The 72,089-nt window shown below is 33.7% G+C and overlaps 2 protein-coding genes across 2 annotated transcripts; one reads left to right on the top strand and one right to left on the bottom strand.

Annotated features, from left to right (window-relative positions):
* The first annotated feature begins 5,306 nt into the window (after positions 1 to 5,306).
* LOC115880759 lies at positions 5,307 to 12,994 on the top strand. The gene is made up of 2 exons (XM_030898040.1): positions 5,307 to 5,349; positions 10,203 to 12,994. Exons 1-2 carry the CDS (start codon positions 5,307 to 5,309, stop codon positions 12,992 to 12,994), a joined length of 2,835 nt encoding a protein of 944 aa, XP_030753900.1.
* A 22,432-nt stretch (positions 12,995 to 35,426) lies between these two features.
* Positions 35,427 to 62,833, bottom strand: LOC115880758. Its single transcript, XM_030898039.1, has 2 exons — positions 62,303 to 62,833; positions 35,427 to 37,448 (listed from the first exon to the last, which is right to left on the bottom strand). The coding sequence occupies exons 1-2, from the start codon at positions 62,831 to 62,833 to the stop codon at positions 35,427 to 35,429; spliced, it is 2,553 nt and encodes an 850-aa protein (XP_030753899.1).
* Between the last annotated feature and the right edge of the window lie 9,256 nt (positions 62,834 to 72,089).

The following is a 72,089-nucleotide window of genomic DNA, read 5'->3' as shown; positions in this document are numbered from 1 at the left end:
CCCCTTATTGATGATAATGCCCCTAATAGAACTCGAAAACATATTTTTCCAGCAAAACAAGGCACCGCGTCAGATTGCTAAAGTTATCAGAAAATTTTTGCGACAAATTTAGAGGCCCGCCGGACTTAGTGCCTATGGATTTTTATCTTTGCGGAAGAATAATGGTTCTTATTTTTAAATTGCCTGTATAATCTAGACACGAATTAACACTCCCAATGAGTTAGTGAATTCCGCGAGAAATGTCCAAAAAACGGTCCCGTCTGTCCATAACAGAGAAGACTGTCGATATGTCAAACATCTGTAGTAAAATCTCATGTCTTGGTTTGTTATTAATTTTTATTTTTATTGATACACTTTAAATGTGTTGATGTTGTTAAATATAGTTTAAATTGTTCTAAAATTCTGCATCTCTCATTGCAAATAATATTTTCGTTCTAATTGCTGTCCACAGCTAGAATTTTTTTGCATTACAGCCGGTTCCGTTCAAAGCCTACTTATTCAAAGTGGGCGAATTTTACAAAATCTATATCTCGAAGAGCGATCAAGCAAAATATCAAGTATGCAATATTTTTGGAAATGTAATTTTAAATTCTTTTCAATGAATTAAAAATATACAGGGTGTCCCATATAAAAAATCAAAATTTCTGTTGATAATTCTTAAATTATTAGTTTTAAAAAAATTATACTTAAAGCATTAAATCTACGTAAAAAGGTGCTTTAGAAATGATTTCATAAAAATACAAAATTTTCCATAGAAAAAAAGTTATAGCGATTTGTTAAAAATGCAAATTTTTTAAAAACACCCCGTAACTCCCAAACGGTAACAGATATCGGTGTGCGGGTTTCACCATCATGTTTTTAATAAAAATTGAGCTCCAGACACTGATATTAGTTTTCATCTATCTTCTATAGAAAAGGATATTTCCCTTTAAAACCGTCCAATTTGACCCACCTTGTACCTATTTTCATAAATATGGCAAAAAATGCATTATTTAACTTTACAATATAAATCAACCTAGTTTAAAAGAGTACCTATTATTGTACCTATGTTATTTAATTTAATTTAAAAAGATAATTTTGTTTTTGGAATCGTGTTATCTTAACGGACTGAAATTTAATGAGATGTTTTTTTTCTTCATTAAGCCCATTAAAACAAAACGTGAAAAAATAAAATCTACTTGGCTAAACAAGAATGTATCGAACAATTCAATTAGTTCAATAAGCAGAAGTCGACCGGCTTGCCGAATTTACTTTTTTTGCTTTCCTTACCGAAAGGAAATTCAATTATAATTTTTAACAAGCGGCTGCTTGCGGTATAGAAAAAAAGTAAGCGATCTTTGGTGAAAAAAAAATCAAGAGAATTATTTTTCCATCATTATAATATTGGTTACAATTCATTTGTTCTATTCTTGGGCTCGTCGTAATTGGTAGTTAATCTTTTTTTATACTCTATGTCGGATCTTTGAAAAAAATATTCGTCCGGTTTGACGAATATTTTTTATAAAGTTTGTTCGTTCTCACAAAGTGGTGGCCCATGGTAAAAAACTTAACGTTAAAATGGAAAACAAAGTCCAAACCACTATCAAAAAATTCTTTATTCGTGACCGGTTTCGGTAATTCCAGCCATTATCAGACCTTAAAATTAGATATAAATAATAAAAAAGTCATATAAATGTATAAAAGCAAAAAAAAGATATACAATAAAACATAGATACAAAATTAATTAACACATTAACAAGTTAAAAATTACCTTTGTCAAACCAGCTGTTCGTTTGACTTATATATCAAATAAATTGCATACGACAAAACAACAGAAATTCTCACGGTACCATAAACATACAAAGAGATAAGATTAACTAGTAGAAAAAAAGGAAAATGAAAAAAGGGCAGGCGATGCACAGTACGACCTATATACACTCCTGGTCAAAATACAATATTTATTAATATTTAAAAACATTTTTGCTTTGGAAAACAATAAAATTAATTGTTTATAAAGTGAATGTTCCGGCTTTGAGGTGATAGTAGCCTGTTAAATTCAACAACACGGTTTGATTATACAGACATGTCAAGACATGACTCTTGACCGCCCTAAAAATTTCCATAGTCTCCAACAGGTCCAATCTGACCCCCTTATCACAGATATGCAATGTATCATATTTCCATTCCAAATACCTTAAAGTCGGTTGCTCGTAGCGATTTTCCCCAAGAGATATTTTTTACGGAAAAAATTGCGAAAATGCACATTTTTTACTCAGTAGTTTTATATAGATACGGACGAAACGTAATTGCTCTTCAAATCAGCAAAATAAAACGCTATATCACCACAATACATCAAAACACTTTTACTTTTGCAATGGACGCGCGTTTCTCTAACCAGTTAGCATCATCTGCAGATGATTAAGACTCTTTCTCATAATCTGCCGATAATGCTAACATGGTTAGCGAAAGGCGCGTCCAGTGCAAAAGTAAAAGCGTTTTGGTGTATTGTGGTGATTTAGTGTTTTATTTTGCTGTTGTAACACCAAAGGTTCCAACACCCAACTGTAACTCTTCAAATCAGTTAAAAAACATGTAGATGGCACCCCCTACAAGTAAGAGTCATATTGACGTCGAAATCAAATTTCTCATCTCAAAAAACACAAAAGCACCCATTTTCACCCAAATATCGATGTTATTTCCGAAATTATTTGGAAAACCCCGAAATAAAAACGAAACTTCTACACCCCGTATCCCCGAAACAAAGCATTTTAGGACATAAATTTATACGAACTCTTTTACTTATTTTTATCTGCAGAATATGCTGCCTAAGTTTCCCGAATACAATTCGGACCACTCTGGTTACTCTATTAATCTATGGCAACAGTGGCAGTTGTTGTCTGTCATTTTTATTCATAAGTAAATTGTATTTTCTGGATGTCGTCTGTCGAAACCATCCCTCATTCCTTGAACAAACTTTACCAGACTATCGATTCTGAAAAATCAAATAGTCTTGTACATCCCTAATTAAAAGGTCTACTTATGTTGCCCTGGGGGAACAAAATGCATTTAAAGAAATCTGCAATCCGCTTATTTGAATCAGAATATTTATCTGGAGAACGATTTCCAGAAAAATGCAAGAAATAAAGATGATTTGATCTTTAGGGGAGGATAATAATAAGCTCGAAAAGTCTTTTATACTCTATTTTTGTTATACAGGGTGGTCCGAGTTGTAATCGGGAAACTTCGGTAAGATATTCTACATCAGAAAAAAACAGGCAAAAAAAACATATAAAAGTGTATCCTAAAATGCTTTGTTTTATACTACTGGTTTGCAAATTGAGACTCGGTGTTGGTAATATCTGAATCTTCATATTTTCCGATGAGTCTCATGTGATCTTTGACTCTTATTTCAAACGTCCTTCCTGTCTGTCCAATATAGACAGCATTACAATCATTACATGAAAGACGGTAAACACCTGAATATTTTTTATTAAAACTAAAAGAATTTCGGACTTCCATTGTCTATATTTATTTTGTTTACACAACGATTCGGTCAGAAATATCACTGACCGTTATCAAGTGTGCACTAAACTAAATGCTAAAACTACTGAGTTCATATACTAGAGCCGAGCACTCACCCGTAAATTAGTTGGCTAGTCAAGCATGAGGTTCTCCACTAAGAATACCTGCATAGGAGAGTTTTATGAGTGGTTGACATCTTGTTGAAATTTCCGTACTTGAATTGCTAAAGATTTTATTATTGTTAGAAATGAATACGGCCTCTTGAAATTTGCGTTTTTCCAATGCGGTTCTTTGTGGACAACCCAGGCTTCCGACCATTTTATGTTGTGATGCTTGGACCACACATGATCTACAATGCCCGACTTCAGTGTTTCATCCCTTTGCGTTTTTTTCTGTTCGTCAAGTCGTACACGTAGAGGACGTTTTGTCTCCTCCACATACAACTCACTTCACTCGCAAGGTACTTGGTAGATGCACTCTCTTTGTTGGTTTGTTGATTCCGGTTTTGTTTTTGTTAGGATATTTCTTAGAGTAGACGTAAAAGTCCGAGACTTAAAAACAGTTTTAATTTTATTCTGCTTAGCTATTCGCCTGATCCTCTCCGATGCTCCTTTCACATATGAAATCATTCTCCTCAGGCTGGCGTACCAATGAGCCAGACTTGCAATTGGATATAATATTGTCTAGGGATTTTGCAGAGTAACCATTCTGAAGCAAATCAGTTTTAATATTACTTAGTTCAGAATTCGGAGATTCTTGGTCACTGCATAGAAGAACTGAATAGGAAAACATCATGCTTGACTGCACCCAACCAATTCACGGGCGAATGCTCGGCTCTAGTATATAAGCTCAGTAATTTTATGATTTAGTTTAGTTTATAATGATAATATATATTACAGTTGACGGTTGGAACCATTGGTAGGTATTATAACAGCAAAATAAAACACTAATTAATGATGATACATTTGACCGTTCATAACTTCCCGTAACATGAGACACACTTTCTTATTTATTTTTCAATTGGAAATCAATTCTGCAAGGTTCCGTCATTTTAATATACAGGGTCAAAAATGAAAAAAAGTGACTCTACAGCCATATTTATATTTGCTTTAACAAAGAGCCTAAAAATTTCCTGGGTCATATTTCGACCGCCCGGCGCCCATCCGATTGCTGACAACAAGGAGAGTCATCAACATTTTATTCACCTTTGTGTGTCAAAAGTGTTGCAAAGAAATTTAATTATAGAACAGAGATGGCTAGAGCAGTACCATTTTTAATCGAAGAGTGTTAAAGGAACAGTATTTCTTTCAAATATTTATTTTATTGCTTAAAAAAGATATTAGTCTGAAAATAACCGATTTCAGACTTATAAGTTCAAAAATGAAAAAGTGTGTAAAATTAAAAAGGTAAATACTTCTAAGATATACGACTTACTTAATACCAGTAGTAGCCATATTAATTTTTAAGATGATTGTTTTCTATTTTAATAGTGTACTGTTTTAAAAAGTAAGCGATCTTTGATAAAAAAATTGAAGAGAATTATTTTTCCATCATTATAATATTGGTTACAATTAATTTTTCCTAATCCCGGACTTGTGATAATTTGCAGCTAATCTTTTCTTGTACTTTATGCCAGATTTTTGAAAAGATATTCGTCCAGTCTGACGAACATTTTTCTTTCGTCTACAATGAAACTGCATCATCAATAAAAAAGTTGTATATTTGCTATGAAATGATTGATTATAGATTACAGTTGAGGGCTGAAACATTTTGTGTTACAACGCAAAATAAAACACTAATTAATAATGATAGGTTTAGCCGTTCATAACTTACCCGATACACCGAGGGGTAAACCGCAGAGGGAAAAGTGTACACCGTAATTCCTTTTACTCAAATAATTCCTCAGAATTCCTCGTAATTCCTTCGGAATTCCTTGGAATTCCTGGTCTTCAAGGTCAAGGTCAATCATTCAAGGTCTTCCTTGGAATTCCTTGGTACGAACTCGGTAACTCTTTCAGTCTGAACCAGCGTTGCCACCTCGGTTTCGCAGTTCCGCTATGAATTTTCTGGTGATTTTTATAAATGTCTAATGTCTCTATAAGTACTAGATCTAGCAATAAAAAGTACTCTTACGAGATTTACGTTTTTTTAGTTAAATTTTAGGATTAATAGGGGATCATGAGGTGAAAATACTGGAAATATGTCGGAACTTACTTATTAAAATTATTTTTTCTCGAGATTTTTTGAAAATGATAGGTACCTAGTATACTCGTATCTATAGGAAAGGAAATTAATAAAACTTCAGTTGCACGTCATAATACGATCACCAGCAAATTCCATAAGATTATGCATGGTATCATTGATGAAGTGCACCCAAAGTTGTATTAATTTTCCTATAGTATATACCTATTATTCCGAGGAAATGAAAAAATCAACTTTACACTTTCTGAGTACTAAATAAAAAAATCTTATGAGGGTTTCTTTAAAATGGCGAAATCAGGGAACGTTATAAGTAGATCTCTCGGGGGTGGTTCGGCCGTACTATTGGAATATATTTTAGATATATAATCGAGGGTACAATATTAAATTAAAAGAATATCTAACCTGTAGATATTTGATATTGGGAAATTTTGGAAGCGATTCGAAAACGAAAAACGGATAGTAATAAATCGCCTGCAAACGTTTTTCTTTAAATTTAGTACTACCTATTATAGTATTCATGGTTTACTAATGTTCGTTAATTTTTTATAAAGTTGCTTGTAATTCCTCTTTATTCCTTTGGAATTCCTCTAAATTTCTAAGAAATTCCTTGGAATTCATTGGAATTCTTACGGAAATAATTGGAATTCCTAGTAATTCCTATGGAATTCCTTGGAATTCCTCGTGATTCCTTGGAATTCCTGTAGAATTCCTTCATAGTGTACACCATAATTCCTCTGCGGTTTACCCCTCGCGATACACACTTTTGTAGTTATTGTCCATTTGGAACCCAATTCGGTTTTTTTAATTTTAATAGAAAGTTTCATAATTTTAATAGAAATGGTTAAAAACTAAAAAAAAAATAACTCTACCGCCATATTTGTATTTGGTTTAAGAAATTAAAATTTCGACATAAAAACTTCACGCTTTCAAAGCGGTAAGCGAAATTATTCGATTAGCGGAACGCGAAGCAGTCGATTTTGGGTATTCTCGGTGCCGTGCGAATCGTTTCATGTATTCTATTAGTTTACATGATGATACTATTAGTTAATATGAATTTTTCATGTATCTAGTAGTTTACTAATCTAACTGTGTGGATAAATGAATTATGTCAATGTTCAAGAAGTCATGTTTCTAACTATGAATTATGTCAATGTTCAAGAAGAAAAGTTGAGAAAAAGAGAGAAATGTTGAAGACCCTTCTCAGCATTTGCGATGTTTTGAACAATATCTACAGCTGCCAAGTCGTAAATTATCGATTACTTATTGAAGAATTTATAGATCATAAGGAAGTTATAGATCAGTAAAGATTATATGCGCGTCAGATCGCGCTTAGCGCCTTTATCCATTGCGCTGATCATATACTAGCATCATCAACAGATGATTAAAACTCAACAGTAGGTTATTAAATTCACATAACATTAATATTTTTAATTTTTTATCCATATTTGACTATAAGATTCCTGAGAAATTGTATAAATTGTATACCTGTACGATTCGCACGGCAACGAAAATACCAGAATCGACTGCTTGGCCTCCCGCTAATCAAATACTTTCGCTTACCGCTTTGAAAGCTTAACGTTTTTATATCGAAGTTCCAGAATTCGGGCCCAGTTCCATTTTTAACCGGAGTATTAAAAGAACAGTATTTTCTTTGAAACATTTGTTTTATTACTTATAAGTCTGAAAATGTACTGATTTTAGACCTATAAGATCAAAAATGAAAAAGTATATAAAATTAAAATGGTAAGTATTTCTAAGATAGACAACCTATAGGAGCCATATTAATTTCTAAGTTGATTGTTTTCTATCTTAATAGAGTACTAGAGCACACTAAAGCAAATTTAATGAGATGTATTTTTTTCCATTAAGCACTTTAAAATAAAATTTGACAACATGAACTCTACTCGGCGAAACAAGAATGTATCGAAAAAATTCAGTTAGTTCAATAAGCAGAAGTCGACCGACTTGCCGAATCTACTTTTTTGCTTTTCCTTGCCCAAAGGAAATTCAATTAATTTTTAACAAGCGGCTGCTTGCGGTAAAGGAAAAAAGTAAGCGATCTCTGGTAAGCAAAAAATTCTGAGAGAGTCATTTTTCCATTATTATAATATTAGCTATAATTAATTTTTCCTTAATCTCGGGCTCGCGGTAATTTGTAGCTAATCTTGCTTTATACTTTATAGATTTTTTTAAAACAGGGTGGTCCGAACCGACAAACCGTTTTGTTAGGCAACAAACCGTATAAGTTCTGTATTATGCAATTTAAGTTTCAACACAGAAATAATACTTGGATTATATACCGGGTGCGTCTCAAAAGTGGCTCACCCCCTATAACTTTTTTATATTTTCAGATAAAAAAAACGAGATTTGGTATGTTAGTATATGACATAAATTAGGATTGATTGACGTATTCGATTGTTTTCAGTCACTTCCTGTTTCATAGGAAATGACTACAATTTTAATTTTTAAATGGCACCTCCGGTAAATTTTTACTTTATTCAATATAAAATGACATTCTGAATAGAATGACATATCATATATCAACTTTTGACACTCTCGCTTAAAAACTGTATTTTAAATTGCAATCTAGACTGTGTTAAAAACACTAATTTTTAATCAAGAAACCTTGGAAAAATAGATTTGAGTAGGTTAGATTGTTTTATCTGAAAGAATAAAAAAGTTATAGGGGGTGAGCCATTTTTGAGACGCACCCGGTATATCTCATATATGCCAACTTTAAACTTAACATAATTTGCTTCTAGGGTGCAGATATAAAATATAACCGATCATTTCCAAGTCGCCTTTGGCAGACTTTTTTGTTCAAACAGCATTTAAATGATTTTCATTAGTTATTCCTATTTTTTTTTTCAAGAATTTTTAGAAGAAGTTAAACTAACTAACTAAAATTTGTCACTACTTATTGATTATTTTTAGAAGAAGTTAAACTAACTAACTTAAATTTGTCACTACTTATTGATTATATTTAGTACTGTATAATCTTTGTGGGAAATTTAATTATGTCGTTATATTTGAGGTACAGAGTTACAAATAAAAAATCGAACAAAATATATTTTTTATAGCTGGTAGCTTTGATTATGTATAAAACATAACGTGAAGTTCTTATAATAAAAAACTTTTTATTTAATTTATTTATATAATTTGGAAAATTAGGCCACTAAGGAAGTGGCCTCCTATTAAGGGAGTTTTATATTAATAGTTTATTCTGACAAGAATACTAAAATTTTACTTAGTTTATTAACACTTTGCTGAGATACACACATTTTGTCAAGAATAAATTTAAGCTATCTTTTTGCTCTAAGTGAATATCTTGTATACATAATTAATTTTCAATTAAATGGCATATATATGTATATATTTATGTAACGGAGTAAATATAAAAAAAATTGGGTATATTAAATCAAAATATAATATATTATGTATATTAGATATTATATTTGAAATAGAAAAGCAAACGTTTTAAGTAAATAAAGTTTTATTTTTTGTTAGGTAAAGTTATTACAAATAAAGAATTTCTAAGAAGTTTGCTGCCGCCGGATACTAACCAAAAGCACAGTAGAACTTTATAGCAAATAACAGTTTTTATTTTTGTATCTTCCTAGCGAAATAATTTGGTAGATAAATAATTAGACAGACATAATATAGTTTCTATAATATGTCTTTAAATTCTTTCGTATCTTTGTGTGTGTGTGATTTGCGTTGATGTCATTATAATAGAAATGCAACCACCAATATAAATATACTTTTCAGTAATGAAATTCTTTACCTTTTGCGGTTGCCTGCGGAATGTTGTCGTTTGTCTCCATAAAAACCCACACGTAAGAATTAGAATAAAATAAAATTTGAAAAACAAACACAAACTTACTTAATCAAAATTTAGTGCCCTTTAAATTCAGTTAATTAATGGTTTGTAATTTATACATATATTATATTCAATAATATATTTTTCATATTCAATAACATATTTCACTCTCGGGAGAACCTGAAACTCCTAGAGAGCGCGTCCCCAGGTGGCGGATCGGGGAAAGCCTCCCAGATATGGGTGGTAGGAGGAAAATGAAATACCTCCTGCGGACCAACAGGTATGCAGCGTCTGATTCAGAGTGAACGGCCGCAAACAGCGTCTGTCTCAGAGTGAGCGGCTGATTACTAGGTCCTCCAAAAGGGGGTTGTGGCGGCAGGCGTAAGCACCCTACCACACTTAAAATCTTAAGTGCTTGGGAAAAATAGATGCAGAATGAAAAATTATAAGAAAAATCCCCGGGTGGCAATCCACACCTCATTTAGAGGAGCCCCAACGGATACGGGGGGGCAGTTCTGCTGAAGATTTTCAAGTACAAGCTGTAAACAGCAACCGGGACAGAAAGAGGAAAGGGAGGAAGATCAAGGAAAGGAAATTAAGACTCGCCACATGGAATATCCAAGGATGGAGAACCAAGCGAAGTGTTGTTGAACCACAAGAAGTGTTGGAGGAATTCAAGAACATGAACGTGGATATATTGGTTGTAACCGAGACAAAGAAAAGGGAAAGGGTACAGAAGAGATCGGAGGCGCACTGCATATATGGAGCGGAGTGAAAAAAGAACAAAGAGCTAAAGCGGGAGTCGGAATATTAGTGAAGAAAAAATTTAGAAAGAACATCAAGACGTGGGAACCAGTAAACGAAAGGGTGATAAGAGTGGAGATAGCGATATACGGTAGGGACGTAATTATAATAGGCGCATACGGACCAAACGATGACAGCCCCGTTACAGAGAAAGAAAAGTTTTTGGACACGATACAGAACGAAATTGCTAACATACGGAAAAAAGAACTCATTATAGCAGGCGACTTGAATGGGAGAGTAGGCAGAAAAGAAAATGATAGCGTAATAGGAAGATTTGGAGAAGAAATAACCAACGATAACGGTGAAAGAGTCATAGAAATATGCGAACTAAACGACCTCAAAGTAACAAATGGGTTCTTCAGACATAAGGATATCCACAGATACACCTGGACACAAGAAACGAGAGAACTCAAATCTATAATAGATTACATTATCATACGAAGAAGATCTACAATTAAAATAAGGGACGTCCGAGTACAGCGAGGGGCAGAATGCGGAAGCGACCACAGATTATTACTAGCTAAAATGGAATTCCCTTGGATGAATAGAAAAACGAACAACATTGAAGGAACACCGATAGAAATACAAAAAAGAAAACCACTAAAAATACAATTATTACAGGATGAATCCACACGACATCTATACCAAACAAGACTTGACCAGAAACTCATAGAATTTAGATACGATGATAACATGGAAGACACATACCAGCACATCAAAGAAAGTATGCTACAGGCAGGGATGGAAGCCCTCGGAGAAGTAGAAGGAAAACAACGACCTTTCGAATACAATCTTAGTGAAACGACGATTAACGAAATTAAATGTAAAAAACAACTGTACAATAAATGGCTGAGTACCAGGAATGAAGATGACTACAAAAAATATAGAGAAAAAAACAGAGACGTTAAAGGGATGGTAAACAGAGAGAAAAACGAAAATTGGGAAAAAACCTGCCAGAACTTGGACCAATATATCGGTGGAGCTAGAAGATCAGAAGCATGGAGAGTGATTAAGGAATTGAGATCCGATAGGAAAGAAAGATCATACATATCATACATTGAACCTGAGAAGTGGAAAGATCACTACAAAGATTTACTCACGGAAACAAGACAAAAGTTTATAGAGGAAAGACAAGAAGAAGAGGGACAACCTAGAGCACAACATATACCTATAACAATAGAAGATATACGAAAGGCAATTAAAACAATAAAAAACAAAAAAGCAGGAGGACCAGGGGACATCGCACCAGAGCTCATAAAATGCGGCACAGAAAAATTATTCAGAATCATACATGGAATGTTTGGGAAAGCAATAAATGGACATAACATACCAGACGAATGGAAGGAAGCACAGCTAACATCGATTTTCAAAAAAGGAGATAGAAGACAGTGCGATAACTATCGAGGGATCAGTGTCATAGCAACCATGGGGAGGCTATATGGTAGAGTACTGAGAGACAAATTAGAACAGAACATACAAGGAAAAATCGGAGAAGAACAAGCAGGTTTTACAGCAGGGAGATCATGCATAGATCATATTTACACGATCCAACAATTATTGGAGAAAAAAAAAGCAAAGAACAAACCAGTACACTTAGCATTCATCGATTTAAAGAAGGCCTATGACACTGTACCCAGGAAAGAACTATGGAAAGCGATGGAAAGACTGGACATACCGATAACACTCACAAATGCAATGAAGACTTTATATAGGAACAACAAAATACACATAAAAGTAGGGAACAAGATAGTAAACAGCTTAACAACATCGAAGGGGCTGCTCCAGGGATGTCCAACATCGCCAACATTATTTAAAATATTTCTGGAACATGCACTGACAACCTGGAAACGCAAATGTGAAGGTATGGGAATCCCTCTAAGAAATGAACATCTTTACACGCTCTGCTTTGCAGATGACCAGGTGGTGATGGCCCAGGATGAGGAAGATCTAAGTTATATGCTCAGGAAGCTAAATGAAGAGTATGAAAAAGTAGGACTAGAAATAAACCTGAAGAAAACCATGTACATGACAACAGAGGAAGATACAGCTGATTTACAAATAGAAGACCACCTGGAAATAAAGGGAACCAATAACTTTAAATACCTGGGATTTACACTATCGAAAAACGCAACTACGGAAGAAGATATAAATGTCAGACTTGGACAGACAAGATCCTGTATACAACAACTGCACTCCGTTATCTGGGATAGAAATATCAGGAAAAAGACTAAAACATTGATATATGAAACAATTATTCAGAGTATCATGACATATGCAGCAGAAGTATGGGTCATAAACAAAAACAACCAAAGAAAAATTCTGGCCACCGAAATGATGTATTGGAGAAGATGCTGTGGACTAACCAGAAGAGACCGAGTCACGAATGAGGAAATAAGAAGAAGAATGGGGAGAAAGACCGACGTCTTAAAGTACATAGAAACGAAAAGATTGGTATGGTACGGTCATGTTAGAAGGGCGGAAAATAGATGGATTAACAGAGTGACAGAGTGGAGCCCGATTGGAAGAAGAAAGCGAGGGCGGCCAAGAAGATCATGGCGAGATGAAGTGGACGAGTCTATGCATCGGAGAGGACTACGAGAGGGAACATGGGATGATCGAGACGAATGGAGGACCCGGTTGATGGAAGGAAGGCAGCCAGAGCTGTAGAATCCTTTATATATATATATATATATATATATATATATATATATATATATATATATATATATATATATATATATATATTTCAGACAACAAACCAAATCTAGCTTAAAATTCAAGATATATTCGAATAATAAATTATAAAAATCATAAAAGATATCTCTTTAGTGGGTGTTTGGCAGGGTTCGGAAGTAGTTAATTAAGACGTAATTTACCTGATTAACTACGTGTAGTTTTTCTTCAAAAACTACGTCTTTTCCCGTTCGTTAACTACATGAAAACTACGTTAATAAACTACCTATTGATATTATGAATAATTTTGCTTTGTATGGGGTGTCTAAATAATATGATGTGAATGGTTATATTTAAAGCCATATTTCTTCTATTTTCTTAAATACAGTACGTCTGCTGGATCTCTGTCTATGAAAGGAATGCGGACAAAAAACATTTAAATAAACAGCAATATACTTTATACGTCGACTTGACGAGTACGTCACCGCAAATAGCTCCGCCCACTCATTTTATTGGCTACTTGTAAATTTGTCGAATTTTTATTGATGGGACGCGTCGTTTAATTTTTTACGAAAAACATCGAGAGAATATCGTTTCCCCACTCACGGATACCCCGTAGCTACAGAATGGACAGACGTACTGTACATTATGTGTTTTCTAAAGCTTTAACTTATTATAACCTCACCTCAAACCTTTGATATTTGAAAGTTACATACATATGTTACATAAACTACACCCTCTACATAAACTACATTAACTACATGTAATGTAGTTTATGTAGTTTTTAAAAGTAACACGTAGTTTTCCGAACCCTGGTGTTTGGGCTCTATTAAATTTCCTAACTTGATTATAATAAGATATCCATATCATGGTTACATATAGTGACCGAAGCTGATTTTTATCGGTACTAATAGCTTTCACTAAACCAAAATGAAATGAGATATATTTTCCCCTCATGCCCATTAAAATAATAATAGAAGAAAAAGAGGTCTACCTAGCATACAAAACCAAAATATATTGAAAAAATACGTTTAGTTCAATAAGCAGTAGACGCAGACGAACGACTGCTCTACTCAATTTATTATTTTCTCTCTTCCATAGCGGGCAGAATATCAATTAATTTTTAACAAGCGGCTGTTGGTGAAATAGAACAAAATTGAGCGTTAACTGTACCAAAATAATATCCACCGAATATTTTTTATATTGGCATAATTTACGTAATGTAATTAATTATGTATTAATCTCTCACTCTAAAACATTTTTTGGCTGTGATAATTATTTTTAAAAACTGGCTAAATTACCTCCGCCGATATAGAAAACTGACGACCGGTCTTTCTTTAAAATTTAACGTGTTATATATATTTTTTTTATTTTTAGTCCTATTTTTATAAACTTTTTTGCAAATTGTATATAAATACAACTTTAACTGGTAAACTCAGTCTTTTGTAAACTTTTGTATTTGGCTTATTGTACAGTATGTCCCCGGATTGTGTTTACAAGAGGAATCACTTTTTTATTATTGATATTTTGAGAAAAATGCATTCTTGGTAAATATTTTTGCTTGTTCTAAAATGGTTCCCTTTTATACTTTTCCAAATTTCCATGCTGTTTTAGAGAAAATTAAAAAAAAAACATGAAAATATGGTTTAATTTTTTCAAGTTCTAAAAATTAAAACGTGTTTCTATAGTAATATAATTTCATTCTTTGATATAGATGAGTATTATTAAAATCATATTTATTGTTATTGTTAAAGTTGTTAATGTAGGATATTTTCCAGTACCTATTATCACCCTTTAGTACGTTACTTTTGCTACGTATAAGCATTGAACTAAACAAATAAAATTTTGTGCTTCTTTAACTTTTTAAAAACTTTTTAAAACAGCAAAAAATATGACATTAATTAAAATCCTACCAATAACTAATGAAAATGAAATTATCTTACCATAGAAAGGCGTTTTAATTTTTATGATTTAGAAAAAATTCAACTATATAATCATATTTTTTTTTAAATTTTCTCTAAAAGGGTATGGAAATTTGGAAAAGTATAAACAGGAATCATGTTTCTGACTGAAAATTATTGTTTTAGAAAACTTTACTGACGAAATTGTTACACAGGGTGTTTTAAAGTTATTGTAAAAAACAACCCTTTGATTAACCCTGTATAAAAAGCCAAATACAAAAGTTTCAAAAAAACTGAGTTTACCAATTAAAGTAGATAGATTTATATACAGTTTGCTAAAAAAAATATGAAAATAAGGCTAAAAATAAAAAGTGATAATGACAATAAAACATCTCACACCACATGGTAAGCTAAACGATATAATAAATAGCTATTATTAGTAGTGAGAACTATCTAATGAATACTATCGAAACATATATAGATAGTATTCATTATATAGTTGCAATTCGTTCGAATAATTCGATAGGAAGAAAACATTCGTCGAAAACTATTCGATTAAAAATATCGAATAGGTGCTTCATCTGCCTTGAAATATTGTATTCTAGTAATTCGGCAGCAAAAACCATTCATTTATAAAATTCATTCATTTGTAAAATTCATTTATTCGTCAGGATCGATTATAATATAGTTATTAACGTAATAAGGCCGATAAACAACAAATAACGGCCGGGCTGAAGTTTGTGGTTTGGTAATCATAAGCAGCCAAGGCCGTTATTTGTTATCGGCCGTGTTGCGTTCTAGATTTTTCGTCATACTGCAGATTTTTTAGAGCAATAAACACTACTATTTAATAACAAATTTTATTGAACAATAACACAAGTAAGGATAAAAAATACATAATGTCTTATACTAAAATTCATTTTTCATGATAATGAACATGGAAATTAAAAGTGCACTTGTTGTTCTTAGAAATCTGTAATCCTTCCCAGGGATTTACAGATTTTATAGAAGAAGATGATGCTACTGAAGAATGGCAAATATTTGTATCCACTAAAGACACATTATTTTGGAGCTATCATGAAAAAGTTGATTTGTTATTTTCATTCTTTTGGAAACTGATTTTTCTATGTAAGTTTCTGCCACTGTTGAAGAATCCCATCCTCCTAGCTCCTTTAGCGATAGTAAATCACCACCATTTTCGGCGAGCATGGTTGCTGATGATCTACGAAATGAATGCCCTGTATAACGTTCTGGATTCTCCAAGTTCAAAAATTTTGCAATTTTCTGCGGTACGCTCCCGATGGTATGTATACCGACGATTTGCTTAACACACTTGCCTTTCTTGTAACCAATGAAAAATTTTGGATTGTCAAAGTTACGAGGACGCAGGTTGATGTATTTTTGTATAAACCATAGGCATCAAACGGAAGGCCCGTTTTTTTTGGAATAAGAAATTTCCTATCTTTCTTATTTTTAGTATTTCTTAATGAGACAAGAATATTTTTCTCCGAATCTTCGAAATCATCAACTGTGAGTGACCAAAGCTCGCTGCGCCTACAAGCTCCAAGAATACCAAGCACCAATACAATTTTTTTCGAGTAACCAGGTGTAATCATCGGCATCCAGTAGAAAATTATTTATGTCATTCTCCGACAGAACTTTGGCTTTTTTTGGTGAATAACCTTCGTTTTGCGCCTCAGAAACATGAACAGTTTACCAAATCTATGAACAAATATAATTTAGATGAGTATGATTAAATATCGAAGAATATAATGGCTTTTTACCTTGATATGTCGATGTTTTCATATACTCTCAACGCAAGCTTCAGCATGGATATCTTTGTCCACAGTGATGTAGGAGAATACATTTCAGACATTCTTTTAGCATAAGCCAGCAATACCGCTTCATTTACGCTGTTTATACTTCTATCCTGCCGCCACTTCAAAAAATTGTCATATTCCTGCTGATATCCCTCTCTGGTTATAGTCGGAAGTAAATTTTGAGTAGCCGCAGCCGCTTCCTCCTGTATTTCCAACGGAATTTCTCGCGACATCTCGCTATGGTCTATTTTCCCAATTTTTGAAAAGTCCAACTGACAATAAATAGTCATTGTTGCAGGTGACAGACGTTACGATTACCTTAGAAACTTAACGGCCGCCGGCCATTATGATAACGTCCGGCGGACGTTATATGCATCTTTTCCATTCTGATTTTGCTTATGTTATAATAATATAACAATATAGTATGACGAAAAAATATAAACTGGATTTTAGTTGTCGCCCGGCGACGTAGGTTTCTTTCCTAGAGAGCCGATAGTATTACCTAGTTGATATTAGCAAAGAATATTATTTAGTTATATTTAGTTTATAATATTATTTAGTTTATATTATAGTTAGTTAGGGATAATATGACCCTATATTTTGCATTTTGTTATTAATATTCTGTTGTTACACTGCAATAATACTTTTTATTTTGGATGTAGGAAAATTATTTTTAATGTTTTTAAGTAAAACTGGTTTAATAAATAATAATAACAGTAATAATATTAGTCTAATTCTACTACTCTACTCTACTACTCTAGTCCACTTAAATATCCACAATTTTGACCATATATGTATTTTTCTTTTAAATATTTTTTAACGCGTTAACTTTCAACTGTATATTTTACTGACTACCATGCTAATGCCCGTCAGTTTCACCGTTTAAAAGCCCAACAGCCGATAAAAACATATAGTTTTAGTCAAAAACGCTATCACTATCCAACATGGCGAAATTTTAATTCATGATTTTATAAAATTGACATGGAGTTGGACACAAATCATCTACATTATATCATATTTTTGTCTAAAAAGAGAGAAACTCGTGTTTTGAAAATGAATCGACAACAAAATGGAAATCTTGTTTCCAAAATGTTTCGATTTAGTAGAAATATCTAGCTATCTGTGTAGAAATTTCGAACTAGTCACCTGTCAACAACGCCAATCAAAACTTCAGGTCAAACTATTTAAAACATTTTTATTTATTTATAATACAATCAAAACATAAAAACATTCCATTGTGGAAAAATGAAAAAAAAAAACGTTTGCTTGTAACATTTTTCTTCGGTCTCCTGATGGGTATGGGTAGTGGATGTTACTACATTTTTTTCTAAAACATACCATCTCTGTAATGCGTGTAATAAATTATAAAATATGTTTTTCCTTCTGCTTTTTTAATTATAGCACTATAAAAACTTGAAGAATGTTTAAAACTATAATATAACATTTTTTTAAGTAGTAGCAAAATATAAACAACAAATTAGAAGTCAAAATTATTTATATTAGATCCTATTTAAAAATAATATAGTCTCTAAATTTTTTGGCAACGTTGGTTTAATTAATTTGTTATATTAACAACAAATTTTAAAATCATGAAATATAAGCATATATTAATTTTCTAAGCATGCAGTGTAATGGAAGGAAAATATAAATAAAAAATTGGAAATCAAAATTATATACAGGGTGTTTCAAACCAAATGCGAAAAACTTCAGGGGGTGATTCCTTGTCCAAAATAAAGGGTAGTTTCTTTATAAACGTTGGGTCAAAAGTCAACCATTAGGGAGATATCGCGGTACAAAGATGGCGGAAAAATAATGTTTTTATTTTTGATCTTGAAAACGAAAAGAGATAGACTAATGAAATTTTACGGAAACATTACTGTTATGAAAACACACTTTCTGGTAATTTTTTCACTTTTTTAAAATAAGTGGAAGGGGTTGAAATAAACTACCCCTATCATTCTTGTTAATGAAATTTAAAGAAAAATCTTATCAAACACATGCAAAAAAAATAATTTTGATAGTTTAGTTTATTTAGAAACTTTTTTATCTCTTGTGTTTTTTTGATAAAACTCACCGATTTGAAATTAAAAAATAAAATGTAAAGCATTACATGTCAGGACTAAAAATATTTTTAGATTAAGAATCTAGTGATAATAATGATAATAATAATAATCTAGATAATAACGTATTGCAGTAGGGTAATGTCAAATAAAACAATATTAGAAACATCCTAAAAAGTGACAGCGGCCGACTAGATTTTTTCCTAAAAAATTACAGCTGCCCACTAGATTCTTTATCTAAAAATGTTTTTTGTCCTGACATGTAATGCTTTACATTTTATTTTTTAATTTCAAATCGGTGAGTTAAAAAAAAAAATACAAGAGATAAAAAAGTTTCTAAACAAACTAAACTATCCAAATTATTTTTTTTTGCATGTGTTTGATAAGATTTTTCTTTAAATTTCGTTAACAAGAATGATAGGGGTAGTTTATTTCAACCCCTTCCACTCATTTTAAAAAAGTGAAAAAATTACCAGAAAGTGTGTTTTCATAACAGTAATGCTTCCATAAAATTTCATTAGTCTATCTCTTTTCGTTTTCAAGATAAAAAATAAGAACATTATTTTCCGCCATCTTTGTACCGCAATATCTCCCTAATGGTTGACTTTTGACCCAACGTTTATGAAGCAAACTACCCTTTATTTTGAACAAGGAATCACCCCCTGAAGTTTTTCGCATTTGTTTTGAAACACCCTGTATATTACTTTTTATTCCTTTGTCTATTCCTACTATTTAAAAATATTTGCTTTTACTGGCATTTACTTTAAAAAATAAATGAAAGATTTCTTCGCATAAAACTACATGTAAGAGAATTAGCATAAACAAAATACAAATATCGTTAACTTTTTTTTAATTGGCACGTGTAAAACTTTAATCAATCAATTTAATTTTGACATCCCGAAATTTGAGTTCGATAACCATTTACTTAACCACATTACTTAAATATGATTATTAAGTTCAACTGATTCATATTATTAACAAACATCTAAAATACAAATATATATATATTATATTATATATGTATTTTAAAAATTAATTGTAAGTTCACCTCATCTCTCTTAAAAATTGCTACTTCTCAAAATTTCCCATTAAAAAAATAGACCATATACCATATAAAATTAAATAATTGAAGAATTGGAAAATCACACACATTTTCGGAAAAATTTTGACCACCTGCACACGCACACAATCGTCAATTTAAAAAAAAACACTACTATTTTAATATTTTAAATATTTTAATAAACGCAAAAATAGCATAGTATTTAAAAGGCCAAGTTATACAAATTTGGAAGAACTAATAATGCACTGACGCAGACATAAATCAAACGAATACTAAATTTCATTTATCAAAAGCATTCGATAGTCGTGGCTCAACGATAACCATTTAGTCGCACGGCGAAGTTGTCACATATGCTTTAGTATACAAATGAATGAATGATTTTATTCGAATAAAACCATTCGATAGTTGAAATCATTCATTCAGTAACCATTCGATAGTCTAATTCATTCGATAGTGTAATTCATTCGATAGTTCCCATCGCTAGCTATTATACTATAATAGCCACACCACATAATATTTATCACTACTTTATGTCAGCGCCTGAATGTACCTAAAACGTTGAATTATAATAAGATAATTAAACTGTACTATGAATATAGCGTCATTTTTGATGACCTATTTTAGTATATATTGATATTATTTGTGTAGTATAATTAATTGTGTGTAACAGAATCATATATTATACGAGTATAATAGATCATTTAAAATATCAAGCATAAATTCCTATTTTACCCGTAAAATAGCTGGAATTTTATACGTATGTTCGCCCTTTCTTCTTTTCACGGCTGTGCAGAGCGACACGCCCTAACGATACAAAAATAGAATAGGTGTTTTACTCCTCTGATGAAGCTTTATCTTGTGCTGACATAACGTCCCTATTTTTTACGTCTGGTAATTGCGTATCTGGATAATACTCATTTTGTTTACGCTTTTTTCTCGCTTAATTAACGCTAATTTTAATTAAGCAAAAGAAAAAGGAATATTTTTTAATTTTGAAAATGTATGCTGATTTTAACGAAACCGGACTAATTAAAAGAACTTTTTTTTCTGCGCCCTTTTCGAAACAAAAATAAATTTAAATATAAACAGCCTACTAAGAAGAATATTCATAAATAAAACTCCTTAATGATGGATATTATATGATAATATGCTGTATAAATAAATATAAAATTCGAAATATTAATAATTATCATACAAAATCCTCAAGAGGAGTTAAGATACCTTTTTAACGTATTTTATATTAAAAAGAAGTATAAAAAGGACTCAAAGTCTCGGTCTCAATGTTTATATTATGTTAAACAGTGACACGTGTTTCGCTCATACAAGCATCATCAGACAAATAACTACAATAAAAGTCAATCCACACACACGTTCACATTTTACATATTAAAACAACATTAGTGTTGTTCCTTTTTTGTTTTTTTACTCACATTTTACATATTAAAACAACACTACTTAGTGTTGTTTTAATATGTAAATGCTCGTATGAGCGAAACACGTGTCACTGTTTAACTTAATATAAACGTTGAGACCTCAGTTGAGACCGAGACTTTGAGTTCTTTTTATACTTCTTTTTAATTTGAACCAGATCTCTTTGAGAAGAATGGACGCCTTCTTTAAATTTGTATTTTATATTTCCATGATAATTTTGCTGAAATATAAATACCTAGATGGGTTTTAATAAAATAACGTTAGGTATAAAATGTTTCCCTATCTATCTACAGTATATCTCCGGATTGTCTTTACCAGAGGAAAAACCTTTTTATTATTGACATTTTGAGAAAAATGTATTCTTCAATAAATGTTTTGCTTGTCCTAAAACGGTTAATCCCGTTTATACTTTTCGAAATTTCCATACCGCTTCAGATAAAATTAAGAAAAATATGAAAATAGTGTTGAATTTTTTCCTAGTTCTAAAAATCAGCAGGCGTTTCTATGGTAATATCACTTCCATTTCATTCTTTGATAGATAGTTTTTTTTTAACTTACGATTAACTCGATTGGTTTGGTTTCCTGACCAGAACTGCTCTAGTTCAGGGTCTTTTAAATATTAAGCATTTTTCGGACAATTATCACTGTTCCCAATATTGCTGCTTTTAAGCACTCTCGTTCGTAAGCTTTGGATTTAATTTCAATAATTCCTTGTTCTTTGTAAAATCTCTATGAATAAGTCCATTGGCAGAGATTACAAAAGGTAAAACCATGGCTTTATTGAGCTGGTATACTCTTTTTAATCCATATGCAAGGTCTTGATACTTGTATTTTTTCTGTTGCGGTTTTTTGAAGATTCTGGTCTAATGGTACAGCTATGTTAATTATAAAGCATTCTTTCTTGTCCTTGTTTATCCAGAGTATATCGGGTTTATTATGTAATACTGTTTTATCTGTTAAAATAAGTGTATCCCAATATAGTTTATGGCTGCTATTTTCCATTACAGGTTCTGGGGTGTCATTAAAATACTTCGTCTACACAGACTGTAAACCAAGGATTAGTGACAGTTCTAAATTGATTATTTTTGCTATGTTATTATGCCTTTCTGTATAACTTGTTGGTGCTAACGTGGGACAACCAGAACTTATGTATTGTATGGATTCTGAAAATTGGTTACACATTCTACATCTGTCCGTTATGTTTTCTTTCAGAACAAACTTCCTGTGTGATCTTGTGGCAATCGACCTGATCCTGAATAGCGCATATAAACACCTCAGTTTCACCGGTAAGTTGAATTTCCGTTAGGTATTTTACTGATTTACTTTTGTCTACACACTCTGCATCCAATTCAGTAAAGTATTTTCCGTGTAGCGCCTTGCCCTTTAATTCCTGCACTATGTCACCCACACTCAGTGCTGATCTATCAGTGATTTCATTTCTAGCTATTTTTTAGTTCTGATTGCTCAGTATAAAGTTGTTTCTTTGTTGTTAAAATATTTTTGTAAACTGCTTACTTGTTTTCTGCAGATATCTTCTAGCTTTAAAAGTCCCGTGCCCCTATTGTTTCGAGGTAAGTATAATCTTGCAGTGGATGCAATAGGATGATGCATTCGGTTCTTCGTTGATATTTTACGAGTAGCTCTGTTAGATAGTTATTATTAATTTTGTTAAAATAGTTATTATTAATTAATGTCATATTCTTTGCTCTCGTTAAAGTGTCACATTTTCCGATAACTATCGTCACCCTTTCCGTAGCATCGAACTAAATAAATTTTGTGCTTTTTTGACATTCTAGAACAACAAAAATATTATTTATATTACCACAAAAACGCGTTTTGATGTTTAGACTTCAAAAAAAGTAAGGTTTTTTCATATTTTTCTTAATTTTCTTGGAAATGGTATGGAAATTTGGAAAAGTATAAACAGGATTAACCATTTTAGAACAAGCAAAAATGTTTATAACAAATGCATTTTTCTCAAATTGTCGATAATAAAAAAGGTTTTCCTCTTGTAAAGACAATCAGGGGACTCCCCTGTTGATGGGGTCCGGGAACTATCCTGACACACGATTTTTGCATTTTTCTTTTTTTTATCAAAAAGTAACCATTTTTTGTAGTAGTTTTAAATAAAAACAAATGGAGATCATGCACAGAATTTTAAAATATTTTAATTTAATTTTAGTAGTTTTTGACACATATTTGACGTTATGAAGAATTATAATACTTGATTTAACATGGCAGCGAGAAAAGGAAAAGCAATGTTGCCAGTTCCACTGAATTTTCTTTTTCTGTATTTTATTTTTATTTTGAAAAATAGTCATTTTTAATAATAAAAATGCGTTGGTAATGTGTGAATGGGAAAACTAAAAAAATAACAAAAGAGTGAAACAAAAGTAACCAAAACACGCTTACGCCTAACCAACCCGTACAAAACCAACCAATACAAAATTAACCAAGACAAAACCAAACCAACCAATACCAAACCAACTCAACCCGAGCCAAACACAAACCAAAGAAATGACGCTGTGAGCGTGTTTTCTTTGTTTTGGTGGCTTACAGCTTACAGCGTGTTTTCATTGCTATAACTATAGCAATTGTCTCGCAGGCGCGGCGGTAATTTAACCAATTTGATAAACTAAAGTAATCTAATCCGTATTAAAAAAATACCTTTTTAAAACCTATGACGTCACTTTTCATTTTTTCATTAAAAAAAAAGATGCATGAAATTCCGGATAATTTACTAGCTGATCTGACAACCATGTATCAATTCGCAATATTTGTTAAAACTCGATCTTCACTACTGTCAGCGTAAACATGGAAACGGATATAAACAAGTAAAACAAGTCCGCGACTCTATCATTATCGGTTATGAAATTTGCCGGGGAATTTGCTATAAAAATAAAGTAACAACATTTTTAAGAATGTTTTTTTATGTGAAACGTGTTTTTCCACATCAGATTTTAGTCAAATAATCCAAGAAATTCATTTTAAGGTAACATAAGCTTCATTTTCTAGGAAAAATCGTGTGTCAGGATAGTTCACCGAAGTCCTGTTGATGTTACAGCGAAGTCGTAAATAGATTTATTAAAGGTCTGCGTATGCCGAATACACATGTCAAATTTGGACAATTTTAGACAAGCCGTTTTTAACTAATTTAAGAAAAATTATTCTTAAATTAAAATTGAGCAGGTAACAATGCAGAACCAGCAAATATCAACATATCTTAAGTTGTATAACCCATGAGATTGGATGCAATTTTTTATCACTATGCAATTTCTAGTAGTAGTTCTAGTAAATAGTGATAAGTAATTGCTTATCACTATGTTATAGTACCTACGGTTAGAATACCCAATATGCATTTTTCTAATTTAAAACTTGTTCAAACTAAATAAAAGCCTTAACATTTAAGCAAATACAATTTGACATTGACTAAATTATAAGTTGACATCTTAAGTTATGTTGGCATTTGCTTGGTTTTGCATTGTTACCTGTTCTCGTTTAACTTAAAAAAGGTGCAGTTTTTATTAAATTAGTTAAAAACGGCTTGCCCAAATTGTTCACATTTGGCATGTGTTTTCAGCCTACCCAGACCTTTAAAAATCCTAACGACTTCGCTGTAAAGAGTAGGAGAGTCAATATTTGGACAGTTCCAAATTTACATGGGTCGTTTCCAACGACGATGCCACCACCCGGTATAGCTATTAATACTATGAATGTAATGTTTGCTTTGGTAGATCATGTTCTAACATTATTGTACTCTGTTAAAGAATTATATTCATATAAGTGCTGTCTTCGAGCACTTCAACTAATATCGTGCAATAAAAAAAATGCAGTACATCGTTGTCAATTGTGCGTGATAACTGAACCAATGCAGAACGAACATTAAAACTGTGTTAGACACTATCTGCACTTGATTTTAAAAGATATTTAAAAAACTATCCCAAATTTACTGATGTTTTGTCGAAATTGCACGTGCGAGAGAGAATTGTAACAGCCATAAATGCTATTTAAGCTTAACAAATTATGCAGAGAAAATATAGTCTAGGTACCAGCCTACCAAGGTATAAAAGTAATAAAACTGCAAACAATCTAGCTAGAAAAGGAGCGAACACTCCACTAACTGGACCAGAAATGTTCTGCTTCCCAAGTGGAAACCGACTTAAAGAAGAACTCAAGAACCTGGAAAACTTCATCCGTAATCTGGGAATCCTTCAACGGTCTAAGACACTCAAAGGAATTTCTCAATACTTGCAGCCGAGAAAAATCAAATATTTTTATTCATTTAAATAAGAACAACCTTCGGATTGTTACGGGGTTTTTAAGAGGACACTGTGCCCTCAATAACCACCTCAATACAGTGGCGGCTACAGAGGGAGCATAGAGCCAAGGTCCCACATAATATCTGTAAATTGCGATAATTATTAAGCTTTTGAGTTAAAAAATGGCGCCATAAAAAGCATATTCTTCATTACGTTTTATTTAGACCCCCCTAAAATAAATTTCTGTATCTGCCCCTACCTCAGTAGATTGAAGCTAAGTAACAACGGCGATTGTAGAGTCTGTGGAGAAAATGGCAACAGCAGAACACCTCATCACAAAGTGTCGACACCTTATCACAAAGTCGATAAGACATCCATTCGTACCATAAACTTTGGTACGACTGATATCGGAGATGGAGAATTAACCCCTGTTGAACCGTTTCAGATATTGGCTTTTGTCAAAGCCCTAAGACTATATAATGAGTTACAACTCAAGAGAGGGAGATACAGTAGATCTATAAGGTCGCGGTGATTAACTTCTCCCCTCCCATACAATCCACAATCTACAATAGGCATAGACATCAGTTTGAAGAAAAATATGTTCATCTTATTAAATCATTTTCATATCCAGAACTAGGTTGAAATTATTCAAATTTACTAAAAAAATAATGAGATTTAAAGCATTTTAGGCAGTATCCAAATTAGAAGAATCTTCGAAAAGATTAGATATAGCTAATAATTATTAGCTGAGATACAGCTAAAATTATTTATAGATCTTGGCTTTCATCACTAAATGAAAAAATCTCTATATCTTTGTGATAGGTTCAATTTTCCAATATTCTCTTCTTCTTGAGTAAAATATTTAAAAAAAATATTTGGATAAAAAATGTATACACAGAAAAACAAGAAACTCATTATTATATAATGGGTCATTATTATTCGGTAAACTACCTACTACCTAGTACTACTAAGTACTTAGTACTTACCAGGTTATATCTTAACCAGCTGAATCTTCATGATCCATTTCTTCACCTGAAACAAACAAAAGTCATAAGTAAATTTGTGACAAAATTTTTATTTCTCTTTAGTTTATATTTTAAAAGTTTGAATATTTAAAACTGTACACTCTGCTGTACACTGAGGAATTCAAGTTTGGTTTGAAATTATAGTAATTATGTATTACACCCATGTTAATCCAGTAACTAATTATTATTAGTTACAGGATTTAGTATCTACATTTAACGTCATTCCTTGTGGAAATAAAGGAAATTATTCTCACAAAACTTTGCGGTGCATACATACATACTACTGCATCAGAAGATATGAAAGAAGGCGTTTTCTTTCATGAGCTTTTCTGTGACTGAAAAGTCCGATACGCGATTTTATCTCTCTTCCGCTCTCCGGACATTCAAAAATCTCATTACTTTGTTGCCTCTTTATTTTTTGATTGTCCTGTTAACTGAGTTTACAATTCTTCTCCATTTCGTTCTATTGTGCGCTGCATCTTCCCACTCATTCTGCATATTTATCCTCTTTAAGTTTTCGTAGAAAATATCCTTGTACCTTTTGAGTTGTCCACCCGGTTTTCTCTTACCATCTGCAAGCTCACAATAAAGCAGAGATTTTGGTAGGCGGTTTTCTTGCATTCTGCATACGTAACCAGCCCATCTTAAGCAGGATTTTATAATCATGACTTCAACGCTCTCGCAGTTAGATTTTTCAAGGACCAATATGTTTGAGACATGGTCGAACCATTTGATTCTAAAGAGTTCTCTAACGTGCCTTTGTTGCAACTTGTTTAATGCGTTTATGTGTCGGCGGTACGGCACCCAGGTTTCGCTTTCATATAACATGGTGGGGATTATTGTTGCTCGGTACGCTGCAAGTTTCGATTTTGTGCTCAAGGCATAATTGTAGAAAGCTCTGTCTTTTAATTTCCAGAATGCTCTCGAGGCGCTGCTAATTCGGTGCTGAATTTCGGAGTCGATATTGGCCTTTTCCGAAATCAAACTGCTGAGATCTAATAGTTCTTCTCCGAGCATTGTTGTGATCTTCAGGGTGAGTGCACATAATTTTAGTTTTAGCGATGTTCAGCTTAAGGCTCAAAGCTTCGTATGCCCAGGTGTATGTATCCAACATTTCTTGTAACTGCTGTAACGTTTTTGCAACTAGACCGCAGTCATCAGCGTATTGGAGTTCTGTGATGAATTTTGTACGTGTTTTTGCCCTGAGTCTTTTTATGTTGAATAGACCGCCGTCGTATCTGTATCTAATGCCCAATCCTCTTTCCTGTAGTTTGCTGTCCACTATAACGAAGAGCGCTGCCATAAATATGTTGAATAGTAGAGGCGCTAAGACACATCCTTGCCTAACTCCTGCATTTGTTAGGAAGGGATCGCTCAGTGATCCATGATGGTGACACTCTCGACTTTTTCTTATGGAGGCTTTACACACTGCAAGAAATTTGTTGGGTACTCCGAACTCTTTTAAAATTGCCCAAAGTGCATCTCTGTTCACAGAGTAGAAGGCTTTTGTGAGGTCGATGAATGCAACATAAAGTTTACACTGCTGCTCTTTTACTTTTTCCTGTAGTTGGCGGACGGAGAATATGGAATCGACGGGGCCGCTGTTGGTGCGAAAACCCGTTTGCGATTCTGGGAGGATTTTTTTATGTGTGGGTGCAGGCGGTTTGACATAATTTTTGCAAGAATTTTTCCTCCAATAACCAGTAGTGAAATTACCCGGTAGTTTCCGCAGTCTGATGCACTTCCTTTGTTCTTAAATATATTCGCGTTGCAAAAATCCTAAGGTACCTCTCCGGGCAATTATGTAAAATATTTTGCGATGCTTCGTAATAATAACGGAGGAGTTTAAAATATTTTCATTTGAATTTATTTTTAGGACACGTTGTCTCACACAAACTTTGAGAGCAATGGCACAGCTACGTCGAAACACCGGTTTCCGGTAGATCATCGAAATTAAAAGACGTAAAACGATACTAGAGGATAGACGGGTGACCGCCCAAAAACTGTCTTGCTGTTGTTCCATTGCAAGAGCGTAAAATCAATTGACAAACACTGCTCTTTCACGCCGGTTCGAAGCACGATGAGATCGGATATCTCGTGAGTAAGAGTCGATTAGAGACTCGCCATGATATCACTGAGGACCGCGGTTCAGAGAGATTCCACGCACACAAAGTAGGTCCCGTCCAGATTAGCTCTAGCAGCAAAAAGAAAACGTTAACTTAACATTTACTTATTAGGCTAAGCGCAAATTAAGTCGCGTACATCGCGTGTGACATGACCTGGCGCTACGCGATTTTTTGTAAACTACAGAAGTAAATGGAACAGCGCAAATAAACAACAAAACGCGGCGCGGCGCGACCCCCGTGACCTGACAAGCACGCGCCGCTATAGTCCATAGGCTAGGCGCGACGGGCACGACGCGACGTGTCACACACGCTGCGTGATAGTCCGCAAATGCGGACGCTGTTTTTCAGTGACTCGCCTCTGCCACCGTATAAAAACGACTGCATGAAAATGTCTGATTCGCCATCGAAATAATTATTGCCTACTAAACTTTAATACTTAATCCCTAATTTGCCTTTAGCGTTACACAAACTTTATAGTTTTAGTGACAGCATACACACCGTGTGTCACTCATTGCTCCAAATATTTCAAAGTTTTACCGAACGTTCCACCGTCTTTTCTTTCTTGGATTAATCTGTAGTTTAAAACCTTTTGTATAATCTCTATTGGATAAGACCTCACTAGATATGGAGCCAATGGAAAAGCTTAAAATCTCACAAAGTAATATGGAAAAAACAACCATTATAATCATCTAAAAGAAGCTTCAACGTACGGTTGGATCCATAATCCCCAGGTGTTAATGCACGCAAATCGACTGAGAAAACATCGACCAATGTGCGAAAAGAAAACGCGGACGCTTTATGCATCGTACGAACGAGGGGATTTTGACGTCATTACAATCGCGTCGACCGCATCGCCAGTCGACCCGTGTGCTGAGAGCCCAACTCACCACAAAACACAGACGATTAAAACTATTTTAAATTATTAGTAATTTATAATTAACTAAACCGAAAATGATGCTAACATGCAAAAGTAAAGTGTTTTGGGGTATTGTTGTGAGTTAGTGTTTTATTTTGCTGCTGTAGCACCAAAAGTTCCATCCCCAACTGTAATAGGCTAATAGACATAAATAAGGAAGAGAAACCACGAAGAGGATCCACCCCTTTTTTATATACAAAAGGTTGATATCTATGAGTATTATTTCAATACAATGAAATCCCCGAAATCAAATATGTATTTTCATTTCCTTAAGTCACCATTTATTCTAGTAACTTTTGGGCATTCCAGGGCAACCTAAATGTTCGCCCAATGAATATTTTATTTGGGTATTAGAAAAGTTTAAAGGCGACATGTTGCCATACGACAATTAAATTTTAAAATGGCCCATAATCTACCACCGTCAAATTCGATTAGCAACTTTACGAGTATTAAATTCGACATTACGGCATAATCTCGACGATTAATGCTAAATGAAAATGTTTAAACGCCTCCGTTATTACTACGAAGGTGTGATAAAATTGCTGGTTCTAAAGTGTAAACATCGCACAGTTGCGTGAGAATAATTTTCTTTACTTCCATATGGAATGGCGTGTTTGACGCATTTAAATTTTAATTTAGTGAAGGTAACGACAGTGGCGCACAAATTTATTATGTAATTTTTGCCTGTACAACAAACCAATTTTTAGTAATTTTATTTGTTTAATAACAACTTCCTTACGGTAATTAAGGAGGTTGAAAAAATTAATACTATAACGGGAAAGGTTAGAAATTGGAAGCATCTTGATTAGATTAAATTACTTTTATTCATAACCGTTTAGTTATAACATTTTTACATCACTATTTTTTTAGTATTTCAGTTACGTTATGAGATTCATAACACAACTAGTGGTGTTATGAATCTATAACACAACTAGTTGCTATAATAATGAAAAACAACTACGAACATCTAAATATATTAACTTTTCCGGCAATAATGATTCCGTGGCACGTACTGCGGCAAGTTCTACATCTGAAGGAAGACTTTGGGAATCGCTCATCGTAATTTTTAAAATGATTTTTCTGGGCAAAAAGTGCTCGCGTTTAATGGACAGGGCAAACTGACTTTTCAGCATAAATGTGACAAATGTCATAGTTAAAGGTGTTAAGGGTGGACGACTAATAAACGAAAATTAAAACAGCATTTTCTTATTTTTCGGTTGTAGATAAAACGTTGTACATGACACGTGCGTTTAAACATGATTACAACACTCGTGTGATTAGAACGACTCGGTCTACGACCTCGTCGTTCTAATCGTTCACACTCGTTGTAATCATGTTCATAAACACACTTGTAGTGTAAATAACTATTACGATAACTTTTATAAGTAATTATTACAACTATAATGGACATTTTTTATGTAATTCCGGTTTCATAATTTAAAATTTATCTTTCACATCTTGAATCATTTTGCTCATCTACAAGCCTTTGGCTATAATTATGTTGGAGCTGTGATAAATCATGTAGAACTCTGATAATACAATTGACAAATGCTCTACATTTATTCCAATATGTGCTGATAGGGTAACGTTTTCATCGCTGTTAATTGTCGTTTTTTGAAATGCCATATTGCAGAATTTGAAGCTAATTTTAAAATAAAAAGATACTAGAAAGGCAACAACATAGAATTTGGTATTTAGATAAAAAAAATGTTGATCTACTCACCATTTCAATATAAACACCTGCATACAAACAATAGATATAGAAATCACCTTCATTTTCTTATTAAGTTTGTATACAAAAGGTTGATATCTATGTGAATTATTTCAGGACAATGAAATCCCCGAAAACATACAGGATGTTACAAATTCGAGGTACGAACATTGGCATCTCGGTAACCGTAATAAATACGAACATGGTTAAATTGGGGCAAAGTTGCGCTTTGAGATGTTCACGAAGATGCCATCAAAAAAGTTTTAAAAATTTCAAAGATTGCTGAGTTTTTCGGAAAAAAACATAGTTTTATGAAAATCAATTTTATTTTTTCCTGTCGTTTCTTTTTTGAAAATCAAAAAACTAATTGCATATTCTCATAGCCACTTTATTAGGGCTATTTGATGGTATTCTTAGATTTTTCAAATAGTTCATAATTTATGAGATACAGAGGTCAACTTATTTTTTTTAAAAACGGACCTGCATTTTTTTCTTCAGCTTTTGAAAGAACTCGGTCTCCAGAGTACGCCAGAGTATGCCACACTTAATATATATATTTTTTTAATATTTAATCTATTCATCCTTACAATATTTATAAGCCTTCAAACTTAACAATAACGTGAGGTTAAACATTGAATATGGAAAATCAAATGCAATAAAAAATAATATAAAATAGATAATATAAATATAATATAATATAAACAATCAAATCATTTCCCCGGAAGATGGATTGGAAATGGTAGAGCAGTATAATGGGCCAGCGATGTTTCTGGACTTGTCGCCAGGGGGGGGGGGCAATACTTGACGTCATTTGTAAAAGTGAAATTAATATTTTTCAACATTTAGGTACAATAAAGAGTACAAACTGGCATTCGGAAGATATGTTCACAAAGCTATAAATAAAATTGAACGAATAGTAAATCTGTGCAATAGGTAGAGTGTTATAACCTATCCCTTCCGAACATGTACAGCATTAGAAACTAGTTTGTAGAAGATGATTTATTTATAATAACTACGATTAATATTATGCATATCATTAGACCGTATACTGAGGTTTCAAATTCACAATAAAAAAGTTAAAAATAATATCTTTATATTGCTGACCTGAATATTATTTATTTGAATCTTTCAATTGGCTCGATTTTCCTTATTCAAAGTTAATTAGCGCTGATAAATATTTTTGCAGTAAATATAATCAGATTAAATAATTTAAAAAACCAGAGTCGCACTTGGAATTATTTTAAATAGTAATTAAATAGTTCTATTGTTGTTAAGGTACCCAAAACAAAAAAAAAAGTATAAAGTATGGCATACCATTGTACTCAGGAGACCGACTTCTTTCAAAACATGTAATAAAAAGTGCAGGTCCGTATTTAAAAAGTTGGTTTCTGTATCTCACAAATCATCAGCTCATTTGAAAATCTAAAAATACTATCAAATAGCCGTAATAAAGTGGCTATGAAAATGTGCAATTAGTTTTTTGATTGTCTAAAAAGTAACGACAGGAAAAAATAAAATTGATATTCAAGAAAATCCGTTTTTTTTTTCAAAAAACTCAGCAATCCTTGAAATTTTTAAAACTTTTTTGATAGCATCTTGGTGAACAGCCCAAGGCGCAACTTTGCCCCAATTTAACCATCTTCGTATCTTTTACGGTTTCCGAGATACCAATGCTCGTACCTCGAATTTGTAGTACCCTGTATATTTATGTTCATTTCTTTAAGTCACCATTTATTCTAGTACCTTTTAGACATTCCGGAGCAACCTCAAATTTCGCCTAATAAATATTTTATTTGGGTTTAACTAAATTTTAAAAGAGACATGTTGCCATATGACAATTAAAATTTAAAATGGCCCAATCTACCTCCGCTCAATCCGATTTAGCAACTTTACGAGAATTAAATTCGAAATTACGGCATAATCTCGACGATTAATGCTTAAATAAAATGTTTAAACGCCTCAGTTATTATTACGAAGGTGTGATAAAATTGCTGGTTCTAAAGTGTAAACATCGCACAGTTGCGTGAGAATTTTCTTTATTTCCATAAGGAATGGCGTGTTTGACGCATTTAAATTTTAATTTAGCGAAGGTAACGACAGTGGCGCACAAATTTATTATATAACTTTTGGCTGTTCAACAAACCAACTTTTTAGTAATTTGTTTTTTAACAACTTCCTTACGATAGTTTAAATATTAATACTATAACGGGAAAAGTTCGAAATTGGGAACATTTTTATTAGTTTAAAGAACTTTTATGATAAGGTTTATGAGAGTAATTATTACAACCATAGTGTACATTTTTATGTAACTCCGGTTTTATGATTAATATCAATTCTGAAGTGAAATTTCTTTACGCGCGCTGGGAGTAAAAATTCAAGGCCTTGCCACGAGCCAGCGAGATACAGCCTACGGCTTATAAACACGGACGTAATGACGCGACATATTTTATTGTACGCGTATAAAACTCTTTGTTACACGTAAAAAGATATTTGTTACACGCAAAAAACTATTTTTTACGCGTAAAAAATATTTGTTACACGTAAAAAACTATTTGTTACACGTAAAAAAAACCTTCAATTTAAGAGTCTATTACGCTGTACTTTCGGGTCGCCCTCAGGGTTCGGGTAAAGTGAGTGTGTGACCGAAGGAAATATAAATATATTATATTTCAGAAGTCTCTCTAAAGGTGCCGTTACACGGCGCGTGGATCGCCGAGCCTGCATGAAAAAATTTCGCGCCGCGCTCCGTGTGATTGTGTCGGCAGGCCGATCTTCGGGCCACGGCCGGGTATATGTGCAGTTACACGGCGCGTGGATCGCCAAGCCTGAAACAAAAAATACGCGCTACACGCCGTGTGAGTGGGTCGGCGCCGACCGAAGATCGGCGCGTCCTTCCCATCGACTGGCGGTAAATTTCAAAGTAAACGCACCGTGCGAGGTCTTCACCAGTAATTCTTTTAAATTTAGTTAATTTTATTTGTTATATAATTTATATAAATAACTTCATTTAATGCAAACATACATAATTTGATATTAGCTTAAAAAATCTATAAATATCATATTAATTAGGTATAAAAATTACTGATAAATACAGGGTATACCAATATAATCTACCATGTTATTGTTTAAAATTATTATTTATTCTAAATGCTGTATAAATTATATACTCGTATAGATAGATATAGTTTATTAGTTCTAAGTATAATAATATAAGTTACATACAAATACCCCGAAGGGTGTAGAATATGTCAAAAATGTTGACTATTACTAGAAGGGTGAGAAGCACTATATACGATTTTGCTGATGTGATTTATGTATGTGTAATAATTGTATTTGATACTTAATTTATACTTCTAAATTTTACAGCAGGCTATAGAAATATTAATTCATAAAGTTTTGTGCAATTATGCTATTTAAAATTTGTATAGATATACTAATTTATTGGCGGTAATTTGAGCAGTGGTAATTGCCGGTGATTATAACAATATATTATAGGTACCAATTTACCCCTCAGTGCGATTAGTTCAATCACAAATGAACTGATTTATAGCCGGCCAGGTATTAACCGGTACTACAAAAAATTGTTTACTTTGAACACAGTAGGTATGTGATACATTTGATTATGTAATTTACCATATCTATCGAAAATATCTTTTTACCCCTATATGAAAGAGAACAAATAACTTGGAACCCCAGTAATAATGCACATAAAAATAGAAATGAAATACAGGACGGCTGCCTGAGAATACATCAAAAGTCGAGTATCAATAATTATTGCACCATGAACGAATTAAAAAATTAATTATTATAATTTTTAGTTCCTAAAATACAGGACGAATTTTAAAATGTTGCATTTTTCGATTCCATCGTATAGGGGAGATCGGGGCAAGTTGGCGAAGTAAAATACAAAAGGCTCCAAAACATGAACTAACGGGTTTAAAAAAAAAAGATCCCATTTCATCTGTTAGTACATTTATTCAGGTACATAATAAAACATAAAAAACAAAATAAAAGTATACTCTTGAAAAAATATAAAGAAAAAAACAAAAAAGTGCATTTTCGTCAACTTGCCCCAGTACCGGGGTAAGATGACGAGCCTATAGGGGCACGATGACGATTATAAACAAATGTCGCGGGTATATGTGCCATCTTTTTCGTAGGCTGTGCACGACTCGTGCCACCAACTCTCGCACGTGTTACATTGAATCCAGTCTTCTGTAGGAGGCTCAATATAGGATTCCTGGCAGCCAGGACAAAAAATGTCATTAGTTTTCTTCTTCTTTCCTACCTGCTTTTCACGATTTTCTTGAAATACATTTCTCTTGACTTTCACAGAATCAACCTTCCTTCTTTTAATTTCTTTTAAGTTTTTTTCATTGTTTTTTCTTTCCTGTTCTTCTTTGTTGGGTGTTGAGGTGATAACAGAAGCCCTTTGTTTAATTCTTTTGGTAGTTTTTATGGGACGTGTATATTTGGGAAAGGGTCTCATTTCAAGTAGCGTAACTCGACTATCAACATTAGAGATTGTTTGACTGGAGCTGGATGAACTCATAGTGCCAAGAGCTTGTGCTTCATTGTTTTTTGCAGATTTTTTTTGCTGTAGGCCTGAAGGTCCAGGAAGGGACAAATTCATTGACCTTGCCGGCTGATTTTTTTTGGAAAGCAATGGGGGTTCAACATCTGGTGTTTCATAGTTTTTATTCTTTGCAGAATCCATTTTATTCAATCCTGAGGGTCCTGGGAGAATTAAATTCACAAGCTTTTCTGGCTCAGTTTTGTTGAAAACCGCTGGTGGTTTACCATCTTGTATTTCATTGTTTTTTGTTTTGGCTTGATCAATTCTATTTGAGCCTGAAGACCCAGGAACTGCTAGTGGTTCATCGTCACTGCTTAAGAACTCGTTGTCCGCAGTTACGTGCCTCTCACTCACCATAGAAGGCGCAAAATCGGAATCTCCAAAGATTTCAGCATTAAAAGGCTCAATGCCGCAAGCGGAAAAACTTTTTATAGCTGTTCCCACAGTTGCAGCCCTTAGATAAGCTTGCCCGAACAACCTACCAACTTCTTTATCGGTGATTTGTTTTCCCGGGTGGTTTACCAAATAGTTATCACAAGTCTGGCTATAGAAAGTCTTGAGAGGTCCAAAAAACCCAACGTCCAACGGTTGTAGGCGGTGGGTACTGTGCGGGGGTAGTCCCAACATAACCACTCCATTATCCCTACAATAATTGATAGCTTCCAGTGAAGTGTGAGACGAGTGATTGTCAACGATCAACAATACGGGTGTCTCTGTGTTTGGGCGAACAAATTTCACGAAATGTTTAAGGTATAGGACAAAGGCTTCTGTATTCATCCATCCACTGGGTTGAGCTATACCAGCAGAGTTTGGAGGACATCCATTTAAAAGATCTGGTCGCATCCTAACTCTTCCAAAAATAAAAAAGGGTGGAACGTAGCTCCCTTGGGCGTTCATGGCACATACAACGGTGGTGTTTTTTCCACGCTCACCACTAGCAACTTTTGATACTCTCCTAGAACCAGTGGGCGATAAAATCTTTGGCTTTTTATTGGGAACCGTTGATAATCCCGATTCATCTGCATTATAAATGCGGTCAGCAGTAAAATTGTATTTTAATCTAGTTTCTCTAAGTAACTCAAAAAATCTAGTTACTTCAACTTTATTAAATCCGAATAATCGTCCCAGCGAAGTCGACTCTGGGGTCCTAAGACTTATCCTATGTCTACTCATGAACGACTTAAGCCAGTCCGTGCCTGCCAATTTTGTGGTTTTGCAGAACTGATGGTTTATGTTGTTAAGTTCAGCGAATTCGTAGGCTAGTTTTCTAAATTGTACTGATGTAATTCCAAATGCTCTAATACTCAGGTCAGTTAGGTAGGTCACAAACTGAGCTTCCTGAGCATCAGAAAACGTTCTTCTGAATCTCCCACCACTAAGAGGAATTGGTTCGTTGTTATTTTGCTTTTTTATATAACGTCTTAATGTTGCTTCCGGGATTCCATGCTCAATACTGGCAGCATTAACTGACTTATGGTCGTGCAAAATAGAGTGCAACGCGGCAATAAGCACGTCTTCTGACCAAGAGCGTCTATCTGTACGGTGTTTATAAGTTCTTACCATCTAAAAACATCAAAAAATGAATTTAACTAATTTTATACACAGTGGGGCAAGTTGACGAATTCGTCATCTTGCCTCCGTCAACTTGCCCCAGGAAACATTTATTAGAAAACAGCAAAAATTAAATTATTAATTAAGTGAAATTAAGTTGTATCTTACCTTCTAATATTTAAAATGTCCACAATAATCAAGATTAACTATGAAAAGGGCTTCTATTTTTCTTTAAACCTGCGAAATTGCTTATTTTCTTTATTTTCTGGAGCTGGATGTTTACATCTAACAGGTGTGAAAAGCGGTTATGATTTTTTAAACCCGATGCAAAACCTATAGCTCCATCTATGTGTAACCCGACGTATTATACACCTAAAGGAATTTATAGAGAAATAAATGGGATTTTTAGGATGTACAGTTTTCTTTAAATCAGTACTTCGTCATCTTGCCCCGTTCGTCATCATGCCCCGACCTCCCCTATCGGTTATCTTATAACTTATCGAAAAGGTGAAAACTCAGTCTCTGTTAGAAATTAAAGTAATAAACTGAACTAATCTCTTTATTAAAGGATTATTCTTACAGAGATTTACAAGGCATGAGGTTATTAGATCGCAGTGTTCTCTCTACTAGACTTGCATTTCACAGAGGGCGTCATGGCATAGCCATAGGCGTGCCGCTAACAGTCTCGTTTAGTTTTCTACGTAGAATCCAGTGATGTTTACTCGTTTCGCTGATGGTTCTCATTTTCGAAATATTACTTCCATTTTTTAAATGGGACACCCAGTATATTATTTTTTTATATTATTTGCCTTGTTATGGGCTTTCTGAAAATATGATATACTCTAAAATTATATTTTCATAAATAAGGCAAAAAAATATTATTTAACTTTTGAACATAAATAACCCTAGTTAAAAAAAGTATTATTACCTTATTTAATTTAACCAGATGATTTTGCTTTCCATCTTGTTATCTTAATAAACTGCACTGAAAATAAAGTTGCGGAATAAATTATTTGATTGTATGAATTTAAACCCAATTTAAACCGATAGCCTATGTTAAAAAGTTATATAATATATCTTTTGTACTCTGTCTCCCGGTCGGCCGTGAGATCGCAAGTGCGAAAATACGCATTGGCGCGTCCTGTCTCGGCGATTCGCGTGCCAGACGCGTGGATCGGGAAGCCACACACCGTGTAATGGCACCTTAAGACTTAGTCTGATCCTGTCGTGTTAAGACACACCCAAAATTCCAAACACACGCGTTGATTAAGGCTTGATTAAGGTTTGCAGAGCTTCAGCATTTGCCATAAAATAGCGAGCAATTTGTTACAAAACCATATAAATTATATATCACTGTAATCACAAAACTTCAATTTATTTTCCTTCTTCATTTATGTAAAAATACCTAGCCAGTTTTACATTAAACGTCAAATGCCGAACGCTTATTTTGCTACTTTTTCGGACTAGTGAAATGGACTCTTAATAATTGTTAGTAAGATGTTTTACTTCAAATGTGCACACACGGTGCACACACATTTTTTTAAATTTAAAACGTTTTTCGCCGTTGTCGGATACCCAATCTCCAGCCTGTTCTATTTGTACAATCCTCTGTTCAGAGATTTCTTTCAATTATCGATTTTTGTGCATTTTTTGCCATTCCAATCTCGGTTTTCTTTGTTTTCTTCTACCCGTTGCGTTGGTTACCAATTCATTATTCTCTTAACCCATCCTGTATTTTTCATTCACTCCACGTACCCGTAACCTTCTGTTATTGTGCCATCGATACCAATTTGTTGTTTTATGGAGTATTCCTTATTCATTTTATGGAAATTCCCATTGATCTTCGAATAGCATCCATTACTATTGCTTCTACCCTCTTCTTGTTTTTCTCGGTTATTCTCCATGTTTCTGCTCCTGCACACTGCTCTTTATCCCTTGTTGACCTTGGTTGGTTACAAACGTTTCTATAAGCTCTTTTCCTGCCTATATTCTTAATTTTGCGTCCTATCGATGATTAATGGTAGATTGTTCTAGTACTTTCCTTAGTCTGGATATTGCGACAGTGTTTTATACATTCTGTAGGTCAACAAATGTTACATGTGTGATGTGTGTACAAGTTTCTCGCCGATCTTTTTTCTACAATCCGTTTTAGATATAAAACGTTATGTGTAACCCGACTTTTCTGCTCTAAAACCGTTCTGTTCTGCTTCTTCCTTTTCTCTATAATCTTCTTGTATAAGATCACGCAAAATTTCACTATATAACCTGCTCATTGTACTCCTAGCTCATACTGGTATTCATTGCAGTCAGTATTCATTTTTATGGATTGAGGATATGTAAGATATATAAATTCTTTTGGAGCAGGATGCCCGTTTAAGCATTTATTGAAAATCGATGTCAAGCTTCGAAAGAGTTTCTACGTACCATTTTTTAATATTTCGGAATATATTCCGTCTGGGCCGCTTGATATACCTGTTTATAAGTTCGGCTTCCTTTATGAGATAAACGCAAATTTATTAACCACAATTAATGAAATTACAATAAAGATAAAATTAATAAATTATATATTTTACCTCATTTATTATTAAATATTAATACTATTAGTCTAACCTTACCTAATTATGTCAATTTCAAATAAAAATTAGGTGATTTTTATTATTTATTAAATTTTTTGATGGGGAATCAATGAGTACTTATTTAAAACTTTCGCAAGTTAATGATATTATTTTTTTTTAAAGTTTCCTATTAGATTTGGATGAAGACAAATTAATAAAATTGCGTTTATCTCATCAAGGTGGCCAAAATCAACAAAATATCAAGAGACAACTTTTAATCGGCATTTAACAGCTTACACTTTTTTTAACAACAGAAAACAGTCAATTGCGTACATGCTTAAAAATATTCCAGTGATAACCCATATGCACATCACTGGTAAACATGTCGATACTTTTTTAGCATTAAAATATGTCGCATTTATAGTAACTTTTACCCTCAAAATTCCATTCGAAACACTAAAAGTATTTGGAAGAGAATTATAATAAATCGAAAATGTATTAAGACTTTAACACCTTGTAGCTAAGAAACAAAACAGAATCGGACCTATATTGATATGAAAAATAAATCTTATTTTTACATGAGGAATCTCCCCACAAGAGATGGCACATGTTTTTTGAAACTCCCTGTAGAATAATTAGAAATTACCTGAATTTTTGTTGTTATAGCATAGGGAGTAAATCAAAGTATAAAATGTTTCAAATTTATTTAATAAATCCAAGACAAATTATCTATTATCCTCTTAATGAATTTTATTCTTCCCATATTTAATTTATTTCCCGTTTTTAGTTGATAAATGTATTTTCTTTCGTATTTACAATTTCTCCCTTATGCTCTTACCTTTATAAAACCAATTTTGCGGCAACTACAGCTGTATGAATAATTTAATTAAGCAAAGAAAATGTCAACCATTAAATTTTGCAATTTCGCGGTTCTTTTGTGCGTTGCCTTTAATCATTTGACTTTCATAAAATGTTGAAGAAAACAACTCGTAAACAGTAATGAGATCACCGGCCTCGATGAACCAAAATTACTTTATTAAAGGTAAGGTAATTATGTATTTCTCTTTGACAGTGTCAAATAATTCATAGCAGTAATAATTTAACTGATTTCTCTCTTTACTTGTACATAGTCAATATTATAACATTATAGCACATAAATGAAAACCTTTTATGTGTATCACATGTTCAGTAATGGATTAAACATTTGTTCTCGCAGTTTACACTTGTGTCTGCAGAGGAAAACCAGATTTATAGATCGTTATATTGTCTCTTTTTGCTGTGATAATTTATTACACATACACGTACGTCTGTAATTCTCTCGTAATAGTCAATAAACAACTAAATATTCTCTATTCCAATAATATCCCAAATTTATAATATTAATTGACCGAACATTATGAGTAATTATTTAGCTATGATTTGTGAGAAATGTTGTAACGCATATTTAATATAATATTAGAATTGTTTGTAAATTAGTTTACAATATTAACTTATTAACATAAATATCCATAATTTATTATGCTTTTTATATCTATAGAATAATGAATATCACATAAATTATATAACCAGATATCTAGACTAGACATGTTCGGTTTTCTGTTATTGGCTTGGTTCATTCTCCGCCGGTGCTGCCACCATCGAAAAATATCGTAAATAACTGATATATACAAATACACGGGTTTAAATAGCTAGTATACGAAAAATTTATTATATAATTTGTCTAAAATTGTTAGGAAGTATAATGTGTAAAAATTCTAAAAATAAAAAAGTAAATAAGTATTTTAAATTCTTGGTATATCTCCAAAAGGTCTAAATTGTATTATAACTTGTTATGCTAGCTAAAAAAACTTTTTAGATGAGTTCAACTACGGTAGCGAGCATAGTATTACTCACCGGTTTTGCTAGTGGAGTCATAATTGGGGCTATTTCGGCTATAACGAAATTTAAAAAAAACAAAAAAACTAAAAATTTTAGAAGATGTTTATAAATCATTTAATAACGAGTTGATTAAAAAAAGTATATCATTAATATTGCAAGTTATATTTTATCCTCTCATTTTTTGATTATCTAACGAGCACTTTGTTTACTGACTTGTTTCGTCGAACTGCTTGAATCCATTTTTGCTTTTGACCAAATCGGTGTGACAAACTATGAAACTATAAAATGTTGCTTCGGGAGAGTTGGATATCCGGGAAAGTTGAGTTATTGAATGTTATTGCACCCACCAACGCCCTAAATAACGATCTCTTTACGCGCTAACTTTTTTTCGGCTAAGCCACGATTTCAAAATTAATTAAATGCGATCAACATGAACTCTAACTAGGATGGCGTGAAATACATAGCAAAAATTTCTGATTTTTGCCATATACAGCGCTGCCGTCGAAATTTTTTGAAATCAACTGAAATATACTAAGCCTATACCGCTATTAGCTATTAGCTTATACATAGAAAAGGTATATCTATATCTCATAATCTATTTAATTATGATAAAAAAAACTACAACAAAAAATATACTATGAATTTCATACACACGTTTACATATATATTCTGTTTTTTTTTCTCAGGTAAGATTTCGATAGACGATGACAAAAAATAAGCAGATGACGTATATATCAATCTCTTCCCCTAGGAGATGCAAGACCTTGTCGTTGGTGGGGAAGCTCCTTGTCAGGTGCTGGCAGAATCTCCTCTAGCACTTTGGCTCGGTCCAAGAAGCATCTCACTCATTGTCTTGTCTCTGGCTGTAGTGGCCAGGGAATTGCACCAAGACATTTAAACCAGGCACCTTCTACTGTCTGTGGTCATGTTCGCGGGTAGAGGGTGTGGGGGGGTCTTGGCTTAACCGCCTGGACCAAGAGGAGACAACCTCACCAAAAACCTAAATCCTACGATGGCGGGACCAGGTCAAAGGGATGCGTGGCTAGATAGGGGACTAGCCATTACTGGTCTCAACCTTGGGGCATCAGGGGGCACCCCATTGTATTTACCCCTTACTTCTACATGCGGGGCTCTGTAGAAGTGGACTGACTTTCCCTAGCGACTCGTGGGAACACTATGAGCAGTAATAAAAATAAAAACACCAACACCACCGGAGAAGCTGTGGGGAAACCCCCTAGCGACACTGGGAACAGGAACAATGAAAGTTCCAGGGGGTCAAACCCCCCAAAGAAAACTACAGGAGAGGTGGCTGACACTTGCGCGGGACCGTCCTGCGCTAGTGATACTCAAGCTACCACCTCCTTTAGCAAGGGTCGGGAGCTTACCTCTAAACCCAACAGGCGACACAGACTACCGTTTAGTCTACCTGGCCTGGGTCAACCAGGCGGGTTGGACGATCCGCTGAGAGTGGGTCTTAGCGGAGCAGAAGCACGGAGATACCTCCGACTGCTCCACGCAGGACTTGCTCCAGAGGAAGCAAAAGAGAAAGTACTCCTCCATAGAGGGGAGGGCAAAGGAACCAAGAAACAGGCCGGCGCATCTTCACCAAAGGGCAAAAGAGGGAACGAAAACCTTTCACCTCTGCTCCGGCAAGAAGAGAAAAAAGCCAGGATGGAAAGACGTCCAACACCGAGAGGCAAGCAGGGACATATCACCAGCTTTGCCTCTATTGCTGGACAAGTGAAAATGGCAGTGCTACCAAAGGATTACCCAGAGGTTGTACTGACCACCGATCAGCAAACGGCTCTAGAAGAGGCGATACTGGACGAAGTAGTGGCGATTGGAGAGCAACACAACGACGGACAAAATGTGGGTCAAATGCGATTTGCGGGGATTCACTTTCGGGTGGGCATGCTCCTCATAGACTGTGTATACCTATGCCTACCTGCTGCACCTTATCCAGGGTCAGAACTCCGATGTAAGGACGTCGTGTTGGCGAATCATCAACTCGAGGGAGGAGGGCCACGACCAAGTCCTCACAATAGGAATTGACCTCAAATCCAAGGAGGCAATAGAGAAAGAGGGATACACTCTTTACTATAGATTCGGGACAACACCGGTATCAGGTCTAAGAAGAGACCAAGCTAAACAGGTAGAGAAAATGGAGACAGATCCTCCAGCCTCTACCTCACAGGTACCTCAGCCGAAGACTAGCTCCTCGACTGTGAAGGGCACGGAGGGCCAAACCCCAACCGTGGAAGGGTGTATATCCTCGGAGAAGGTTGATGGCCACTTCTCGGAGGAGGAACTTCCGTTGTCAGAGGAAGATGAGGAATACCCTATCCCCTCTACAACGGGAGAATCCTCACACACCCCAGTAACCTAAACCAGGTCCAAAGTCCTACTCCAGCCCCTCTTCCCACCCTTATCCTTTCTTCCTTCCCCCCCATGCATGGGATATCCCAAATAAACCTGCACCATGCAAAAGGGTCTTCCGCTACAATAGCAAGACTCTTTGAGAAAAATCATTATGCAATGGTACTAGCCCAGGAACCCTGGGTGTATCAGGGACAAATTAGAGGTTTGTCTGGAAAAAATTCAAAGGTAATATATGATAACAGGCAGGAATTTCTCCGAGCCTGTATTCTTATAAGAAAGGACATTAACTACACATGTGTTTCAGAATTTACAACCCGAGATCTTGTTCCTATCATGGTTCAGCTTAATATCGAGGATTGCAGTAAAAACATCGTGATTGCCTCTGCTTACTTTCCGGGTGACGGGGAGGCACCACCAGGTACGGGAGCTCGTGCGATTCTGCAGCCAACGGCGACTACCTCTGCTAATTGGATGCGACTCCAATACACACAATGAGGTATGGGGAAGCACTAACACTAACACTAGAGGTGAGTGTTTACTTGAATTCCTCTTAGCATGCAATCTCGAAGTTCTCAATGTAGGGAACAGCCCCACGTTCGTGACAAAAACGCGGGCAGAAGTATTAGATTTAACAATCGGGAGTGCTAGTGTAATCAGTTACGTGAAACACTGGAGGGTCTCAACGGAACTCTCCCTATCAGATCACAGAATCATCGAGTTCAAATTAGGAGAAATCACACTCCAAACAGAAACTCGAAGGAATCCAAGAAAAACAGACTGGGACATATATAACACCAATCTCGTAGACAACCTAAACCGTATAGATGCAAGTAGGGCCAGAAACCATCTGCATCTAGAATGGTACGAAAGGGAAGTCAGCGGTGCAATATTGGATGCATACGAATCTAGTTGCCCCGCAAGTAAAGGCATACAAAAAAGTAACAACAAGCCCTGGTGGAACAAGAAGTTGGCCAATCTTAGATCGGAGGTCCGCCGACTCTTTAATAGAGCTAAATCCAGTGCCGAATGGCAGCTCTACAGCGAGAAATTAACTGAGTATAATGAGATAAGAAGAGCAAAGCGGTCTGACTTTAGATCCTTTTGCGAAAACATCACTTCTACTCCTGATGCAGCTAGATTACATAAAGCTATGGCCAAGAGTGGATCTATCCTCAACATGGCACTTAAGAAATCTGACGGAAGCTACACGGAGGGAGAGGAAGAGAGAGCAAATCTCCTACTTTATATACACTTTCCAGGTAGCATACCTATTGATACTCATGTAGCTCCCACTGAACCCCACAATCCTTGCAGGGAAGATTGGGAAGTGGCCAAGCTAGTAATAACAGAACAAAAACTGAAATGGGCGATCGACACCTTTCAGCCCTATAAAGCAGCAGGAGTAGATGGGACCTTTCCTGCCCTTCTAAAGGAAGGTCAGCAAATAGCTACTCACCATCTACTAAGCATTACAAGAAGCAGTCTAGCGATGGGATATATACCAACCACATGGAGAAGAGCAAAAGTAATCTTCATACCCAAAATAGACAAAACTGACTGGACAAATCCCAAGTCATTTAGGCCTATTAGTCTCACATCGTTCATACTAAAAACGCTGGAGAAAGTAGTTGACAACCATATTGGAGAAAATCATCTAAAGGTTAAACCACTGCATGATAGTCAGCATGCATATAGAACGGGCAGATCCACAGAAACTGCTCTGTACCAATTAACGGAGCTAATACAGACAAGTCTGGATAGCAAAGAAACAGCAATTTGTGCCTTCTTGGATATTGCGGGGGCGTTTGACAATATACCACATAAGGTGGTCAGGCGATCTCTAGAAACAAGAGGGGTGAACAGAACTATTATTCGCTGGTTTTGGGAAATGCTGTAACACGAACAGCAGAGGCTCAGATGGGCACCAAAACTGTAGCTGTTAAAACAACGCAAGGAACTCCACAAGGTGGAGTAACCTCCCCTTTGCTGTGGAGCTTGGTAGTGGATGAACTACTAGACGAATTAACTCTAGCGGGAATACACTGCATTGGGTATGCAGATGACATAGTCATCATCGCTCGGGGGAAAAGGCACCCTGTGTAATATTATCCAAAGACGACTCCGTATCACTGAGAGATGGTGTAGGACTGTCGTGCTGAGTATCAACTCAGACAAAACCGCGATAGTGCCATTCACCAGAAAGCGAAGTCTGAAAAACTTGAAAAGAATTCAACTAGATGGAAAGGTAATACTGCCAACACAGGAAGTTAAATATCTGGGAATAACCCTGGACAGTAAACTCCTGTGGAACAGGCATATTAAGAACACTACCAGCAAAGCCATAAAGGCTCTCATGATATGCAGAAGACTGGCCGGAAATAGATGGGGCTGCTCCCCTAACACTTTGCGCTGGATGTATACCATGATAGTAAGACCCATGATTACTTATGGAGCAGTTGCCTGGTTCACAAAACTAGAGCAACGGACGGCAAGGCTAAACTTGTGCAAAGTCCAGAGACTAGCATGCGTTTGTATCACAGGAGCCATGAAAACCTGTCCAACAGCAGCAATGGAGGTCATTCTAGATCTAACACCACTGCACATTGTCATTGGTAGAGATGCCCATGCGACAATGATTAGAATGGTCACTAACGGAATTAGAACTGGGAGAATTGTCAGATCAGGGGCTTGGAACACCCTCAAAAAGGAAATACCACTCCTGAAACTCCCAGTGGACGATATGCCAAGAACGTACAACTTTGACAAACATGTCAATGTAGTATTGAGCAATAAGAAGGATTGGAAGAGCGAAACGCTTGCCCAGCAGTTAAAAGACCATACCATAACTTGGTATTCTGATGCTTCCAAAACCAATACGGGAACAGGGATCGGAGTGTTTGGGCCGAGAGCTAATTACTCCGAACCAATGGGCACTTACCCTAGTATCCAACAGGCAGAAATCTACGCTATCGAGAGATGCGTACAACTTATCTTAGATAGGAACTATCGGAAACAAGAAATAGCCATCTTGTCTGATAGTCAAGCAGCGTTAAAGGCGATCAACTCAGTATAAATCAATTCGAAATTGGTCAAAGAATGCATAGAGAAGCTGAATAAATTAGGCAAAGAAAACAAAGTCCTCCTACACTGGGTGCCTGCTCACCAAGGGATAGTAGGCAATGAAAAAGCAAATAATCTAGCTAGGAAAGGAGCGAACACTCCACTAACTGGACCAGAACCGTTCTGCTTTCCAAGTGGTAACCAACTCAAGGCGGAACTCAAGAACTTGGAAGATTCCATCCGCAACCTGGAATGGAAATCTTGCAATGGTCTAAGACACTCGAAGAAGTTTCTGAGGTCTTATGATCAAGAAAAATCACAGATCTTCCTGGGTCTGAGTAAGAACAATCTTCGGATTGTCACGGGGTTTTTAACAGGACACTGTCTCCTCAATGAACACCTCAGTAGATTGAAACTAAGAAGAAACGGCGAATGCAGATTCTGTGGGGAAGATGGTAAAACACCAGTACACCTCATCACTGAGTGCGCCGAGACGACAACCATTCGTGCCATGAATTTTGGTACGACTGATATTGGAGATGGAGAACTACCCACTATAAAACCGTTCCAGATACTGGCTTTTGTCAAAGCCCTGGGACTGTATGATGAGTTATGATTCAAGAAAGGGGGACACAATGGATCTGTAAGGTCGAAGTGATGAACCCCCCTCCCACTCATTCTATATTCTAAATTCTAATATATCAATCTATTTATTTCACTAAAAAAAGTTTCTAATATTTTTTAAGTTAATTATGGATGGGTTTATATATAAATCTCTTGTTGTTTTTAACCAGTTTTATTGGTTTATTTCAGAAATGACAAATCATATTTTAATATTATTGGATTGACGTAACGATGAACGACATACGTACGCATATGCGTATGAACCCGACTTAAGATTTTTGAGGCTTGTCAAACTCTTGCCAAATTATAGGTTACAATTTTTTGTCAAATTATGTCAAATACCGAGTTACGAATTGCTTTTGTATTTTGTGTTATTAGTTGTGTTTTGTGTTTTTTGAAGTTAAGTGGATGAAAAATCGAAGGAAACTTAACTGTAGACCCAGAGCATAGTTTATAGTTAATATTCGGTGCCCAGATAGAGAGTTTTATACATAAATAAAGTTACCATCAGTAAAGTTTGTATACCATCTTGTATATGGTACTAAAAACTGGAACCTGTAAAATAACATCACACAATAGGTAAATAATAGATTTTGGTACTGCAGAAATAATGTGAAAAGGTGCTGTTTAAAAAATTAAGATTAATTATTTAGTTAATTGATCAGCTTTTAAAGTATAAAATTCAGTAAGTGTTATTATTAATAAAATATTTTGTTTTATTTATATGTTGTGTTTTATTTATTACTGTGCAATATTAATGTTTTTTATTTGCACATAAGTTATATTAATAAATATAGTAATAAATGCAGGAAGTTTCGTGAAGCTTGAAAGTAAGAAATAGTTCTTTTTTATATTTTTTTGGTATGTGGTGTTTTGTTTAAAATACATCCTTTTTTGTTTTGAACACATACATTTTGCTTGTACACATACCGTATTTTTTAAATTAAATAACTCGATTAGATTTTTTCAGTTTTATACAGTTTTTTACAATAATTTGAAGTAATCATTTGTCAATCAAATTTTAAATATAAGTATTCAATTGTACCAACTTATTTCTTTGTAAAATAAAATAAACTACTTTGAAATTAAAGCGACAGACACATCTATCACTGTCAAGGATTTTGTCGTTGGACAGACTATATAAAGCTCCAACTCATGACCTATATATTGTAAATGTTAAATAGCACATTATCTGATAAATCTACCTGACCAAAAACGTACACAGAAACAACATGTATAACCTTTTATAGTATTGTTAATGAAATTGGACCCAAGGGAAATTGGCTACATTTAATAATAAATAACTTAAACTACAACCCTGTGGCATCGAACTAACAATGTTAGCGGCAATTCTAGTTAAAAAGGTTTTCCTTACTAATAATCAGTTAAAAGCAATAGCCCCTCAGTGATAATTCCGGTGTAATTTCTACTTTACCCAAACATAGATTTAATGGCTACAATATAGACCCAACATTTTTGGGATATATATTTTCCAACTTGTTTTCGAACGTCTCTAGTTTTCTTTTTAATTATTTTGATTAAGATTTTGTTAGATATTGTGCTATAGTAGATTAGGTCTTCATTATGTGAGATTAATATATTTTTAATTGAAGAAAAACAAACATATGAAATTAACAGTTAACAGTCAAAAAATGTTTGAAAATTTATGTTATGCATAACAAAAAGTTACGTTTCAGGCCGTGTGGGGTAACTATGATACCCCACTGATATATCCCAAGAACTATTAACATTTTGTCACTCAGGTAAATTATTAATAATTATTTGTAAAGTTTAATTATAAAACGACAATAATTTAAATATTTTGTATTTGTTTAATATAAAAAACATTTAATTTTAAAACTAAACTCTTATTAATTTTCTACAGATTATTTTGGCAGTCAGGGCATCATAAAAACGTTTTACATTCTTTGCGGAGAATGTTAAAAATGGGGTTTTTGCATGTATTACATAATATTTTTGTTTTTCTCTTATGTGATCTGGCGCAAAAGTCGCATCTTCGGTTTGAATTAGGTTGAATCTCTTTAGCAGGATTTATAGGAATGGTGCTTTAAATAAATTTATTGCTGATTTTACAGTTTTGTGAAACTTGTTACTATTTTATTTCCTTCTTAGAACGTTTAGAAGTACAAGCCCTTGTGCTGCAGGATTGTTCTTTGCAGCTCTCTAAGCGAATTCGGCAGGAATCATTTTTTTGTTAGACCGTCATCAGTATATTCCTTTTGCGCCATTTTCCAATAAATACACTTACTAAATTACTACATCAAAGTAAATACCAACACCAAACTGAATATAGAACTTGTTTACGTCTTGATACAAAGTCACCAACACGTAAAAACGTGAATAGTGCGTGTAGGATTTCGAATCACCTCAGGCCGTGCGGGGTAACGGAGGTACCCCAGGCAGTTTCAGTTTTTCGCGGAAAATAAAAAAAAATATTTGGATATTTTTGTTAAAAAAGGGTTTTGTAATATATATTCTAGGATTACAAATTAAAGCGACAGACACATCTATCACTGTCAAGGATTTTGTCGTTGGACAGACTATATAAAGCTCCAACTCATGACCTATATATTGTAAATGTTAAATAGCACATTATCTGATAAATCTACCTGACCAAAAACGTACACAGAAACAACATGTATAACCTTTTATAGTATTGTTAATGATGCTGACGCTCACGAGCTCCATATCTCACGATAGGAGTGGAGCGGCGCGCAAGGTGGGAGGGGAGGCAGCTGTATTGCCATTTTTAACAAATATTTTGAAGAAATTACTAATGGACTTGCAAATATATCTGCAGAAGGAAGTGCTGCTGCAAGAAAAAGTGCTTATCAGTTATAGTGTGCTGCTACTATTGCATGGATAGCCAAATATTCAGGTATATTGGAACCTGTTGCTAATGCATTACAATCGAAGGCTATCGATATGAACACATGCGTAAATCATATCAAGACAATTATTTCTGTTATATTCTAGAATCTATTTCTCTTATGCCCCGCAGTATCACACCATAGGAGATATAGGATATGGCTATTAAAAAGCGCATAATAGACATTTAAGACCGATTGTTGACTTTATTATTGTACTTCAATAGTAATAATAATATATATATAATATATAATTAATGACTTTACTATTGTACTTCATCACTCGCAGAAGTTAGATAATTCATATATATTTTTGACACCCTGTATATCTTAAAATTCATGTTTTACTAAAAAATTAAAAACACATATTTTTTCAAATTTGTGTAAAACTCATTTTTTGGAAATCTATTATTTTAAAACGTTTACTTTACGGTTACCCTACTGCAGTAGATTGAAGCAATAGATTAATCAAAAATAGTTGTAGTTAAGATTTTTGTAAAATAATTTTTAAACTATCTTAACAATAATTTTAGCTTTCGTTTACAAACTCAAAATATAAAATTTTATAACATTAAATAGTCTACACAATAATATACCCAGACCAACTGACGTTGTGAAAATAGTAATTAGCTAGTAAATACATTTCGAACTAAAATATCTAGATCGGGGCTTCTATGCATATCATTGTTTCAGAGTAAAATATCTCAATTAAAAATATTATCCATATGGCTGCACTTCCGGAAGTACCGTGTTTTATTTTTACCTGTAGAATCAGTCACTGAGATTAGGTACTATTTTTGACACCTTGAATATCTGAAAATGGATATTTTACTAAAAAAAAATAAAAATACATATTTTTTCAAACTTGTTTAAAAAGTCATTTTTTGGTCATGTATTATTTTAAAACGTAAAATTTAACTGTTACCTAATAGAGCAGCAGATTGAAATACATCAGATCATTCTTATGAGTAAAACAAAACTACGGATACAAATAGTCAAATTTAATAGTCCTTTCTTTTTCATTTTGTGTTTAGCTTCGCCGTTTTGAATTAACTATGTTTTATTACAAATTTAATATTAAATAAACTAATATAAAAAGCAACGTTATACTTAATATAAACAACCCCAAAAGCAACTTCATTAATGGTGTTACGAATTTCTCTCTAAACTTTCTAATAATTAACCGGCCTAAAATATATTAATTATACGTGGCTTGTAGCGAATATCGGTGGTGCATTACAAATAATAAAATAGCCCTGGATTGCTTTTCAATATGATTGGAAGGCAATTATCAACTATTCGGAAGACAGCTGACAATTGCCAGGAAGATTTCAGTTACCTAGTGCTTTCGTACAAACTCGTTGCTGTTCACATAATATGCTAATATTTGTCTTACATGTCAGTTTTAATTGAATGAGTGGCGTATTTTCTTTAAAAGAAAGTTTCAGTTAATATTTTTGTATTTTTTGTATTTTTTTATTTTGTCTTATTTTCAATATCAATTCAAAATGTAATATTTTATAACATTAAATAATCTACACAATACTATTTCCAGACCAACTAACGTTGTGAAAATAGTAATTAACTAGTAAATACATTTCGAGCAATAATTAGCATTAAAATTGGTTAATATACAAAAATAGTTTTGCTATTTTTTAACTCGTATCCAAGATGTTCTAGGGTCAGCATGCATTAGAATTTCCTTGAAAACTAAATTATCTGGATCGCAGCTTCTATGCATATCATTGTTTCAGAGTAATATCTCTCAATTAAAAATATTATCCATATGGCTGCACTTCCGGAAGTACCGTGTTTTATTTCTACCTGTAGAATCAGTCACTGAGATTAGGTACTATATTTGACACCCTGAATATCTGAAAATGGATATTTTACTAAAAAAAATAAAAATACATATTTTTTCAAACTTGTTTAAAAAGTCATTTTTTGGTCATGTATTATTTTAAAACGTAAAATTTAACTGATACCTAATATGAGGAAAACAAAACTACGGATACAAATAGTAAAATTTAATAGTCCTTTCTTTTTCATTTTGTGTTTAGCTTCGCCGTTTTGAATTAACTACGTTTTATTACAAATTTAATATTAAATAAACCAATATAAAGCAACGTTATACTTAATATAAACAACCCCAAAAGCAACTTCATTAATGGTGCTACGAATTTCTCTCTAAACTTTCTAATAATTAACCGGCCTAAAATATATTAATTATACGTGGCTTGCAGCGAATATCGGTGGTGCATTACAAATAATAAAATAGCCCTGGATTGCTTTTCAATATGATTGGAAGGCAATTATCAACTATTCGGAAGACAGCTGACAATTGCCAGGAAGATTTCAGTTACCTAGTGCTTTCGTACAAACTCGTTGCTGTTCACATAATATGCTAATATTTGTCTTACATGTCAGTTTTAATTGAATGAGTGGCGTATTTTCTTTAAAAGAAAGTTTCAGTTAATATTTTTTGTATTTTTTGTATTTTTTTTATTTTGTCTTATTTTCAATATCAATTCAAAATGTAATATTTTATAACATTAAATAATCTACACAATACTATTTCCAGACCAACTAACGTTGTGAAAATAGTAATTAACTAGTAAATACATTTCGAGCAATAATTAGCATTAAAAATTGGTTAATATACAAAAATAGTTTTGCTATTTTTTTAACTCGTATCCAAGATGTTCTAGGGTCAGCATGCATTAGAATTTCCTTGAAAACTAAATTATCTGGATCGCAGCTTCTATGCATATCATTGTTTCAGAGTAATATCTCTCAATTAAAAATATTATCCATATGGCTGCACTTCCGGAAGTACCGTGTTTTATTTCTACCTGTAGAATCAGTCACTGAGATTAGGTACTATATTTGACACCCTGAATATCTGAAAATGGATATTTTACTAAAAAAAATAAAAATACATATTTTTTCAAACTTGTTTAAAAAGTCATTTTTGGTCATGTATTATTTTAAAACGTAAAATTTAACTGATACCTAATATGAGGAAAACAAAACTACGGATACAAATAGTAAAATTTAATAGTCCTTTCTTTTTCATTTTGTGTTTAGCTTCGCCGTTTTGAATTAACTACGTTTTATTACAAATTTAATATTAAATAAACCAATATAAAGCAACGTTATACTTAATATAAACAACCCCAAAAGCAACTTCATTAATGGTGCTACGAATTTCTCTCTAAACTTTCTAATAATTAACCGGCCTAAAATATATTAATTATACGTGGCTTGCAGCGAATATCGGTGGTGCATTACAAATAATAAAATAGCCCTGGATTGCTTTTCAATATGATTGGAAGGCAATTATCAACTATTCGGAAGACAGCTGACAATTGCCAGGAAGATTTCAGTTACCTAGTGCTTTCGTACAAACTCGTTGCTGTTCACATAATATGCTAATATTTGTCTTACATGTCAGTTTTAATTGAATGAGTGGCGTATTTTCTTTAAAAGAAAGTTTCAGTTAATATTTTTTGTATTTTTTTTATTTTGTCTTATTTTCAATATCAATTCAAAATGTAATATTTTATAACATTAAATAATCTACACAATACTATTTCCAGACCAACTAACGTTGTGAAAATAGTAATTAACTAGTAAATACATTTCGAGCAATAATTAGCATTAAAAATTGGTTAATATACAAAAATAGTTTTGCTATTTTTTAACTCGTATCCAAGATGTTCGAGGGTCAGCATGCATTAGAATTTCCTTGAAAACTAAATTATCTGGATCGCAGCTTCTATGCATATCATTGTTTCAGAGTAATATCTCTCAATTAAAAATATTATCCATATGGCTGCACTTCCGGAAGTACCGTGTTTTATTTCTACCTGTAGAATCAGTCACTGAGATTAGGTACTATATTTGACACCCTGAATATCTGAAAATGGATATTTTACTAAAAAAAAAATAAAAATACATATTTTTTCAAACTTGTTTAAAAGTCATTTTTGGTCATGTATTATTTTAAAACGTAAAATTTAACTGATACCTAATATGAGGAAAACAAAACTACGGATACAAATAGTAAAATTTAATAGTCCTTTCTTTTTCATTTTGTGTTTAGCTTCGCCGTTTTGAATTAACTACGTTTTATTACAAATTTAATATTAAATAAACCAATATAAAGCAACGTTATACTTAATATAAACAACCCCAAAAGCAACTTCATTAATGGTGCTACGAGTTTCCCTCTAAACTTTCTTATAATTAACCGGTGAACTGCAGCATAAAATATATTAATTTTGCGTGGCTTGCAGCGAATATCGGTGGTGCATTACAAATAATAAAATAACCCTGGATTGCTTTTCAATATGAATGGAAGGCAATTATCAACTATCCGGAAGACAGCTGACAATTGCCAGGAAGATTTCAGTTACCTAGTGCTTTCGTACAAACTTGTTGCTGTTCACATAATATGCTAATATTTGTCTTATATGTCAGTTTTAATTGAACGAGTGGGGCGTATTTTCTTTAAAAGAAAGTTTCAGTTAATATTTTTGTAATTTTTTGTATTTTTTTATTTTGTCTTATTTTCAATATCAATTCAAAATGTAATATTTTATAACATTAAATAGTCTACACAACACTATTTCCAGACCAATTGACGCTGTGAAAATAGTAATCAACTAGTAAATACATTTCGAGCAATAATTAGCATTAAAACTTGGTTAATATACAAAAATAGTTTTGCTATTTTTTTAACTCGTATCCAAGATGTTCGAGGGTCATCATGCATTAGAATTTTCTTGGAAACTACATTATCTGGATCGCAGCTTCTATGCATATCATTCTTTCAGAGTAAGATCTCTCAATTAAAAATATTATCCATATGGCTGCACTTCCGGAAGTACCGTGTTTTATTTTTACCTGTACAATCAGTCACTGAAGTTAGGTACAATTTTTGACACCCTGAATATCTGAAAATGGATATTTTACTAAAAAAAATAAGAATACATATTTTTTCAAACTTGCTTAAAAAGTCATTTTTTGGTCATGTATTATTTTAAAACGTAAAATTTAACTGTTACCTAATAGGGCAGCAGATTGAAATACATCAGATCATTCTTATGAGTAAAACAAAACTACGGATACAATAAATAGTCAAATTTAATAGTCCTTTCTTTTTCATTTTGTCTTTTTCAGCTGCGCCGTTTTGAATTAACTACGTTTTATTACAAATTTAATATTAAATAAACTAATATAAAGCAACGTTATACTTAATATAAACAACCCCAAAAGCAACTTCATTAATGGTGTTACGAGTTTCCCTCTAAACTTTCTTATAATTAACCGGTGAACTGCAGTATAAAATATATTAATTTTGCGTGGCTTGCAGCGAATATCGGTGGTGCATTACAAATAATAAAATAGCCCTGGATTGCCTTTCAATATGAATGGAAGGCAATTTATCAACCATTCGGAAAGCAGCTGGCAATTATCAGGAAGGTTTCAGTTACCTGACGGTCTCGTATAAACAAGTTGCTGTTCTTATATGTCAGTTTTAATTAAACGAATAGCGTATTTTTGTCCAAAAAAAACAATTTTAGTTTACGATTTTTGTAAAATAAACATTTTTAAACTAACTTAACAATAATTCTAGCTTTCGTTTATAACAGTATACACGGTGAGTCTTTAATAACTGCGAATATTTTCAGATAGAAGAAAAATATTTTCTCTTTACCGTTTTGCAAAAAGTCCAAAATAACCGAGTTATTTTATTTTGAAAATTTCCAAAAAAAAAGTTTTTTGCTTAAATTGAGAACCTCTGGATCTTTTCTACGTTTTCCTGCTTGTAAAGTTAATCTACTACCTATTTGCCATATTATAAGGAATTATGTTTTTTAACTAATAACTAAAAACATTTCCAAAATTTTTTTCAAAAAATTCGAAATTTCAATTTTTTTTTTCGCAAAAAAAACTTCCTAATCCTGTATCTGGGGTCGAAATATACTACCCCTAAAAATATTTGCATTTATTTAAGAATCAACCTATAGTCTGGACAATAATTTTTCCAGACCAAATGACGTTGTGAAAACAGTAATTAACTAGTAAATAGATTTCGAGCAATAATCAGCATTAAAAATGGGTTAACATACAAAAATAGTTTTCCCTATTTTTTTAACTCTTATACAAGATGTTCGAGGGTCAGCTTGCATTAGAATTTTCTTGAGAACTAAAATATGTGGATCGTAGCTCTCAATTAAAAATATTATCCATATGGCTGCCCTTCCGGTAGTACAGTGTTTTATTTTTATCTTTAGAATCAGTCACTGAAGTGAGGTACCATTTTTAAGAGCCTGTACATCTGAAAATTGATATTTTACTAAAAAATTAAAAATACATATTTTTTCAAATTTATGTAAAAAAATAATTTTGTAGTCATTTATCAAAACATACCACGGATAAACCAAAACTAAGGATACTACTACAGTCCTTTCTCTTTCATTTTGTGTTTAAAGTCTGTCCAACGACAAAATCCTTGACCGTGATAGATAGGTCTGTCGAATTTATTTCAAAGTAGTTTGTTTTATTTTACGAAGAAATAAGTTGGTACAATTAAATACCCATATTTAAAATTAGAGTGACAAGTGATTACTTCAAAATATTGTGAAAAAAAAACTTTATAAAACTGAAAAAATCTAATAGAGTTATTTAATTAAAAAAATACGGTATGTGTACAAGCGAAATACATATATGTGAAACAAACAAGGATGTTTTTTAAACAGGCCACATACCAAAAAAAAAAAAAGAACTATTTCTTACTTTCAAGCTTAAAGGAACTTCCTGCATTTATTATTATATTTTTCAATATAACTTATATGCAAATAAAAAAATATTAATATTGCACAGTAATAAACAAAACACAACATAATTAAAACAAAATATTTTATTAATAATAACCTTTAATCTTAATTTTTTACCAGTACCTTTTGAAAATGTTTCTGCAGTACTAAAATCTATATCTACCTATTGTATGATGTTATTTTACAGCTACTCCAGTTTTAATACCATATATAGATGGTATACAAACTTTACTGATGGTAACTTTATTTGTGTATAAAACTCTCTCTCTGGGCACCGAATATTAACTATAAACTGTGCTCTGGGTCTACAGTTAAGTTTCCCTCGATTTTTCCTCCACTTAACTTCAAAAAACTCAAAATACACAACTAATAACACGAACCAAAATGCAAAAGCAATTCGCAAATCGGTATTTGACATAATTTGATACAAAATTATAACCTATAATTTAGCAAGAGTTTGACAAGCCTCAAGAATCTTAGTCGGGTTCATACGCAAGTGGGTACGTATATCGTTCATCGTTGCGTCAATCCAATAATATTGAAATATGATCTGTCATTTTTGAAATAAACCAATAAAACTGGTTAAAAACAACAAGAGACAACGCGCGACCGATTTATTCAGATAATATATAATCGGATAAACCCATCCATAGTTAACTTAAAAAATATTAGAAACTTTTTTTAGTGAAATAAATAGATTGGTATGGACGTCATCTGCTTATTTTCTGTCATCGTCTGTTGAAATCTTACCTGAGAGAAAAGAAAAACAGAGCATAGCTTCGTCGTTTTGAATTAACTGTGTCTTATTACAAATTTAATATTAAATAAACTAATTTAAAGCAACGTTATACTTAATATAAACAACCCCAAAGGCAACTTCATTAATGGTGTTACGAGTTTTCCTCTAAACTTTTCTATAATTAATCGGCGAATTTCTGCATAAAATACATAAATTTTACGTGGCTTGCAGTGCATATCGGTGTTGGATTATGAAATAGGAAAACAGCCCTAGCTGGCTTTTCCATATGAATGGAAGGCAATTTGTCAACCACTCGGAAGAGAGCTGACAATTACCAGGAAGGTTTCAGTTACCTGGCGCTTTCGTATAAACTAGTTGCTGTTTTAGTGCACATTATATGTTAATTTTTGTCTTGTATATCAACTTTAATTGAACGAATGACGTTTTTTTTCGAGAAAAAAAAACAATTTTAGTTTTAGTTATGATTTTTTAAGTATTTGTAAACTAACTTAACAATCATTTTAGCTTTTGTTCACAAATTTAAAATATAATATTTTATAACATTTTATAGTCGACATGATATATTTTTCAAATCAACTGACCTTGAGAAAACAGTAGTTATCTGGTAAATTAACTTCTAGCATCAACTAACAGTAAAAATGTGTTAATACCGGGTGCGTCTGAAAAGTGGCTCACCCCTATAACTTTTTTATTTTTTTTTCAAATAAAAAGTCGGAATTTGGTATATTAATATATGACATAAATTAGGATTGACGTATTCAATTGTTTTCTGCCACTTTCTGTCTTACCGGGAATGACCACAACTTTTTTATTCTTAAATGGTACACTCAGTGTTTTGTTGCTTTATTCGATAGAAAATGACACTCTGAATAGAATAGCATATCATATGTCAACTTGTAACATTTTCGAATATGGTTTATTTGAAATTCCAACATGCAAATGGAAACCATAGTTGGCCATGACTTCATAAAAAGCGCCATTTTTTAAGCTTTTCAGCGATATAAGCTATAATAAATATATTTTCATAAAATTACTGAGTTATAGTAAATTCTTATGTTTCTTAACATTTACACTGGACGCGCGTTTAACTAACAATGTTAGCATCATCAGCAGATGATTAAAAGTGTTAAACATGTTACATGGTTAGTGAAACGCGCGTCCAGTGTTAAAATTAAAAGTGTTTAGGTGTAGGGTAGTGATTTAGTGTCTTATTTTGCTGTGTAACAGCAAATGTACCATCAAACTGTAATTAGTTTTCAAGTTAGCATTTATAGATTTTATGCATCTATAAATGCTAATTTGTAACGTTTTTAGTTCGTTACATGTCTTTGTATATGATATATAATGATGTCTGGCGTATCGTCACCCGATTCCGTATCGTTCAGGCCTGATATTTTATTTGAGGCGCTTGGCGTAATTTTTACGTTCTCTAGTCGACAACCCTGTTATCGTTTCACTGCTCTGTGGAGGCGCTGTCAACATCGCTCCAAGGTTTCGCTCTCCGCGCTTAACTTCACTTTTTGTCTGGTCTCTGGCCGGACGGTCACCTTCAGAGCCCTGCTTAGAGAAATTGCAATTATTTAAATCTTGCTATATAATTTGAATCAGCTGCTGTTTCGAAACTACAAGGTAGAGTTTTGGATTGGCCCACCTTAACTGGTATTTGTATTTTGCTGGCACGTTGGTGTACTTTTGCTGTTGTCCTCCAGAATGTGGAATGGAAGAAAGGACAGTTCTTTTGTTTATTATTGAGCCCTCGGAAGTGTTTCGAGGTAGGTTTATTTTGTTTATTAAACTTTGTTTGGTTTTAAACAAGAGTTTCGTATTTTTAGGGTCCTATGGTTGGATGTCCAAGGTACGGACAGTATCCACGGTACGTGCATTATCCAAGGCCCTAGTAGTGTGACAAGGTACGGGTAGTGTTCCCATATATAGTTTTCCTATGGATGGGTGTCCGATGGACGAGTGTCCACTGTACGGATAGTTTATCCTATGTACAGAATGCCCCAGTGTGGATGTGGCGTAGGCCCCATGCTGCTTCGTTCCTGTTTTTAAGCCTAATCGATAGTTACGGCTGTATTAGTTCATGGTGTCCTCATCCTGGTCCCTTTTGTTGCATTGGCCGAGAGACTGTACAGAGATACCACCTACGAGTCCCACCTCACGCTGTTACTGTTTGAAGCAGGATTGTCTCAAGAACAATCAGCTAAGTTTAGATTTAAGTTCTAGTTTTTATGTTTTAGATGTTCTACATTTTCAATCTTGAATACTTAATATCGTACTAGTGGATAAATTACTGATGTTCGATTTCGTATTTAAAATATGATTTAGATCTTTAGCTCGTACGAACATTACCTTTTGTAATAGTATTACTTTCTATATAAAAATAGCGTCATTTTGACAGATGAATAACCGAACAGATTCTAGAATCTACGACTTGCAACATCTTAGATTTAATATCGTGTAAAATTTAACAAACTAATAAAGTAATGCTACTTTTTTATATTTTTAATAGCTCAATCTATATTGTATTTTCCATAGTCTTTCATTGAACGTATTTAATTTTATTTTTAACATAACTTTCTTGGACATAATATAACCACCATAAGTATTACAATTTTACAATGTTATTTACCATCAAAGAACATCATGAATAAATATAAACATTAGTTTTAAGTAATATACAACTGTGTTTTCTTTCTCTGTACATGCCTGGCGCCCTATGTCTATATATTTTGTTTATTATTATTAATTAGTTTTCTTTCCGGTGAAATACCTTATCCACGACTGCTCTCCGATGAAAAGCTGCCGTTCTCAGTGGAAGTTGTTTAAAAAACGCTATAAAGTTGAAAACTAATTACAGTTGGATGGTACCTTTGCTGTTACACAGCAAAATAAGACACTAAATCACTACCCTACACCTAAACACTTTTAATTTTAACACTGGACGCGCGTTTCACTAACCATGTAACATGTTAGAGATTATGTCAAGTCTGAAAATTACAACATTTCAAAATCAAAACTTCATAATTCGGAAATTGTTGAATTTAGATACATAATCGTAATACATATGATGTACCTAAGTTCAATAATTTCCGAATTATGAAGTTTTGATTTTGAAATGTTAAATGAAAATTTTGTAATTTCCAGACTTCATATAATCTCATTTTATACATCTATAAATGCTAACTTGAAAACTAATGTCAAATATTATTAAGTATCACAGTTTCCGCAGAATGGCATAGTTAAATGAAACCGAACACATCGAAATTAGTTAAATCGAATTGTTTAAGTGATATTTTCAAAAGTCAATAACTTGGAAACGGTTGATTTGCGGTATTGTGTGTATCTCGATTTTTGCTTAGAGTTGAAGGAAGAACCGAAATATGCAATAATATACAGGGGGTTCCTTTTAAAAAAATGAAACTTTGATGTTCCACGACTTTATGACATACCCAGTATCATCATCATCATGTAGCCATCGTTGTCCACTGCTGAACGTAGGCCTCCTCCATATTTCTCCATGTCTCTCGATTTGGGCCGTCATCATCCAATTTCCAGCAATCCTCTTTACATCATCGGTCCAGCGTGTCGGTGGTCTGCCTCTACTATGTTTATCTGCTCGAGGTCGTCATTCTAACAATCTTCTAGTCCACCTGTCTTTAGATGTTCTCGCCACATGACCTGCCCATCTCCATTTCATTCGAGTTACGTGTTCCACTATGTCTTTAATTTTGGTTTTTTGTCTGATAGTCTTATTAGGAATTTTGTCTCTTTTAGTTATTCCAAGCATGGCTCTCTCCATGGCTCTCTGGGCTACTCTTAAATTTTCTGCTGACTTTTTCGTTGTTGGAGTTTCCGCTCCATATGTAATTACCGGCAAGACGCATTGTTTATAAACTTTCCTCTTCAAGCATATGGGTATATCACTTTTAAAGGTCTCCCGCAGTTTGCCAAAAGCAGCCCAACCCAAACCTATTCTGCGCTGTATCTCGTGTGTTTGGTTGTTCTTTCCGATTTGTATTTCGTGCCCGAGATATTTGTATATATGTGTTTCTTTTATGTCTGCGTCACCTATTCTGATGTTCTGTGTGAGCACTAAGTTTGTCATTATTTGCGTTTTACTCGTATTTATCCGGAGACCGACTTTTAATAAGGCCTGCACTAATTCTTCGAGCATCTGCTTTGAATCTCCGATGTTATGTGAGACAAGGACGATGTTATCTGCGAATAGATGTGTCAACCTTTCACCATCGATATTTATGCCCCTATTCTCCCAAGAGAGTGATTTCATTGCGTATTCAAGGACAGCTGTAAAAACTTTAGGCGAAATAGTATCCCCTTGTCGAACTCCTCTGCCTACCTCAATTTTATCTGTTGTTTCGTGAAGTTTTACAGTTGGTGGCATTACTATATATGTATTCTATAAGCCTTGTATACCTATAATCTACTCTTCCCTGCTCCAATGCTGCTATTATTGATGTTAATTCTACTGTGTCAAATGCTTTCTAGAAATCAACGAACCCCAATGCTAGGGGCCTGTTGTATTCCACAGATTTTTCTATCAGGACTTTAATTACTTGAAGATGATCGTTTGTTCCATAACCTTTCCTAAAGCCTGCCTGTTCTCTTGGTTGATAGAAATCTAGTTTACGTTAGAGACGTTTGGCAATGATTTTGGTAAACAGCTTATACAAGTGACAAAGAAGGCTTATCGGTCTATAATTTTCAAGCTCGGTGATATCGCCCTTTTTATGGAGAAGTATCGTTATGGCGTTGTTCTATTGAGACGGGATTATTCCTTTTTCAAGGCATAGATTAAATAAGTCTTTAATCCATTTTAATAGTGTTCTTCCTCCGAGTTTTACAGCCTCAATCACTATGCCGTCCTCGCCCGGGGCTTTCTTATTTTTCATTTCTTTTAAAGACTTTCTGATATCTTCTGTAGTTATTTCCGGTATATCCTCTGATCCCTGGTTAACTATCTTTTTGCACAGACGTTGTTGACTGTTGTATGTTTGTTGGTGATTACTTGTGTATAGTTCAGTGTAAAAGTTTTCTGTTATTTTCATCAGCCTTTCTCTATTTGTTGTTACGACCCCTTGGTTGTCTTTTAGTTTAAAGATCTCCCTCTTTCCATTTGATAGTTTTCCCCGCAACACCTTCATACTTTGTCTTCTATAGTTCGCCTTATATTATCGGTATTAAATTTTCTTACGTCCTTTCTGATTTCTTTAGATATTGTTTTGTTCAATTGTCTCAGGTCTTCAGAGTTTCTGTTATTTTGTTTTAACATTTCTTTTCGCAAAGATATCATATTCTTTGTATTTTGGGTAAGTTTTTGTTGTTTGTTATTAATTTGTTGGCAGTGTTGTACTTCCGCTTCTTTAATGGCTTCAACAATATTGCTACTTATATTTTCAATATCGTCTTGGCTGTTTAAGGTCCGTTCTTCCAGGAAAGCTGTAACGGAAACTGCATAGTTGGAGTCACTGTTAGGGGGGTTCCATTTAGTATTTTTGTTTTGTCGAACCATCTTTGACCTTTCTTTTTTCAAGTCTATCCTAACCGTCGCTCTAACCATTCTGTGGTCGCTTCCTATTGTACAACTATTCAGCACCGTCAGGTCTGTTACTACTTCTTTCTTATTCGAAATGATGAAGTCAATTTCGTTTCCTGTTTGTTCATCCGGGCTTATCCAAGTCCATCTTCTGTGTTCTTTTTTCTTGAAGAAGCTATTTATTAAGTATAGTCGATGTTGCGAGAGAAAGTTGATCAAAGTACTGCCTCTATTGTTTCTGACTCCCATTCCAAATGGACCCGTCACTTCCTCAGCTTCATCCATTCATTTCGAAACCTTGGCATTAAAATCTCCTATAAGAAAGGTTTGACTACCTCCAGGAACTGTAATTGCCCTATCGATGTCCTAGTAAAATTGGTCTATTTCGTCTTCTTCGGCTGTACATGTTGGTGCATAGGCTTGGATAATTTTCATTTTAAGTCTACTGTTTAGGCGGAATATTACGTATGCTACGCGCTTGGAAACGCTTGCGATGCTTAAAATATCTGAAGCATGCTTTTTATTTATCAAGAAGCCTACACCACCTAATGAGTTGTCCGTTTCGCCTATATGGTAGAGAAGATGTCCTGACTTGAGTGTAGTCCATGCTTCGCCTCGTCTTCTAATTTCGCTCATTCCAATAAAGTCCCAATTAACTTTATCTAATACTTCTTGGAGTTCCAATAGTTTCTCCTCCGTTGATAAGCTTCTAACGTTATATGTATACCCAGTATACTTAAATTTATTACCCGCTAATAGATATTTAAAAACCTTATAACTTTTATATTTAACTTTTAGGTACCTCTTATATTTTACCTAATAATCGAGTGTTCTCATATACAGGGTGAGTTCTCTATGGGTATCTCGGAAACTACTAGAGAGAGTCAGTTAAATGGGGAAAGAATTGCAATTTTGTGGGATCATAAATATGCGCATTTCAGATTTTTGAAAAAGTTCATGGCTTACTAGATATTTCGAAAAAAACAAATTTCGGCTATTTTAAAAATTGTCCCTAATTCTTCCCTAATCTTGTCTATTCTTCCCTAATCTTGTCTATATCTTCCCTAATGTTCCCTAATCCAAAAATTGTCCCTAATTCTTCCTGTCCCTAATTCTTCCCTAATAAGCTATTTTAGACAAAAAGTTTTCAGATAAAAGTTGTAGATAAACACATCCTTAATGAGACTGTGTCCTTTTTTTTTCTAAAGCCTGTCATTTTTGACATATGACACAAACATATGTTTTTTTAAATGGAAACTATAGTTGGCCATGACTTCATAAGAAGCGCCATTTTTTAAGCTTTTCAGCGATATAAGCTATAATATGTTTTCTTTGAAAAATTACTGACTTATAGCCAATTCTTATCATTTTTAAACAATTTCACTAAGTTAGCCATGGAAACAAGTTCAATCGTCTTTGCTCTCGTAAATGTGAAGGTGTCACATCCAAACTTTGTAAATTAAAATAAACAAAAATTGTAAATATGAATTTTTCAAATGAAGCAAAGCGTGTATGATTATTGGTTCAACTTTTCTTGACCATACATTTTCAAGCATACGTTGACCGGTGAATGTTACGTTTTTTAAAGAACGGTTTTCAAGACATGTTAACATGTTCTTATCTTTCTTGACTAATTTCACTTAGATTGCATGGTATTGTTACGTTTTTCGTCGGTTCCGTGTGGATAGAAAGCCACAATTTATTTAAACACTATTTATTTAACACTAATTAATAAAAACAATAACGATAAAAGACTTATAGAACTATTTACAAACGATTTATAACTAAGAATTTATTTTGAATTTTAGCGCGTCAATTGCACTCGTCTATTTATATAACTGCCCCCTGTAGGCCACAGCCGCCGGCTTTTATACCGACAGGTAAAGAACTCTAGAATAGTCCATAGATCGTTAGGTGCATAGAGAAGGTTTCGATTGTTCTCGTATGTACTACTCCATTCCAGTGGAACTCGTTTCTTCTCGAATCTTTGAATGAATCATTACGGTGTTTATTCTTTAATGCGATGTTAAGGTCATCCGAGGGCGGGCGATATAGTTAGGTTAGGTCGAGTCCACACTGGTCCGCAACAGTATTCTTATTCTGTTATGATTAATAACTTATAAAAAGTCAGAATATATTACTAAACGGTTCTTTACAATTTACATACACAAACTAAAACTTAAAAAAATAATATCACTACACTACATACACTTTAAGTTATTTTAGAAAATGTTCAAAAAATTCGCCATTGTTTTCAGTTGCATCTTTTTAAAAGTTAATTACTACCTATTTTCCTAGAAGGACAGGTCGACTTAATTAAATTTTTCTCGTACCGCCACTTCGAGTGCCTCTCTTAATTCATAAGTTCTTTTGTAAACCTTATTGTTACTATACCGCATAAAAAATGCTAAAATGTCAGGTGATCGAGGAGACCCATGCAATTAGTCCACCTCTTCCTATCCCTGCGTTTGTATAATTATGATATAAATAATTTTTAACATTTCTTTTATTATGGGAGGTGGGGGGTGGTGTGTCATAGTCAAAGTCATGTTGGAACCACTCTATTGATGCGCGAGTATCTACACGCTTTTCTTCATTTGAAAAATTCATATTTACAATTTTTGTTTATTTTAATTTACAAAGTTTCGATGTGACAGCTTCACATTTACGAAAGCAAAGACGATTGAACTTGTTTCCATGGCTAACTAAGTAAAATTGTTTAAAAATGATAAGAATTGGCTATAACTCAGTAATTTTTCGAAGAAAAGATATTATAGCTTATATCACTAAAAAGCTTAAAAAATGGCGCTTTTTATGAAGTCATGGCCAACTATGGTTTCCATTAAAAAAAAACTATGTTTGTGTCATACGTCAAAATTAATAGGCTTTAGAAAAAAACGGAGGACACAATCTCGTTAAGGAAGTGATTATCTACAACTTTTATCTGAAAACTTTTTGCCTAAAATAGCTTATAATGGAATTAGGGACAATTTTTAAAATAGCCGAAGTTTGTGTTTTTCGAAATCTCTAGTAAGCCATGAACTTTTTCAAAAATATGAAAGGCGCATATATATGACCTCACAAAACTGCAATTCTCTCCCCATTTAACCGACTCTCTATCTCCAGTAGTTTCCAAGATACCCATATAGAACATCGTAGGAAACTCACCCTGTATATCAGCTCCTCTGTATTTAGCTTTCTGAAAGTTATTAAATATAAATACAATGGTCTGACCTATAACGCGAGTTATACATAATGAATCGCCCCAACAAATATGCAAATTCCGCTAGCATTTATTACCTCCTGCTGGGGACATTAAGGCCATATTGAATTTGTCATTGAAAATAGACAGCTGTTGTATATGTGCATCGAGTCAAATTTGTATTGCGATCGCATTACACGTCACATTTAACAATATGATACAGTTGGTGGACCTGAAAGGCGATATAATTGTTATTTCCGTATACGTGTCGACTGCTACGTGCTTAAAAACAGAAAATTGTGGATGTATTGTTTAAGTTTTTAATTTTATACAATATTTATTCTAATCCTTATGGACGTTAAGTATTGGAAGTATGAAAAATATCTTCTTCTATATGCAAGAGAATAATTATGAATAGAGAAATGGGTTACTATTTCCAGTATAAAAACATCTAGAAATTTTAGAAAATAATTGTTCACCGATTCAAACGGTTGATGAAACTATTATTTTTAAACGACAGTTTAAACCGTATAGCTATTTATTAGGGGCCATGAGAACATACCCAACAGCAACAATGGGGGTGATTCTAGACCTAACACCACTGCACATTGTCGTCGGTAGATATGCTCATGCGACAGTAATGAGAATGGTCATTGACGGAAACATTACTAGGAGAATTTTCAGGTACTAGGAGAATTTTCAGGAAAACCCTCCAAAGGAAAATTCCACTCCTCCAACTCCCAGTAGATGATATACAAAAAATATACAACTTTGAGAAACATCTCACTGCAGTCTATCTATCTATCTATCTATCTATCTATCTATCAGCCTCTTCGGTCCATCGTTGGACATAGGCCTCCCCCAATCTCTTCCACTGTTCCCTCTCTGTCGCCGTGCTCATCCATCGTGTGCCTGCATATTTCCTCAGATCGTCCGCCCATTTCATCTGAGGTCTTTCTCTACTTCTTCTATTCTCCCAGGACCTCCAGTTTACGATGCATTTGTTCTATCGATCATCTTTCTGTCTGACATTGTGACCGGCAAACTTCCATTTCAATTTTGCTACTTCACTGCAGTATTGAGCAAAAAAAAAGGATTGAAAGAGAGAAATGCTCAGCATGTAAAAGACCATACCATAACGTGGTATTCTGATACTTCAAAAACCAAAGCAGGGATATGGGTGGGAGTATTTAGGCCAAAAACTAAATACTCTGAACCAGTGGAGCACCTACCCCAGCACCCTATAGGCAGAGATCTATGATCTATCGAAAGATGTGTACAATTTTTATTAGGTAGGTACTATAGAAAACAGGAAATAGCCATCTTATCCGATAGTCAAGCAGTACTAAAAACTATCAACGCAGTAATCATCAATTCGAAGTTGGTCAAGAAATGACTGGAGAAGCTGAACAAATTAGAAAAAGAAGATAAAGTCCTTCCACTCTGGGTACCCGCTCACCAAGGAATAGAAGGCAATGAAGAAGCAAACGATCTAGCTAGAAAAGGAGCGAACGCTCCACCACAGACGGACCAGAACCGTCCTGCTTTCCAAGCCGAAACCAGCTTAAAGCGGAACTAAAGAATTCTGGAGGACTACATCCGTAACCTGGAAATGGGAATCTTCCAACGGCCTAAGACACTCGAAAAAGTTCCTCATAACTTACGACCGAGAAAAAGCAAAGATTTTACTTGATTTAAGTAAGAACAATCTTCGGATTGTCACTGGGTCTCTAACAGGACACTGTCTCCTCAACGAACACCTCATTGAATTGAAGATGAGAAACTACGGCGAATGCAGATTCTGCGGGGAAAATGGGGAAGCACCAGAACGTATTATTATTGAGTGCGCCGAGACGACAAACGTTCGTGCTATAAATTTTAGTACAGCTGATGTCGAAGTTTGGATTTCTGAGACTGTATGATTCGTCATAACCCGTTAACTCAAGAAAGAAGAACACAATATAAGGTCGCGGTGTTTAACCCCCCCTAATAAACATTCTACATTCTACATAGCCCTTATTTATATAAGAGCTTAAAATAACAGAGTTATATATATCAGAGATTCTGATATTTTTTTATTGTTAACATACACCATCCTAATATTGGTCAAAGCTGTTATTTTTAAATAACAGTTGCAACAGCTTTTTATATACCTACAGGGTCGCTTTTATGTATGGAAAGGTCGATTATTGGTTAAAATATAGGATGTACCGTAAAAAGTTAAATACAAAAGTTATAGGATATTTAAATATCTATTAGCGAGTAAAAAATTTAAATATACAAGGCGTGGCACATAAAAGTTTTATTTTTTTTAAATAGAACCCACTAAATATTACTGCATATTTCAATTCTTCCTTCAATTCCAAGCAAAAATCGAAATACACACAATGTACCTCAAAAAAACCGATTCCGAGTTATTGACTTTTGAAAATATCACTTAAACAATTTGATGTAATTAATTTCGATATGTTCAGTTTCATTTAACGATCCCATTCTGCCGATACTGTGATACTTATATTTGACATTAGTTCTCAACAAAGACATTATAAATATAGACCGAACATCTCATTCATAAATACTCGTTGGTAGTGTATCAAACATTCCAATGTGTCAAACAAGGACAGAAGAGACAGAGAAGTCTAAAATTTCCGACCCCTGCAACTAGGCGCATTTGGATTGTTCTAATGGCCAGTGGCGTATCGTTTTGGAACGAATTTAATTAGTAAAGTCAAAGTAAAGTAATTAGTAAAATGTTTACTCCATATTAATATACTACATTAACACTTTTCGTCAGATGAGTTTTGTTATAAGGTTCAATATAATAATATAATTAATATCCCACATATACTTATGTTGAAACGTTAGTAGGTAGTTTTCGAAAATCGCTCCAACGTCGATTTTCAATTTAAACTTTCAGTTAATTCTATATAAACTTTCAGTTACTTTTGAATATTTACAGGGTGACTCAGGCTTCCGAAACAGTTCTATGTTAGGTTTGTGGTTGGTGACTTTTCTTTTCAATTTTTTTCAGAATATGGAGGCAATGGTAAAAGCACATTTTAGACATTTTGTAAACATAGGTGGCGGAACATATTTTCAAACTAAAGTTGTAGATTTGCCATTAAATTTCCATTCGAGAAATACCTAGGGTTGCCACCTGTCCTTTTTTAAAAGGACAGTCCTTTTGGAATAACTTGTCCTTTTGACTTTTTTTTTTACTTAAAAAGCCATTTTTTTATTTGCGTATTTTCCTGAGAAAATTACCTACAGCAAACAGAAATTTTATTTTCGTCCAAATTTAATTAGAGATGTTATAAAACTTATAAATAAATTTTTTCTTGTTTAGAATAGGCAACATTATTTAGAACTTCCCGTTTAATCTCAAATGATAATTTAGGTTTTAGTTTTACCTTTTTTGATCTTAAAAAGAACTTTTTAAAATTAGTAATTAGTAACGATTTAGTTAGTTCGCAATCGATAGCTTGCTGTAAAGTACTATGTAATAGTTGTTTAATCTTGTATTGTTAATAACTTCCTATACCTAAAATCAATATTTAATGACAAAATTGTGTTTTTTTGAAAATATAAGACAAGATTTGACTCTCTTTCGGTCTTCTTGTATTATGATGGCTCTGATACGAGGCAATTACCTTTTAGTCTCTCAATAGAAGGCATTTATCATTAAAAGTATCAAATCTGTGTGCTACAGTATGGGATTTCTGTCGCATAATAATGAATATTACATTTATTTACAAATCCATTACTTTTAAAGGTAGCTTCATCAGACAATTAAATTTTAGTTAAATGTCCCTATCTTCATGAACTGTATTAAGCATATGTATTGCGGTTTGAATCACCCCGAGAATCACCCTGTATGTTGACAAAAATATTTTGAAAATGGGCGTTACAATAATGGCCCCCATCTTATGTAAAAAATTGAAATAAAAATTACAAACCTAAAGCGTAATAGGTAAAACCTTTTTTGGAGGCCTGGGTCACTCTGTATAGGTATGTATAAAACTAGTAGTCTAAGAATTATTTACAGTTCGTCCCATTCTAAAAAAAAGGTAAACACACCGTACAAATAACTCTAGGAAGAGGTATTTGTACGGTGGTAAAAAATTGTTTAAACGAGGCCGAAGGGGCAGATATAATAAAGCAGTAAAATGTAAAAAAGGTCGGGTAAACACCTTTGTTTATTTGTTGAGCAAAATTCGTTTAGAATATCGTATATAATGACCAAAATGTCACTTTCTGGCTTATAATAAAGTTTCAAATGCAACGTTTATATTCAAATTTGTTATGATCTACAACAGTTAAGTAGTAATTGAGACAAATTATAATTCAATAACCGGCTACTACGTTCTTGTTTTAATAGCTCAAAATTCAACAAATATAATTAGAAATTATTTTAATTGTGAGAGGCTCCTTGTAGGACGCCTATGTAATGCGGCGATTACGGCGCGGCGGAAACAATACCTACCTGTGAAAAGACAAATTCGGGTAATTTGAGCTTATTTTTCCACACATTTGACACTGTCGTACCATATTGAAAATTCGCAGATTCAAAAGTACGTTAAATAAAAGCAAAAACTACTGAAAAACACTGAAAAGTTCACTTCGGACTTGATTCCGACTTCAAACACACCGTAAGCTAAACGTAGTACGCTATAACGGACCAAAGGCCTTCGCGAGGGGGGTGGGACGGACGGCTCATTTCATTCTGGAAGACTAGCAGCGACGTTGCCAATAGTTCTAGACGTTTCAGCACATTAAACAGTAAACATGTCCTTTAATAGTAACGCATATATCCTCTGGTTAATAACATATTATTACGTATGCTTCTTTAAAAATAAACTATTAATTTAATTAAGAAATTGAGATTTATTGATATCCGGTGAA

This window comes from Sitophilus oryzae, unplaced genomic scaffold (assembly GCF_002938485.1).
Source record: "Sitophilus oryzae breed Bouriz unplaced genomic scaffold, Soryzae_2.0 scaffold_1657_pilon_pilon, whole genome shotgun sequence".
Taxonomy (NCBI): domain Eukaryota; kingdom Metazoa; phylum Arthropoda; class Insecta; order Coleoptera; family Curculionidae; genus Sitophilus; species Sitophilus oryzae.
This window is presented reverse-complemented; position numbering and strand designations above follow the sequence as displayed.

Coding starts and splice junctions, on each gene's coding strand:
- LOC115880758 (XM_030898039.1), bottom strand. CDS start 62,833: ATGCCACCAACTGTAAAACTTCACGAAACAACAGATAAAATTGAGGTA. Junction 37,449..62,302: donor ATAAACAATGCGTCTTGCCG/GTAATTACATAT, acceptor TGATGTTTTTAG/ATGGTAAGAACTTATAAACA.
- LOC115880759 (XM_030898040.1), top strand. CDS start 5,307: ATGATAGGTTTAGCCGTTCATAACTTACCCGATACACCGAGGG. Junction 5,350..10,202: donor CTTACCCGATACACCGAGGG/GTAAACCGCAGA, acceptor GAGGAATTCAAG/AACATGAACGTGGATATATT.